At 47.3% G+C, this 71,888-nt stretch overlaps 2 protein-coding genes across 3 annotated transcripts; both read right to left on the bottom strand.

The window, feature by feature from the left end:
• Positions 1-17,637: 17,637 nt before the first annotated feature.
• LOC123156360 (cysteine-rich receptor-like protein kinase 2) lies at positions 17,638-24,372 on the bottom strand. Of its 2 annotated transcripts, XM_044574500.1 has the most exons (8): positions 24,241-24,372; positions 23,992-24,112; positions 23,731-23,880; positions 23,063-23,324; positions 22,710-22,929; positions 22,493-22,619; positions 18,274-18,486; positions 17,639-18,166 (listed from the first exon to the last, which is right to left on the bottom strand). In XM_044574500.1, the coding sequence occupies exons 3-8, from the start codon at positions 23,869-23,871 to the stop codon at positions 17,669-17,671; spliced, it is 1,461 nt and encodes a 486-aa protein (XP_044430435.1). In that variant the 5' UTR covers positions 23,872-23,880; positions 23,992-24,112; positions 24,241-24,372; the 3' UTR covers positions 17,639-17,668. The 2 variants fall into 2 exon arrangements, with proteins under 2 accessions (XP_044430436.1, XP_044430435.1); XM_044574501.1 differs by lacking the exon at positions 24,241-24,372 and having other exon boundaries at positions 17,638-18,166; positions 23,731-23,875; positions 23,992-24,233.
• Positions 24,373-28,410: 4,038 nt separating this feature from the next.
• On the bottom strand, positions 28,411-45,646 carry LOC123156357 (receptor-like serine/threonine-protein kinase SD1-6). The gene is made up of 18 exons (XM_044574495.1): positions 45,607-45,646; positions 45,389-45,478; positions 40,309-40,460; positions 39,943-40,207; positions 39,166-39,391; positions 38,890-39,061; positions 38,651-38,821; positions 38,172-38,441; positions 32,004-32,024; positions 31,867-31,931; positions 31,704-31,764; positions 31,274-31,310; positions 31,086-31,183; positions 30,850-31,000; positions 30,600-30,731; positions 30,363-30,511; positions 29,002-29,067; positions 28,411-28,861 (listed from the first exon to the last, which is right to left on the bottom strand). The coding sequence occupies exons 1-14, from the start codon at positions 45,629-45,631 to the stop codon at positions 30,983-30,985; spliced, it is 1,671 nt and encodes a 556-aa protein (XP_044430430.1). The 5' UTR covers positions 45,632-45,646; the 3' UTR covers positions 28,411-28,861; positions 29,002-29,067; positions 30,363-30,511; positions 30,600-30,731; positions 30,850-30,982.
• Positions 45,647-71,888: the final 26,242 nt, after the last annotated feature.

Here is a 71,888-nt window from a genome sequence, read left to right as displayed (position 1 = left end):
AGCGTGAACGGTCCGGTTTACAACCCGGCATACCGTGTCTGGACAGGGCAGGACCAGGCGAATCTCTCCTCCATCCAGGGTTCGCTCACTCCGGCTGTTGTCGGGTTCATCGTCTTCGCGAAGACTTCCCACGAGGCTTGGACCATCCTTGAGCGCTCCTTTGCGTCACAGTCACAAGCCAGGGTTAGTGCCCTTCGTCGCGAGCTTGGCGCCCGCGAGAAGCTTGATTCCAGGCAACGGAGTTCTACAACAAGGTCAAGTCTCTTGCTGACACATTGGCATCCATTGGACAGCCGCTTACAGACTCTGAGTTCAACTCCTTCATTGTAAACGGCCTCGACGAAGAGTATGATGGTTTGGTTGAGATCATTAATGAGCGCGGCAACACGACTCCCATGATGGCGCATGAGGTCTACTCTCGACTTCTCCTCACTGAGCAGCGCGTTGAGGCGCGCCGTGCCAACCGCAACCGCGGCGCCACCTCCGCCAACGCGGCCTACAGAGGCGGCCGCCCCTCCGGCGGTGCTCAGTCCTCCGCCTCGGGCAAGGGGCCCGCATCGCTGCCTCCGGCCTCGACCACCCCCACTCTGACCCTACCTGGTGATGGGGGTCGACGGGTCTGCCAGCTCTGTGGTCTTGATGGGCATTGGGCCTCCAAGTGCCATCGACGTTTTCAGAAGAGTTTCCTCGGTCTCGGCAACGACGGCAAGGATACGCGCAACAGCGCGACAGGTGGCTATGGCCGACCGCCCGGCGCCACAAAAGCCTCAAGGCCATACTCAGTCTTACTCCATTGATCCGCACTGGTACATGGACTCTGGGGCGACGGAGCATCTGACGAATGAGACGGGGAAGCTTCATCCTCGCGAGCCCTATCATGGTTCCGATAAGATCCACACCGCCAACGAAGCAGGTATGCACATCTCTCATATTGGTCAAGCATCCCTTCTTACTAGTCATGCCACTAGGAGGCTTCAGCTTCGTGATGTTCTTAGAGTACCGTCTGTGACACGTAATCTCCTTTCAGTTCCTAAACTCACTTATGACAATAATGTGTTTTGTGAATTTCACCCGTTTGATCTTTTTATTAAGGATCGGGACACGAGGGACGTTCTTCTTAGTGGGCGTCTCTACCAGGGCCTTTATCGTCTGGAGCATCCTGGAGTCTCTCAGGTTTTCAGTGGAGTTCGCGTCTCGTCGTCACAGTGGCATGCTCGTCTTGGCCATCCTGCCACACCTATCGTTTGTCATGTTTTGCATCGTCATGAGCTTCCTAGTGTCTCTAGTAATAATGATGTAGCAGTGTGATGCTTGTCAGCAGGGGAAGAGTCATCAACTTACTTTTTTGGAGTCTACTCGTGAGGTGAAACATCCTTTAGAACTTGTTTTTTCGGATGTATGGGGCCCTGCCCAAACTTTTGTCAGTGGTCATAACTATTATATTAGCTTTGTGGATGCTTACAGTCGCTTTACCTGGCTCTATCTTATTAAGCGTAAATCTGATGCATTTGATATTGTAGTTCAGTTTCAAAAACATGTTGAACGTCTTCTCAAGCATAAAATTGTTCATGTTCAGTCGGACTGGGGTGGTGAGTGTCGCAACCTCAATTCCTTCTTCCAGTCGCTTGGGATTGCTCATCGTTTAGCATGTCCACATACTCATCAACAAAACGGTTCCGTCGAACGTAAGCATCGTCACATTGTCGAGACTGGTCTCACTCTTTTGGCCCATGCATTGGTTCCTTTCCGGTTTTGGAGTGATGCTTTTACCACTGCATGCTTTCTTATCAATCGTACTCCCACACGTGTTCTTAACATGAAGACTCCCATTGAACTTCTCCTTAATGAACAACCTGACTATACCTGTTTTAAAGTATTTGGGTGTGCTTGTTGGCCGCATCTTCGACCCTATAACAAACGCAAGCTGGAATTTAGGTCCAAAAAGTGTGTCTTTCTGGGCTACAGTTCCCTTCATAAAGGTTACAAATGTCTTCATGTTCCCACTAATCGTGTCTACATTTCTCGGGATGTCGTGTTTGATGAGCTAGTTTTTTCGTTTGCCAACCTTCCTGTCTCCACAGATGCCTCTCCGTCCATGCCTTCATCCTCTCCTGGCTCTGACCAATTTGATGATGTTGCATACTCTCCTGTGCTATTACCTAACCATGGTGCAGGAACCGGACGTGGGGCTCGCTTGGAGCTGTTGGAGGATTCACCATCATCACCGTCGCCCTCTGATATGCACGTCGATCGCACTACAACGTTGCATGGCATCGATCCGTGTGCCCATGCACGGTCGCCAGACGAGCTCGTCGCGCCGGTCTCGTCCACCGCTCAGCCCGCTACGCCAGCGTCCTTCGCCTCTCCAGCAGCTCGGCCTGTTACGCCGACCTCGCCCGCGGCTCGACCCGCGACACCGGTCTCGCCCATGGCTCGGCCCGCTACGCCGGTCTCGCCTGCGGCTCGGTCCGCGATGCCGGCGTCGCCCGCGGCTCAGCCTGCCTCGCCGGCATCGCCCGTGGGCCGGCCTGCTACGCCGACCTCGCCCGTGGCTCCCGCGTCTGGCTCCTCGTCGCCTGAGCTCTCCATGTCCAGTCTCTCGCCGGCTGATTCGTCTTCATCGACGTCATCCAGCCCATTGCAGGCTGCTCCGTCGACCTCGGTGGTTCATGTGTTACGACCACATACACGCAGCCGCAGTGGCATTTTTCGACCCAATGAATGTAAGGATGGTACTGTTGCTTGGTTGGCTGCTTGTCTGGCTGCTGCTGTTGCGGATCCGTCTTCTGAGCCCCGCTCCTATCAGGCTGCCATGCACGTTCCTCATTCGCGAGAGGCTATGGAGCAGGAGTTTCATGCTCTTCTTCGCAACAAGACATGGACTCTTGTTCCTCCACCACCACGGGTTAATATTATTGACTCCAAGTGGGTGTTCAAAGTGAAGAAGCATTCGGATGGATCTATTGAGTGTTACAAAGCGCGCCTTGTTGCTAGAGGATTTCGGCAGCGCTATGGTCTTGACTATGAGGGCACCTTCAGTCCCGTCGTCAAGCCTACCACCATTCGGCTTCTTCTTTCTCTTGCCGTTACTCGCGGTTGGTCACTTTGTCAACTTGATGTGCAGAATGCCTTTCTCCATGGATTCTTGGAGGAAGAGGTTTATATGCGACAGCCGCCTGGTTTTTCTGATCCTGACCATATCTGTCGTCTCACCAAAGCGCTCTATGGTTTGAAGCAAGCTCCTCGTGCCTGGCATGCCCACCTTGCCTCTGCCCTTCGTGCTCATGGGTTTGTGTCGTCCACTGCTGACTCTTCATTATTCCTTCTACAGAAGCCAGAAGTCACTATGTATCTTTTGGTCTATGTCGATGATATTATTCTTGTTAGCTCTTCTCGGTATGCTGCTGATGCTCTTGTTCGCTCTCTTGGTGCTGATTTTGCTGTCAAAGATCTTGGGAAGCTTCACTACTTTCTTGGAGTTGAGGTCACTTATCGTGCTGATGGTCTTGTTCTGACGCAGAAGAAGTATTCCTTGGATTTGTTGCAGCGAGCTGGCATGCTGAAGTGCAAACCGACTACCACACCCATGTCGTCTATCGACAAGATCACTGCTGTTGATGGTTAGCTTCTGTCTTCTGTGGATGCCACAGAGTACAGGAGCATTGTTGGTGGGCTTCAGTACTTGACGATCACGAGACCAGATATCTCTTATGCTGTTAACAGGGTTTGTCAGTATCTTCAGGCTCCTCGAGACACTCATTGGGCTGCTGTTAAGCGCATTCTGCGTTATGTTCAGTTCACGGTGACTTTTGGGATGCATATTCGGCCGACTTCCTCTCGGGTTCTTTCGGCCTACTCTGATGCAGATTGGGCTGGCAGCCCAGATGACAGGCGATCCACGCGGGGTTATGCTGTGTTCTTTGGCTCTAATTTGATCGCCTGGAGTGCTCGGAAGCAGGCTACTGTGTCACGTAGTAGTACTGAAGCTGAGTATAAGGCTGTGGCTAATGCTACTGCAGAGATCATCTGGGTGCAGTCTTTGCTTCAGGAGTTGGGTATGTCTCAGCCTCAGCCTCCTATCCTTTGGTGTGATAACATCGGTGCTACATACCTTTCTGCAAATCCGGTATTTCATGCCCAAACAAAACATATTGAAGTTGACTATCACTTTGTACGGGAACGTGTGTCACAGAAGCAACTCCAGATCAAGTTCATCTCTTCTAAGGATCAACTTGCAGACATCTTCACTAAGCCTTTGCCTCTACCACAGTTTGAGGCCTGTAGGCACAATCTTACCCTTCTCAGTTCTTTAGAAAGTGGCTAAGATTGAGGGAGGGTGTTAGACTATGTATAGCTTTTGTATTTGTGTACGTATATTGTACCTACTGTAACACACCCATTATATATATGAGATAAGCCACCCCTAGAGGGTTGAGCTGGTCCCCCCAAATCATTGTCTTACATGTTGGAGCGAGGAGATGCCCTTGACGCTGCACCATAGCCAGATCTGGACCACTATCTCTAATTCAAGATGGCTAGAAATCAATACATTATATGTAGTCGGTAAGATTCTCCATCTCTGGCGGTCTGGCCTCGTCGATTGAAAGATGCTAAGAGGGTGTTTGTTTCCAGGGACTTATTGGCTTAAGGACTTAAAAAAGTCCTTATAAGTTCCATCTAAACCAAACAGGAGGGACTTATAGGGACTTAAAATGGGCATTTAGGACTTATGAAATAAGACTCTCAAGGAGGGACTTACAGGGACTTATAGTTGTAATATGGTCGTATAGGGACTTATAAGTCCCAGGAACCAAACAGATAGGGACTTTTTAGAGACTTGTGACTTATAAGTTGGGACTAAAAAAAGTCCTAGAACTTATGAACCAAACATGGCCTAACTGACGACCCATGCGAAGTTTGTTGAACCCCGCGTCGCCCCCCTGCGGGCGACTCGGGCGGAAGCCCCAAACCTAGCCGCCCCGCCTGAATCTCCCCCCTCCTCTCCGCCGCCGCCGGAGGACGCCACAAGGCGAAGCCGTGCGGCTGACGGCGGCGGCGGGGACCGTTTTCTCGCGACTTTGGGCAGCTCTCGGGCACGGCGAGTTCAGCTTGGTGGTCAACTTCGTCGGCCGTGATCTGATGGCTGGATCCGCCTCTCGCCGGTGTTGTGAGGCTTGGCGCGCGGGCGCGGAGCTGTGGGAAGGTGGTGGGAACTGCGTGCTTTCGCCGGTCCTCTCACTCGCGCCCCTTCGCCCGTGGCGTGCAACGGCGCTGCTGTGGCGAGTTGGGGGCGCTGCGCTCCTCTCGCGCGAATATGTGGTGGCGCGATTTGGTGGTGTGGTGGTGCGGAGCTGTAGGTGTGCCGCGAGCTGGTGGTGTGGTGGTGGTGTGGAGCGAGATGGTGGTGTGGTGGTGCGGAGCTGCTGGTCTGGTGCGACCAGGTCGTGCTCGTGCGCGGCGGCTCCGGTTGGGTGATGTGGTGGAGCGGTGCACGACGGTGTTGGCTTGGTGCTCGTCGGGCGGCGTGGTTGGGGCTCCCAGGTACGTTGCTGAGCAGATCTGGTGCCCTCGCTCGCCGGGTCGGCCGGACTCTGCTCCTGCCGACGAGCTTCGCGGCGGTAACTCCGTCCAGTGGCATGGTGGCGGCTCGCTGCTGGCTGCACGATGGTGCATGGCTAGGAGGTGGAGGTTGCTGCCGGTGGCGATGCTCTGGTGGGTCGTTCATGGCGGCCAGTGCATCTCGTGGCTGCAAACGTCCTTGTGCGTGATGTGCGGATGCTGGTGCTGCCCTGAGGCGCAGGTGGTGGCGCGGTGTGGCTGCTAGCCTCTACTACTAGGATCTGGCAGGCATGGCGTCGATGGGTCGGATCCGGCCGGATCTGGCTGCGGTGGTCTGAGTCAGGTCATGTACGGCTTCGGGGCTGTCATGGCCTAATGCTTCTTGGTGGTGCAGGTGCACAATCTATCTTGAATAACCTTTTCATACGGTGTGTGTATGCTCAACTTGGTGAAAGCCATGCTCTCCTTAAAGCCGACGACAGTGACGCCCGCCGGTGCCACTAACCTTCCTGGAGGTGTCGTTGTAATGTTGATTTCGCCACCCTGTGTTCGACTTTGGAGGAAACTCTGCTTCCAGGTCTATCTCGAACCGATGATGGCGGTGCAACCGTGCGCCACACCCTTCTTGAAGGCATCATCGAGAAGTTGGCAGGTTGTTTTGTTGGGTAGCTGCAAGCTGGGGAGATGTCGGTGGTGGTGGTGCGACTGGCTTGGGGTCGACGGTGGTGAGTGTTGGGGTCTGGCAACAACACTTTTGTGTTGTGGAGCGGCCATCTCTACCCCGTCTGTCTGTTTTGGTGGTGTTCCGTAGGGGTTCGACGGCGGTGCCTTTGTGTCGTCCCTGTTGCTGTGCAGGCTCAAGACACTCCCATGGCTACCGCATTGTGTTGCGGCGAGCTTTGTGCTCTTGGTGTTGTCTCGATTCATCTTTGCTCAATGACGACGCGGGAAGCCTCCCCAACTTGCAAATCGTTCCAAATTCCACTGGCGGAGTTCCCAGTCAAGGTTCGTGCTTGGCACTCGTTGATTGTGGATACTCCTGTGTTGCGCCGTAGGTTTGGTACGTACGCCGGTGTGGTGCGTTAGGTTGCTCGCAAAGTCTAGGTATTGTGATCCCTTGAGGACACCCACATCTACTTGCATCGTTCGTGGCGATGGCCTTAATGGTCTGCTAGCTAGGTCCTGCCTTATCTTGGGCGTACTGTTCTTCTCATCCTTTGTAACCCTTTCACTTGTACGGTTTTTGGCCCGGTTTTCCTTATAAACCGGTCAACTTGTTTTGGTTTTCGATCCGATTTTCCTTATAAACTAGATCACTCTCTTGGCATAATGGCCATTTTGAGTAAGATATTCAGGTGGAGGGACTCCTCCCCCGGTTATTTCTCAAAAAAAATAAAAATTTCTCCATCTCTTTGTTTTTGCCGGGGTAAGATTATCCATCTCAACCGCCAAACGAAAAACAAACCAAGAGTTCCAATTGACTACGCTCATGATGAGAGGAGCTGGTACATTTATAAATTTGCACTCTATGAGTCCCAAGAACTATTTAAAGTTTCTAACCTTTTTTATGTTTTTAAATATTTAAAGTTGATCATTAATTTGTGTATGAGCATGCAAACACAAGTCAATAAAAAGGTTACATTCTGAATATATTTCATGCGACAAATATGATGAAACAAATTCCGCGCCAGCATATATCTTTTTTAGAATCGTTGTGAGAAGTCTTACGATGTCAGACTTCCTGAAACATCTTCTACTTCAGAATGCATCAAGTGTTACTTTCCAGCTCGGGCGTAAAAAACTACTCTAGCTACAACAAATAAAGTTTTACCGAGCAATGGGATAGCAATGTATTTGATGGAAAGTCTGCACAGGTACATGTTCGGGAACAATTAGGGAAAACCTTTTGGAGAAAAGGTAATTCTTACATGCAAGCACGAGTTTGTACCATGATCTAGAGAAGATATAGGTCGAAAACTGAGGTAACTATAGGCACTGTCGAACTGATCAAAGGGAGCAATCAGCTCAATTATGAGAAACTACTACATATTTATTTGACATAATTGATACATCACCTGCATTAAGCATTCTATTATGAACCATCTTTGCTTTGGAGTTGTGCATATTAAAAATAATCCAACTACACAATCTGGTTGTCATTTATTTTTTTATACAATATTAGTTTAGGATATAATAATTCCAAGAAGAAGAAAATAGTGTTTTATCTTCATATATGCGTGATACTTTTTTTTTACGTAGCCAACACCACTTTCTTATATTTGTAGGTTCTTCCTGACATATATGGTAATGCCTTTGTAAACTAATATCAGAACGTTTAGATCACTACTTTAGATCACTAAAGTAGTGATCTAAACGCTCATATATTAGTTTACGGAGAGAGTAGTATAAATTATACAAACAAACTCCTTTGCCAGTCAAATATTAATAAAATTATTATTGTTCCTAACTAAAATATACCAAAAGAAGTTATACAGAGACATTATTTGGCCGGTTCATATGATTCAATGTTGTCAACCAGTAAGCTAGGAATGATTCATACAACTAAAGGTTATCTATGTTAATTATTAATGATATGGTGTATTGTTTTATCTTTCCTAATGTAGGCCTCATACATTACAGTTAGGTTAGGAACACGAAATTTTATCTAAATATCAATCATAATTTACCTTAGAATATATTTTATGAAGATTTTGTAACTAATAACAATCATTAGCCCGTGCGAATGCACGGGTTGATGACTAGTTCAAGCTAATCTTCCAGGACCACACGTCCATCTCGTCGAGAGTTGAACACGCAGTGTGCGTAGAAGTGCTGCCTTTCTTTCTTTTTTGAATAGTTTCAATTGCTTACCACGTACTCCTATATCACATGGTACTGCTGCCTTTCTTTGTAATGGTATCTCTACGTCCAGATGGATGAAACATCCCTGCGGACGTGTGAAATTAATAATGCACTATCAGGATTTCAGGAGTGGGTCTTAACACAAACATTGTCTCGGACCCAGATGCTCCTTACTTAATGGAAACAGCGCAACATGTTACGCAGTTTTGCCATACATGAGATCATCACTAAAGCGACCTCAAATGGAAAATTGTTCAACATGAAAGTCATGTGCCTCGTCGAGGAGAATGCTTTTGCTCTTTGGATCATCTCAATCCAAGGTCAAATGCAACCTCTTTCTTTTATTTACGACAGGCATGAGCGAAACAATGGATTGCTTGAAAATTGGCTTGGAAGGCTCCAGGCTTACTTGTCCTAGTTAGGTTATACTAGCAAAAGAGCCTATGCGTTGAAACGGAAGAGAAAATAACACACACTCTTAACCCAATAACCATCATTCAAGACTCTAATGTGTTCACGTTCTTTATTTTCACATGGCATCATATTTGTGTTGTCGATGGTGGTCTCAGTGCGCACAGAACGAAAGCGCGTTTGAATGTGGTCAGTCCTAAGGCGTCTCTCTCGGCACACTCACTCAAAATAAAATGAGAAATATGTTGTTTTTCCCCGCAAGATTTTACGGAGGTGTGCATGCGTGGTTATCGATGTTTTCTTTTCTCTCGACCGGTAAGAAAGAAAAACAGACCGTACATTATAGATTAAGTTTACACCAAAATAATAATTTAGAAATATTTAACAGCTAAAAATAGCATCATATTTAGATTCTACACATTTTTCTAATCAAGTTTCATATATAACATGTCAAAATCAAAGTTACGGTTTAGAAGATATTGATAATTTTGTTTTAGATAAACTGTGGATTGATTAACCAAAAAATCAAGGGGTTTTCTGTTAAAACAAAAAAAACGATCAGGTTGACTTAAATATGGACGGCGGGCTGATTACCTAAATCGTCAGGTTTTTTCGAAAAATGCCAAAAAAACCGGTTCGGGGTGACTTGAACGTATGCTGCGGGTTTATTTACAGAAAACGGAGGGGCTTTTTTGTAAAATGTTCGGCAAATGACAGAAGCACTCCGTGCTTTATTATTAGGGAAAGATGTTTGCTTTCGGACAGGATTTTGAACCTTTTCTTGTATAGATGAGAGACGATGTCTGATTGCAATAAAACACGAGCAACAAGTGATGAACACATTGAACCAGTTAACACGTGGGGAGGTAAATGAACCGGACCAAGCGAAAAACATGACGCTGAAGGGTTTTAGTTAGGATGGAGGATAAAAACTTTCCTAAAAAAGCCGGCTGCCCGCTAGACGTCTGGTAATTTGATTTACGAGCACAAAACATGTGCATGCATTGTGCTTAATTACCTTTACCCAACTGTGCTCTAGTTAACAGCAAGGAATTAGTTCACGTGCCATCTATCAGTCAATTATTATTGTCGTAAGAATGGATCACCGGCAAAGAGATTGTTAAATTACACGTCTATACGGGCTTCAGTCATCAGTCATCACGCACGCACGTACGGAAGTGCAATTTCCTCGCGGACAACAAAAACTAACCGTGGTGAAATCATCATGTTCTGCACACAAGCTACTGTTCATCGCTAATCAGCCGTTCAAATTTCCATCGCCGACACTCCATCAGAGTACGCAACTGCAACCCTGATAGATGAAACAGCACACGGTTTACTAGTATGGTATCTTAGGAAACAAAATCAGTGTAATGGAGTACACCATCATAAAAATAACTAAGCAGAAAACAACAGGGTAATAAAGAAATCAATAAGAACCGATTACCTTGCTGACGCCGTCAAACATGCGAAACCACGAACCCGCATACTGGCCAGCTTTGTCTTCAGCCTGTGAAATATGGAGCACCCACTATTTTAGCATATATAGAGAGAGGGGCCAATCAGCATTTTCGTTAAACTGAGTCAAAGATTTGCCTCGTCGATTAATTAAGCAGATGCCCACTTAATTAATGAAAAACCAGAAAAAAAACTGACACAAACCAATCACATGCGGACTACTCATAAAGCATGCAACCCCAGAAGTGCACGATCAGCCCTACACCCATACCCAACACGCAGTGACAATCAATCCCCACACTACTACACCGCAAGGAAACCCCTAACAAAAGTGCCTACCCTGAAGACCACCAACCAGATTCACGGAGACAAGCCAGGCCATAAAGACCGTCCAAGATACTGATGGCCATCCATCAAGCAGCTACGAACGCCTTTGATGTGGAGCCACCCTTCTTGCTTTTCCTCCTAAGGGCTTTCTCCACAATCGTCTTGTCACATCCAGGGCTGGCTACCTCCAAACGTGTGAGCAAGCTGCCAAGCTGTATCTCAAAGAGGATGTCATCAACCTTGTCCCTCACAAACACCACTGCAATAACATCCTCTGCCACGGGTACCACCGACACGACGGACTCAAGCGCCTCCTGTTGCTCACATGGCAGAGGCGAACCCGTCAGTTGCGCCTAAGAATTAGGTGCCAACTCACGTACCTCGTCACCCACCGACACCACCTGCTCCATCTCCTTCAGAAGCACCAATGAAAGAGGTGAAGTGGGCTCCCCACAACGCTCCTGCAGCTCGGGCATAATCTGCAGCACTAGAGCCACGACCTCGTCGATGACTATACACCCAGAGGCTTGATGACATCGATGACGGACATGATGTAGCACAAAGGGAGAAATGTCAATAAAGACTTACTTCCTCTCCAACTGAAGACCCAATCAGAAGTTCAAGCAGCAAAGGCACATAGGGCACAACCTTTAGTTTGGCAAGAGCATCCTCCGCTCTCCGCCACAAGGCAGTCACGAAGCTCTGTGCGAAAGCAGCTTGGTCTGCTTCGCCAGGACAGGCTGCAATTGCACATCCACCGGTGTTGCGACAACATCCAGCGGCAAGGCATGATGACGCGCCTTCGAAGACAGATCGGAGCTGTGCTGAGCACAGTAGAAACACACATTGTGGCCGAAACGAAGGCATCCCGTGCACCGGATTGGGTCCCTACAAAAATGAGCATGATGACCTTTGAAGAGACACTGAAAGCATCGATCCCTAAGCTATGCCACAGGAGCAGGCCGGGCAATGGAAGCGGGCCGACGGAAGGCCTTTGTAGATGGCGAACGGCGGCGCTCGGTGACGAGGTGCCAATCTCCCAACGTTTCCGCACGAGCTGTTGGCGCGTTGCACATGGGATCAGCGGGCGTCATCTTCCTGCTGACGATCCAAGCCAGTCCCCCAACTAGGACGCACAGGAGAGGCAACCGGGACGATGCATGATAGACCGGCGGCAGTGTGCGGCTTCGCGGACGGTGCAGGCGGCAACTAGAGCGGTGCTAGTGGAGCGGTCTGGATAAGCTGCAGACCACATCGAGAGGCAACTACCAGAGCATTGGGAGCCCCGTCCTGCACAGCGACGGACACCACCGCATTGCGCGGGCCAAAGGGGTCGCCAGGCAAGGCAGCCGGCAGCAGCATGGAGGTCGTCTGGGATGCAGGGTCGACGAACAGTGGCAGCTCAGACGCATCACAGAGACGATGGCCAGAGCGACCGCCGCCAACGACTAGGGCGCAGAGCCAACGCTCAGCCTTGCCGGAACAGTAGAAGCCGACGAGGAAGATGAACCAATGCGCAGCATGGCCGGAGTGGCAGATGCAGCCGCTGCCGACGCAGAGGAAAGCCGGGGGCGCAGACAAAGGACGGGCGAAGTCGGAGCAGCTGGCACGGGGAGCCTCGCGGACGCGGGCGCAGGCTTGGCCAGGTGCTCCTCCAGCACCTGACCCTCTACCCACCTGGACAGGGCGGCCCAGCGCCGGCTGCAGCGCCGCGGACAGGGGCTCCCGACCCGGATCAAACCAAGCAGCAGACGAGGGGACCGGCAGGACAACGCACGCCCAGCAGCGAGCTGGCCGGGACGCGCGGCGGCCGCAGGGTGGTCGACGAGGCTGCTGGCAGTGAGGACGCGACGGACGGCGTAAGGTTGAGAGGGCTCATGTTCCACTCCTGCTTTTTCTTCCGAGGGGGATAGAGAGAGCAGATGGCGGAGGCCGGATCCTGGCACGGCCGCCGCAGGGGTGGCCGGAGCAGCGAGATCCGGCCGTGGTTGTATCGAGACATGGCGAGACGGTTATATCGTGCTTACCTGAAATCAGTGGAGCTCCACACACGAACAGCACGATCATCACCACCTGTAATTAGAACGGGAAGACTGGGATGGGCAAAGACGGAATAGACTGCAGACTCATGTTCGAGTGTATGAACACACTCCTTCTTCTGCAAGTCCCATATCTGTTTTGAGAAAAGAAAAAACAAGGCACTCATATATTAGAAATGTTAGATGCATGTTGTGTTAAGGTACTTTCCAGCATAATAGCCGACCTTGGCAGTCTTGTCATAGGAGCCACTAATCAAATACTGCTGAGCATCACGCTTGAAGAAATCCAGGCACTTCACGGTATCCGAATGCCCAGGCAGAGTATATTTGAATTTGGGAGAATCAAGACTCCAAACCTAAACACAAACCATAAAAGCTTTCGGTCATGGTATAGTAGAAAATGAAACATACTACATCTTCATCGCTGTATCAAAAAGGTTACTTAGCAAACAAATAAGAGAGAGAAAGCAAAACCTTTACTGTACTATCATCATCTGACGCACTTGCAAAACTGTTGATGTCCTCTGGGATAAATTTCAGTTCATTAATATAAGAGAAGTGTTCTTCAAATGTCTGTATGCAATTCCAGTCCTGGTCCCAGTCCCAAAGCTTTATTTGCGCATGACTTCCTGACAGCACATATGGCTGGGTTGGATGAACGTCTAATGAACACACGGCACTGTTATAATAATCGTGAGCTTTGAAACTCGTGACCTTTTCGAGTTCCTTTTCATACTTGTACACATGGACGAAACAATCTAATGACATAGCCACAAGCCACCGCTTTCGTGCAATAAATTTAACAGTGGATACTGCAATGAGGGCAATCGTCTGATTAGCATATCACTGTACACATGGTCGAAGAAAATTATGCTAAGAAGTTAAGAGGGCTTACCTTTTTTCTGTGACTGTGAGACCTCAATTGTAGCAACCACTTCCTGCCAGTAGACATAAATGAGTCATTTGTTGGTCCAATGTACCGACAAAAATTGAGCTTTCGGTGATGACCCTTTACATTTAATCGCACTGTTTCAAATAGCCCGCTATAGCTCCGCTATAGCACGCTATAGCGTTTATAAAAGGTCTTGCGCTAAGAGACTTTGGTCCAAACAAATGAACAAACATTTTAAATAGCGTGCTATAGCGGCTTTGGTCCAAACAAATGAACAAACATTTTAAATAGCCCGCTATAGCTCCGCTATAGCACGCTATAGCATTTGAAAGAGGTCCGGCGCTAAGATGCTTAGCGCGCTATTTAAAACTTTGTTTAATCGTGGTACTTCAAATAAAGTACTACGACGGAAAAAAGTCTTGGCTGTCGGCAAAAACTTCAACATTATGGTACGGCTCCCATCGACCATCACCAAACATAGACTTTTCCTTCTATTTGGCAATCAACGTACTTACGAACTAAATGCTTCGGCCACAAGCATCTTCCTGATGCAATGGGCAAGCGTCCATAATTTTCTTTCTTTATCCAAAATACTAGCAGAAGAAGCAATAGAGGTAACTTGCCTGCGTGTCAGAGTTCCAAATCTGAACACCACCAAATCGGTGACCGGTTATAATCCTGTATCATAATGAGGTATTAAAGCAGGATAAACACATCCAATGCACTGACTTGAAAAGGAAGATTAAAGATTAAAATGTGAATATTATCCTACACACTTACAATGGCTCTGTCTGATGTGCATCCATACAAACGAACCCACCAACTGCATCATCTGTAATCTGACCAAAGAACATTCCGGTCAACACTAGAGAAACCACCACCAAGATGGAAGGTCTTGGAAAGAGAAGAAAATGAAAACCCGAAAACAAATACCTCTATTAAAGGTTGGATTGTCTGCTACGTCGTCAATGCATCAAAGACAAACAAAAGGAAGCATCAGTACAATTCAACTCGTCACTAAAGAAGCATTATTCCAATGCCACAACACAATTACACTCAGATGAATTTAGTTGGGATCTCTCCCTACCTTGACCATCTATCTTACAGAGTAGAGTAAATTAGAAGGAACCCTCTTTCGTTTTATCTCACACATAACAATGATTTGCCGTGAATCATCACGCGAAGGCAACCACCCACAAGCCACCTGAGCAGCACGAGCGACTAGCAGCGCTAACACCAATAGGTCCGCTCATGCAAGCGCCTGCACTCCTGGCATTGATGTACGACCCGCCGGCGGTGGACCGCAAGGTGAGAGGCACGTCATCGGCGGTAGGAGTTGGCACGAGTCCAGCGAGCACGGCGGCATAAACATGTCTATCGAGCCATCCGTGACCTTTGCTGTGATGGAGCATGACACGATGCTGCCGCTCTTCACGGCACGACGACATGTACTTCTACAACCACCACTTCAAACCTCACAATGCTAGCGCTCAGGCGTCAGATGGTGGCGCTGCTGGCGCTGAAGGTGCCGAGGAGGCGAGGACGCCAATTAATTGCACCACCTCCAGCTCGTCAGCATGGGCTGCCACCTGGTTGTGTCGCTGTGTTGTCTGGCTTCCTCCCACACTTGTGCGGCATGTCGGCCAAGTTCCTGGATGCTGACAACTGACAACGAGGCCGCCGTAGTGTCGCCCGCTGGCCCGCGAAGACTAGGATGGTCTACATGGAGACCATGGCCAACCTGACGCTCGCCATGCCAACATCTGCATGCTTGCACGCGTCGCTTGGGAGTACCCCGACGCCCACGGTCATGTCGCCCGCCCGACTCAATGCCAACAACAACGTCATGGCCCCCATAACAGGACGCAACATTTCCAAAATTATCAGCAGATGCGCGGTGCACGCATGTTTGCCACGTTTGCTGAACGTTCGCTCGACCTGGTGCAGATGGTGCTGGATGGTGAGTGCCGACCAAACTGCGCGCGAAGCGCGGATGGAGCTGGCTGGTGAACCCAAACTCTGGTTTGCCGTGCGCTTGTCTTGGTGCGAGCGGACCTGGTGAGGTCCTACAGAGTACTCGGCTAAATGGTCGAGGCCACCTGAAGAGATTGGGGATCAAGCTCCATGCGGTAGATGTCCGAACTGGCAGCGAAGGGCTCTGGGAAGAAGAGATCATGCTCGCGGACGCGGAGATAATTAGGTTGAGAGACTAATATTCATATGGGGCAGAAAGCAAAAGAAAAGAAAACTAGGTTGTCGAACAACAAGTGAAGGTTTCTCAAGAACTTGATCGATCACCGTGGCCAGAGACGCAGCGGGGATACCGAGTAGCAACAAGCTGGAGACCGATCAGTGCTGCAGATGCCATGATCGACTACGCTAAGGGCTCCCACACCACGGAGCTTCATTCGGGACGCACCCTCTTGTCACTGGACGAGCTCCAAGTCTCCGGCCTCAACCCCACCCAATTCTAAGCTTTTAGGAAGGATACGGCGGAGAGGTGGATGAAGATGATAGGTAGGGCCTATAGTTTCTTTTGAACCGGGCATAACCCCTTTCCATTACTGTGACATAACGGAAATACAACAGTCCAAAGAAGGAAAAAAAGGGAAAAGCGAGTTCAAGCATCGTCGGGAAACCCACTGTGGGCACTCGCCATCGAGATTACCCACCGTGGGGCGAAAACCCGACGACACCATGATACCAGTATCTAGAATCCCAGGCCTACAGCCCCAACAAACTCACAGACTGCTCACCACAACTGAGCAACAAAAGACTAGGCCCACGCAGGGGTAGAGTTTAAACAGGACAGAACAAGTAGGGCCTATATGTCCACGTCAGCTTAAAATCCACATCTGTTGCCAACTCAGCTTGACAACCAATGGTCACCGGTTAGTTTCACAGTTAAAAAAAGCTAATCGATGAATTAGTGTTATGTGTCACGACACTACCATGACAGGAGTGGTTAATGACTATTGACTTACCTCATTTTGTATAGTAAAATTTGAAATAGTAGTACCTGGTAAGTTTTGGATTGATTGGTACAACAAGCTACATCTATGTTCTTTATTTTTCGTATAATACAACTTACTATTAAATCAGTTGGAAAAAATGACTGGATGTGATGTTTATTTTAAGGACCCGATAAGTGCCATACGTGTGGCACGAACACATGGCAACTCCGAACGTTTTTTATGGCAAGTTTAGTGACACGAGGCAACTTTAGTTGTCAAGCATGACAACTTTCTTTTCGGATGGCAAGCTTCATTTTTTTGTGCTTGTTTTTTTCTTTTTGGATGGCAACTTTAGTTGTAAAACACATTAGGGCCGGAGTGCTTCATGGCACACGGGTGCCATTTATCATTTGGGTATTTTAATTATCCAGTAATCAACTATGCAATAAACAATTATTTATGCCGAACATAAATCAAATAGACATATTCTTTCTTTCTGGTGCATTATATGGTATGTACTGTTTTGATCAAACAAGGATAGAACACCCATGGTAACCAATAGTTCACTTATTTTTAAATTTCTGCCATGCTGTTACTCTTACTGGCACCATTATTCATTACACAAGTTTCATTTGTACTCCCTCCGTCCGGAAATACTTGTCCAAGGAATGAATGTACCTAGATGTATTTTAGTTCTAAATACATCGATTTGTATCCATTTTTCCGGACAAGTATTTCCGGACGGAGGGAGTACTAGCCAATAATTAACTATACATAGCTTTTGCAAATAAGTTTTCTTTCTTAGTTTACCGATCTCACATGTGTCTCGGTGGCTGTATCACGTGCTGATGCACACACACGCACACAACTGGTGAGACTTGTCAACAAACAAAATTCTGACTTCTCAGCAACATATATTATTTTTATTGTTGATACTACATGAAAGTAAAAGAGGAAAAGATGTGCCACCCAACCTAATCTATTGATTATATTGCGGTACTCTGTATTAAAATAATTTTAAAATATATTGGTCTGGAAGTCTTTTATTTGTTGAAGAAAGCGATATCTCCCAAATTTCATCTACAAAACCACAAAGTTCAGTTCTACTACAAAGCATAAGTAAATATATTTTGATTTGAACATCTATCAATTTGGCACTCCTACAATCAAAGATCATTTGCACTGGACACTAATTGAATAGACAAAGCTTTGCAAGTTAGTGTTCTTAGACAACTCACCACACTGGTTTCTTTACTTGCTTCTTGTGGCTCACAGACGTCAAAAACCACATCCAAATTCACGTCATCAACCACATTGACCGCCTCATTAATGAACCAGTTTGTAGTTATATCCTCAACTGCAAGGCAATCATTCACTTTGGTGCTCCATACAATAAGTTCACTGGCACGATGCATATATCCCGGTGTCTTGCCCTGCAGCTGCATTGTTATCTCAACACTACACATGGATCTTGGCGGCATAATGCCTTTCTGCGGCTGTATGCAGTATGCCAGGGGGCTTGTATTTTTTATGTTGAAGGCAATGTAAGAACCCGTCTCATTGGTTAGCTGAAGTGCGCATGACATCTGTTTGTTAAGCTCAAAAGGAAAATGTAGTTGGAGTGGCTCAATTCCAAGCATATCATCTTCCGAGTAAGGGCTTATCTTCATGAAAAGAGCAGGAGTACATGTATCATATATGTGTTACACACCATACTCAGGGTAAGTAGTCCAAAGCTAACTAATAAGGCCCATGGAGCATACGAGTTTACCTGTCCAAATGTATGTTCATAGGCATTGCTGATCTTTTCATTAGCACCTTCAATTTCTCTTATAACATGTATCATATCCCATATATACGGCCGTTTGGATGGGTCAACTTCCTGGCAGAGTAACCCAATTTGGAGGCATTTTGCTACTTGTTGGTAAACCAATGGTGTTTCATTCCCAGTTTTCTTCCATCTGTGCCTCCATCTCCTAAGTACCTTCATTCCACAAAATGTGACATAGAATAAGTTGAAATGTTCAACAAAAAGAACACAAGCGTGGGGATGATGACACATCAACCAGCTTAGACATGTCTCTCTCATCTACACAAAATTAGACGAGGTGATGGATGCTTAGGACCGATGCAAAAAGAGAGATAAGGTTTTAATTCCCAATATCATCAATAGCGTAAGATCCCATTATCTCTCTCACTCACTCCAAAGATCTTTTGCCAAACCGAGCATCCCATGTGCTTTGCTTTTGCTGTGTGTGTGTGTGAGGAGATATATATATATATATATATATATATAGAGAGAGAGAGAGATGAGAAGGGTTCATATATACAAAGAGGCGCTAGAGACAGTACAGATGGATTTTCTCCCTGCATGCACGTAATGAAGGTGTGGCTACTAATTTGATATTATGAATATTGTTGATTTATATAAAAATTTGGTTTCTAATTTTGTAAGTTTTTCTAGTGATTGTTGAAGCTTCCCTATATAACGCACCCAAACTATGTTCTTTAACACTTGTGAAAATATGGCTGTTATAGAAAAATGGTGAAGGAAAAATCGTAGCATCTCAATTCTCAACTGAGTATTTCAGTTTGTAAAGGAACAAAGGAAGAGGCTCCCTCACGTCGCCTCCTCCAGGACAACCAAGGGAAGAAACCCTAGCCGCCACCGCCGCCACCCCCTCCTCCCTCCCCTCTCCCCTCGTCTTCTCCGGAGGCGGGCGTCGGGAAAGCCCACGTGCCGCCGGTGAAGAGGATGGCAGGGATCTGGCGACCCACGGCCGTAGCGCGGCTACCTAGAGGGGCATTGCACGGCGGTGTAAGATCCTCCTCCTGCGGTTGTTCCTTCCAGCAGCACGGCGTCGCTCTGGCAGCATTGCGGGGATGGCGGACTCGGCAAGAGTGTGAATGGTTTGAGGCACAAGGACCCCGAAGCAGCAGCTCCTGAATCGCCGGCGTTGGCTTATCCTCCGCGGGGGATGACTAGCCAGGAGGCGGCTCCATGTGGTGGAGCGTGGGGGTAGCGGATCACGGTATCCCGAACACAGTTTCATCGCAGGAGGCGCATTGCAGCCGGAGCTATCTCTGAAGTCGACGGCGCTAGATGCAGGAGAACCGCAACCGTTTGGGCTTCGCGAATCGAAAGCCGAGGAATGGCTTCGGATGATGGTGGCAGTTTGTGGCGATCTAGCCGGTTGCGACTTCGGGGAGGTGCGGCTACCAGTGAAAAATGGGTTGACTTTGGTAATTGAGGATGGTGGTGGCATAACCTTGTCAAAGGCAGCATTGCTTCAGTTCTCGTCATCCCACCAGGGCTGCTGGGAAAACCCTTGATCCGGGAGATCTGGATCAGAATCCGGGAGATCCGGATCAGAAGATGGCAGCATGCGGCGCCGTTCCCCCTCCCGGGGGCATCGATTTTTAGAGCAGGTGATGGCTGGAGGGGTGCTGAGGTGGAGCGGCATGTTTCTACCTAGTTGAAGACAGCGAGTCTCGACGGCATGGCGTAATGGGGTCTCGGCACAGACTCATGATGCTGGACGTGCATAGGGCTGTGGCGCTGTCTGGCGTCGCCGGCAGGCCTGGCAAGGTCTATGCATTGACCCCTGTCCTAAAGATGGGTTCACGAAAGAAGGCGACAACGACTTTTGGAGCGAGCAGATGCGGTCCGCGCTAAGTGTCTGCTGAACTAGTGCTCCGGTTTTACATGATGTGAGTAGGTGTAGGTCAAGGCGCCCTGATCATGACCACCCCCATCTTAAAGGTTGTAGGTGTGATGACACTTGTCTCCTAGAAGGTGGCTTCGGATGGATCAATGTTTTATCTCGTAAGGCTTTGTTGAGAAAGTTAGTAAAACTGGTTGAGGCCACGGGTTCAACCTCCTTTTTGAAAGGAAAGAAAAATCAGTTTGCGAAAGCTCTCTTATAAATATATATAGCACAAAAACCTTGATGGTGCTATGTTTACAAGGCGTAAGAATGGGCGGTCCAGAATAGACTAAACGTCAGACATGCACCGTGGCTTTTGGAACCATGATGTCTCATGTCTGATGCAGAACAAGGATATCAACTTTGCATGGGATGCTCCTGAAGCTTGCAACGATTTCATCATGTCACGACGCTTGTTCTGAATCAGCACCGGCATGCGTCAACTTTGTCCAAACCGTAGACAACAAACTGACCCTAATACCACCTTGCTTAGCATCTACGCCTCCAAGAATACTTGTCAAACCAGTACTATAGCAAGCGCCAGAATTCAAACAAGAACTTAACACCTACCAGACTGCATTAGAGATAGCAGTGCTAACACTTGCTACTATAGATTCATATATCACTGATGGGTGCCGAAACCCCGGGACTGACGGTTTCTGGGCCAGTCAGGGATTAAACGTCACTGGTGACTACTTTTACCGTCGATGAAGCAAACCCACCCGCTAGTGGGGAGTAGTTACAAAAACAAAAAACCACGAGCCATCCAGCCATGCCTACTCCATCATCGCTATCCGCAAACCGGGAACAGACAAGTCATGGGGACAAGTAGAAGTTGTTGTGCAAGGATGCCACCAGCGTCACCGTCATCCTCCACATCGTCATAGCCATCATGCTCCCGCGTGTCATGTCAGAACTTTGGATCTCGGGCAGGAGATGGCAGAGGAACCCAGGGACCCACCCCTTGGCATCACCCTTCTAAATTCATGCTCACCTATCGTCGCCCTTCTACGTTCATGCTCACCTACTGACGTTGTGGACGGCAACTTGGGAACCAGCAGGGGCCTTCTCCCCTTCCTGCGTCTTCTCCCATGTTGGAGATGTCGGATCTGAGGCAAGAGATGGCCATTGGTGTAATGAGCCCCTCTGCAAGGTTCGATAGGGTGGCCATGTGCGGTTCAAGGCGAAATCATAAGTTTTCAATGGGGTCGATGCTGGCAAAGATGGTGCCCACGTGCGTGGTTTTCCTCCTTGGAGGTGTTGCAAAGAACTCGCTCACAAGTCACAATTCACTAGGGATGGCGAACAAATTCCATGGTGGAGGTCGGTTTGGGCCGGCATCAGTGTTGTCCACTTCAACGGGGCGCACAGGTGATTAAAACAAGTTGGTGGCATCGGGTTGCCGGTGTTGCTATTCTCCAGGATAACACTCCTGGTCTAGTTTAGCTAGGGAATTTTTCTCATTTGTCACGGTTTTGCTTGGTCGTCCTTTAATCGACAACAACCTTTCTTATATGCGCAGGAGCTTCCTGCCCTTTTGACATGGTCTCGTAGAAAACAGAATAAACAACTTCCAAAACTTGTGTTTTCTAGGAGGAAAAGAATCTTCCTACTAATTTTGGGTGTTGCTAGATCTTAGTTGACTGAGACTTAACCAAGTCTCCGTTGAGTGACATAACGTATAAAAAAGGAAAAAAATGTACAGATCTCTGTGTAAGATCTCATGAATATAGCATCGATTGGGACATAACTAAGTTTCATTCAACTAAAATTTAGCAAAACTAATTAATTTTCGTTGTGGATAAATCAAGTGTGTGGGTGTTCCCTAAATCCACCAAAGTCACATATAAGCAACCTAGCATGGTATGCTATACAATTTTAGCGTGAAGCCGGAGTGGTCCAAGGACACTAGTAAGCTGTGAAGAGACACGGCCGGTGACCCAGGACCACATGGCTGAAAATGTTATGAGCCATCACATGAAGCTACCATCCATCAGAATCAATTTCCTAAATTGTGGTCCGGGTAATTTGTAGCTCAATATCACTATCTGCCAAAGAGTTTACTTTTCCGTGGTGCGCAGATAGGTTTTTGAGAAAGAACATCACATGGCTTATTTTTCTCATCTATTATGTAGTATTATTTTACTAGATATGCATGCCATTCAACGCCATGATATGCAAATTAAGTAGGGTTAGTCAAAAATGTTGTAACAAATATGCAAGCTAGAAAGTTAAGGATATTTTGAAAAATAGAATTGCTATGGTGAGATAAAACCTTCGTACATTGTTATTATTATTAGGGATCGCCTTTTGTCCAGTCACTAGTTCCATAATTATGACACCCAAACTGTACATGTCTGATTTGAATGACATTTTCCCCTGATGTAGGTATTCAGGAGCACAATATCCTCTGCATAAAAGGTCGTATTTCAATGCATTATAACATCAAACAATGTGAGAGTAAATGCAAAGACACATGTTCTTTTGATGCATAGCTTACAGTGATCCATGACGTTCTTCACTCATAGTTTTTGACTTCTCATCAAGTCTTGATAAACCAAAATCTGTGATTTTCGGCGCCATATCGTTGTCTAGTAGTATATTGTCGGGTTTCAGATCCATATGAAATATCTGCTTTTCCTTGTGCAGATGATGCAAACCTTCGCAGATGCCTTTAATTATTTTATAACGTGTATTCCATTCAAGTCCCCTTAATTCATCTGAATAATAGAAAGAGTAGCAGCAAGAATGAATGTTTCCAACAATGGATTTATGCAAGCTATATACTGAACATGAAATGAACGGGAAAAGATAAATAAACAAAGATAACAGCTATCGGATGCAACAACGTACCAGTAATATATTTTTTCAGGCTTCCGTTGCTGATATACTCAAAACAGAGTAATCTTTCTCGTACCTCAGCGTAAATATGTTCTTTCGATCCTCCGGTTGGTATGGCTATCTTGTCTGTGCTAGCACAAAAGCCAAGAAACCGTACGACATTTTTATGTTCAGTGTTCAACAGGCTGTCAACTTCTCGATAAAAAAAGGTCTCATTGATGGTATAGCCGTTCCTTATCCTCTTTACAGCAACATTCCCATTTGGGAGCAATCCCTGTTTAATTTCTCTTGTGAGCATTTAAAGAATGTCTAGCTGAATTTGAAGGTGCTATGCAATAAAGAGATGAAGTGAGTAACACAATACTCACGCCACCACATATTTGGGACTCCCTGACCAACTAATGCATGCGAGCAGGCTTGTGCCATAAAACGCGGGACACCGTGTCTCTATCCTAGGAGTACCACACACAGAATTGTCTTTTTTTTATGGTACAAGAATCTGCCTGATTGACTGACTTCAATGTATACGCAGAGTATCCCAAAAACTAAGGAGTATCTTGGAAATATATGTAACAGCTATATATACTATGATTTTAACTACGGAGGCTCAAGTCGATATAAGAATTTCAAGCATGATCTTAGATGATGATATATGCATAATTTCTGTTAAGTTAATTTACTTTATAAACCGTTGCGAATCCACCATGGCCAATTTCTCGATCATCTGAGAAATTTTCTGTGATACTCTTCAAAAGCTCGAATGATAGATTTGTCGGCTTCTCTCTTCCATCAAGTATACGCTCAAGGGCCTCAAGATCCATGTATCTGCTCTGCAATCCATTTCAGAATATGCACTTTCAACACTAACAAGAAACAAAAGTTTGTTTCTACTAGAGAGCACCATTCCATGGAGAATTGACGTTTGACTAGATCGCTCGTACCTTTCTATAGCAGCATATGGTAGTTGTGCAAGAAAGTTGTCTGCAGTAAATCACTGAAGCGCCAACAAATATTTAGCACAAACCGGAACTGAAACACATTGCCCACTGGTGTAATAAAACCCTGCATTAAATGAAAATAAAAGAAAATTATTGTAAGATTTGTACCAAATTCGATACACACATGACATAATCCTTGTAAAGTTGAGATAACAATATGGCTACAGAGTTTAAAAACCTAATTTGATGTACCTTCTACCCTTTTTCCGCCAAATTAAAAAAGAATGCACAGCTCAAGAAGACCCCGAAGAAAATACATATTTTGCAGCATGTGGAAGCTCCTGGGGATTAATTAATCATGCTTGCATATATTTTGCAGAGCCTTATTGGTGTACAGCATGATACAGGGTAAATTACTTAGTACAGGTGTAGACCTCTACACAAGATTAGGATGATGGACGTGATAGCTGAAGTTTGGGCTATATCGGCTGACTTCCAAATTTACACCATCTACTTCAGATTTAACAACTTGATTAGGGTGGCATGTCAAGGTGGACACGGTCCGGGCCGGTCCGGTCCCTGACCGAGCCGTCCTTTGGACCGGTCGTCGGCTGTCCGGACCGGACCGGACCGAGCAGGGTCAAGGTCCTGTTTCCAGGGACCGGACCGGCAGGGACGAAGCCCGAGCCGGACCGAGCGGCTCGTTTGGACCTGCCGGAGTTCACCACAGAGCGCGCGCCGGAGCATGGCGACGCGGGGAGGGCGCTGGAGGCAGCGGGGCTCGTCATGAAGATGTCCAGCGACTTCTGTGACTCATGGTGGACGGCACGGCGGCCAGGCAGAGCTCGGGCAGCAACAGCGACGACGAATCTGACACGACGGCCGGTGCACGACGGCCGCTGTACAACGGCGGTGTAGGGCCTCCCGCTTCAAGTTATACCTTCCAGATGATAGATCCGAGCATGGCGCAACCACTAGACATGCTTTCCAGCGTCAGGGAGGCCGGTGGCCGCGCGGATGAACGACGGCGGCGCAGACCAGCGCACGGCCGACGCGCCCACCACGCGCCCGCCACGTAGCTCTGGCCACACGCTCGCCACGCGCCCGCCACGACCTCGACACGCCCCCACCACGCCCCTGCAACGCCCTTGGCACGCCCCCGCCACGCCCCTGCTTCGTCCTGACATGCCCCCGCCGTGCTCTCGCCATGCCACAGCTCGTGTTCGTCGGTCCGCTCGGTCGGCTCGGTTAAAGCCCGAACCGGACCGAAGCTTTGTCTGGCTGGTTTGCTGAGCTTGGACCGGCCGATTTTTTCAGCGGGCCAGGACCGAGCCGGCCCGAGCCGAGCGGGCCACGAGCTGGACCGCCGGACCGGACCGTGTCGTCCACCCTGAGTGGCATGCATGTTGTGGGCCAGCTATAGGTTAGTTGAGCATTAACACATGGGCAAATCTGGAAATGTAATTTTGCTAGTATTATCCCGAGATCCTTTTTAATTGATCGGTGCAAAATCGTGAAATGATCACCACTAGAAGTGTTAGGATTTTTATTTGGTACACACGGGAGCATCAGGCGATGGGGGTGATGAAAAGGAGTAGTAGCCGTTGCAGCCGTGGCAGCGCGTCAGACTAGCAGCGCAGCTGCGTGCACTCCACCCGCACGGGAACCTGAGCTCCACCCCGGGGCACTGGACGCCTGACGCATTGTCCCCACACCTCGCCGGCGCCCGATTTGGGGAAGAAGGGGTGCAACTCGGCCCTCGGGTGAACGAACAGGGAGAAAGCAGGGCGAGGAAATACGCGAGAGCTATATATATCGCCACCGGGGCAAGCCCAATATGTGTTTCCTGCAACCAATTTGGACTGGTTTTAAAAAGCTTCTACGTGTGTTTTTTTTTCGTTTTCTGTATTTGATTCTTACCATATCTATTTTTTATCACAATTTTTGTATACATCTGGACCATTTTTTAGACATGTTGAATATTTTCGAAATATATGGTGTACATTTTTAAGTATTTTATATAATACGTGTTAAAAATTCATATAAATGTCGAACATTCTTCTAAATGATATTGAACAAATTTTACATTGTATAATTTTTTTCCAATAATTGCACAAACAATTTCTGAAACACCCGAACATTCCTTTAGTGTGTCATGTACATTTTTTTAATGGTATAAAATATCTTTTGAGTTACACAAATACTTTTAAAAATTGTATAAGCTTTTTTAGATACATGTTTGACCATTTTCCTTTCAAATATATGAAAAAAATTCAAGCATGTGTGGAACATTTTTCTGAATTATATGAATCATTTTTTAAACTACGTGAACATTTTTTAAAATTTTAATAATTTCTTAAAAAATTGAGAACATTTTACTTGAAACGCTGGACTATTTTTAAAATGCTGGAAATTTCTAAAAAGTCACGCAAGCATTGTTTAAACGTGAGATGGGAACTTTTAATAAGAAATAACTAGATTAATTTTATATATTTATAATATTCTAAATATAAAAAAGAGATAAAGGCAAAACATACGAAACAAAAGCTAACGATTCATGAGTTACTTGTGCTTTCCTTTGACATCATCACTGATATGTATCAATAAGTATGTGACTTGTTTGTGAGACTATGTAATGTTTGGTGATTATTTGGGCCCATACCCTTTCACTAGTATACGATTCGGTTGATGACTATGTATCACGAGTCGTTGGCATAGGGCTGCTACCTCGATAGTATGGACTAGTGGATGGAGATCACACCGAGTTAGACATAACCATTTTGAAACGCAGTGATATACTGTCATCTGTTAGTCTCAAGTACGATGTATATATCATGTCTTAGAGTTGAGGTCATTTGTTCTCAGGATGAGGATTGACTCACTTAGAGTCTATCAAATACTACTCGAAACTAGGTAGTCATAAAGGTAAATTTCGGGTGAGTCGTGAGACATGCCGTGAGACATGGTTGACCAAGATGGGATTTGCCCCTCTAATACGAAGAGACATTCTTAGGGCCCTCTCGAGTGATCGGATTCAGAAAGCATAACCATGTGACTTGGATTAAGAGTTAACCTGGTGCCAGAATTTGTATCACGTTTTCGAAAAGAGAGGCCGAGCTAGCACAAGGGTGACAAGTACTCGCCTTGAGCTTGACAACATATATCGTGAGGCAAAAGAAATGTTGCATATGACACATTGTCGAGATTCTTTAATTGACTTATCGCGTAAGCACGTGCATAAACATGGACAATGAAGTGTTGACATAGCCCTTATAACAAGAATAGTGGAAGTTATTTTCTGGCACCCAACATTTACCAAAAAAAAGGGAGCATGTGTTGATACTCAAAAATTGTCAGAGGGACAAAATAGGAAGGAACACACGGAGTAGATTAAACCTGTATAGATACAAATTCAAATTGAAATTTAGTGTCCACCACTAGATAGCTCTCTTCAGGATTGTCGGAATGGATATAAGGATATGTCGAATAAGATCTCAGAACCAAAAGTTATGTCAATTCAAAGAATCGTGTGTTCACGACCAATTCTGGCTTGCCTAGAATCACCCTCAAAATGATCTCAAATGAACATGCGCACAACACTAAAGTTATACGTCTCGTCGAAGCGAGCAACATTCCGTTTTGGATTATATGAAGATGAGTCATCTGCAACCTCAAGTGCCAAAATAGTGATCTGCACACAATTGGGCCTAGAGGCTCGGTCTTAACAGAAACATTGTCTCAGAACCCAGATGCTCCTTCTTTATCAGAAGCATCGCAATATTTTACGCAGTTTTGCCTACATGAGATCATCACCAAAGCAACCTCAAATGGAAAATTGTTCAACATGAAAGTTGTATGCGAGAACAATTTTGGTATTTGTAGCATCTCAATCCAAGGTCACATGCAACCTCCATGACCAAAACAATGGATTGCTTGAAAATTAGGCTCGAAGGCTCAGGGCTTAGTTGTCCCAGTTAGGTTATATGTTAGCTTTTGGACAGGATTTTGAACCCTTTTCTTCGTTGAAAATTCCAGCTGCCTCATATATAGACGAGAGATGATGACCGATTGCAATAAAGCACAATCAACACATGATGAACACATTACGAGTGCAGAGGAACCAGTCAACACATGAGGAGGTAGATGAACGGGACCAGGCGAAAAACAAGACAATTTTTTTTTCTAAAAATATACGGCTGCCCGCTCGAGGTGTGCTAAATTAGATTTACGAGCACACAACATGTGCATGCATGCTGCTTACCTTTACCTAACTGTGCTTTAATAACGGCAAGGAAATCAGTTCACGTGCAATCTACTCCTTCCGTTCCGAATTACTTGTCCTGGATTTGTCTAGATACAGATGTATCTAGACTCATTTTAGTGCTAGATACATCCGTATCTAGACAAATCTAAGACAAGTAATTCGAAACGGAGGTAGTATCAGTCAATTATTATGGTAGTACGAATGGATCTTCAGCAATGAGATTGTTAATTTACACGTTTATATGCGTTCCAGTCACCAGTCGTGACGCACGCAAGTGCAATCTCCTCGGACAACAAGAAGTTATATATCTTGGTGAAATCAGCAGCTTCTGCACACAAAGCTGTTGCCACCTGCTAGAGAGTTGACGTACTAGCAGACAGGTACTGTTCATCTCCAATCAGTCGTTCAAGTTTCCGGATCTGGAAATTCATTATGCCCGTGTTAGCATAGACCGCGTAGACGTACTAGCAGTCCTCTCGATTGGCGTTGGGTTTCCTAATAATCTATAGCCGCTATGGAATTCTCGTTGCTGCTGCCTTCACAACCACCTTGTCCTTCTTCATCACCAATTTTCATCACGATACTGCATAAAATTGTGCAACTGCAACCCTGATAGATGAAAGAGTACACGCTTTACTAGTCTGGAATCTTAAGAAACGAAATCAGTGTACAGGACTACAACATCCAAATAACTAAGCATACAACAACAGGGTAATACAAAATCAATAACAACTGGAAACACTGATTACCTTTCTGACCCCATCAAACATGCGAGACCATAAACCGGCCCACTGACCTCAAGCTTTTTCTTCAGCCTGGGAAATATGAAGCACTCACTGTTTTAGCACATACTAATAGAGAGAGGGGCTAACCAACATTTTTTTAATACCTAGTCAAGATTTGTCTCATCGATTAATTAAGCAAAAGAGAATTGCCCAGTTAATTAACGGAAAACCGGGAAAAAGAACTGACACAAACCAACCACATACATACTACTCATAGAGCATGCAACCCCAAAAGTGCACTATCAGCCCTGCAACCATACCCAACACGCAACTACCACCAATCCTCACACTACTACACCGCAAGGAAACCCCTAACAAAAGTGCCTGGGCTGAAGACCACGAACACATCCAAATTCACATAGACAAGCCATGCCATAAGGACTGTCCAAGAGACTGAGGGCCATCCACCAAGCAGCTACAGACGCCTTTGCTGTGGTGCCACCCTTTTTGCTTTTCTTCCAGAGTGGTTTGTCCACAATCGTCTTGCCAGATATGCCGCCTCCAAATGTGTGAGCAAGCTGCCAAGTTGTATCTCAGAGAGAATGTCATCAACCTTGTCCCTCACAGACACCATTGCAACAACATCCTCAGCCATGGGTACCACTAACACGACAGACTCAGGCGCCTCCAGTTGTTCACATGGCAGAGGCGAACCCAACAGTTGCACCTCAGATTAGGTGCCAACGCCCCTACCTCATCAACCTCGTCACCCACCGACACCACCTGCTCCATCTCCTTCGGAAGCACCAATGAAAGAGGTGAAGTGGGTTCCCTACAACGCTCCTGCAGCTCAGGCATAATAGGCAGCACTAGAGCCACGACCTCGTCGATGACTACAAACCCATAGGCATGCCGAGGGCGCGGTCGCGTGAACAAAGGACGGGCGAAGTCGGAGCAGCAGGCACGGGGAGCCTCACGGACTTGGGCGCAGGCTTGGCCAGGGGCTCCTCCAGCACCTGCACGAACACTCTACCCACCTGGACAGCGCGGCCCAGCGCCGGCTGCAGCGGCGCGGCCAGGAGCTCCCCACCCGGATCGGACCAAGCAGCGGACGGGGGGACCGGCAGAATGACGCACACCCTGCAGCCAGCAGGCATCTCGATGGGAGCCGGCGGCAGCGAGCTGGCCGGGACGCGGGGCGTCGGCAGGGTGGCCGATGGGGCTGCTGGCGGTGGGGACGGTACGGACGGCGCAAAGTTGCGAGGGCTCATGTTTCACTCCTGCTTTTTCTTTCAAGAGGGATGGAGCCGCAGGGATGGCCGGAGCAGGGAGATCCGGCCGTGGTTGTATCGAGACATGGAGAGATGTGGTTGTATCGTGCTTACCTGAAATCAGTGGAGCTCCACACACGAACAACACCATTGCTTGTACCTGTAATTAGAACCGGAAGACTGGGATGGGCAAAGATGGAATAGTCTCTAGACTCACACTCATGTTCCAGTGTATGAACACACTCCTTCTGCAAGTCCCATATCTGTTTTGAAAAACAAAAACAAACCACTCATATATTAGAAATGCTAGATGCATGTTGTATTAATGTACTTTCCAACATGATAGCCGACCTTGGCAGTCTTGTCCCAAGAGCCATTAATCAAATACTGCTGACCATCACGCTTGAATAAATCCACCTTGTGCACCCAATCCGAATGTCCAGACAGAGTATACTTGGATTTGGGAGAATCAAGACTCCAAACCTGAACAGCAACCATAAGAGCTTCTAGTCAAGGTACAGTAGAAAATGAAATGTACTCCATCTTCATCACTGCATCAAGAAGGTTACTTAGCAAACAAATAAGAGATAGAAAGCAAAACCTTTACTGTACGATCGTCTGAAGCACTGACAAAACTTTTGGTGTCCTCTAGGTTAAATTTTAGTTCATTAATATCATCTGAGTGTTCTTCAAATGTCTGTATGCAATTCCAGTCCTGGTCCCAGTCCCAAACTTTATTTGCCTACCACACCCTGACAACACATACGGGTAGGTTGGATGAACGTCTAATGAGCAGCAGACTCTGTTTTGATAATCGTGAGCTCTCAAACTCGTGACCTTTTCGAGTTCCTTTTCATACTTGTACACATGGATGAAACAATCACGTGACACAGCCACAAGCCACCGCTTTCGTGCAATAAATTTAACAGCGGATACTGCAGTGAGGGCAATCGTCTGATTAGCATATCATTGTACAACTGTACATATGGTGGAAGAAAATTATGTTAAGAAGTCAGAAAGCTTACCTCCACTCTCTGAGACCATAATAGAAGCAACCACTTTCTGCTAGTAAACAAGAATGAGTCATTTGTTCGTCCAATGTAAACAAAAATTGGTACATTTCAACAGCAAAAATTGAGTTTTTTGTGATGACCCTTTACATTTAATCATGCTAATTCAACTGAAATACTACGACCGAAAAAAGTTGGGAAAAACATTTGCCATATGGTGTGGTGTTTTCTTGGTTGTGATAAAAAACTTCGACATTATGGTACGGCTCCCATCAACCATCACCAAACATAGACTATTCCTGCCATTTGGCAATCAACGGAATCTGTATATGTACTTATGAACTAAATGCTTGGTCCATGAGCATCTTTCTGATGCAAAGGGCAAGCGGCCATAATTTTCTTTCTTTACCCAAAATACTAGCGAAGAAGCAATACCGTAACTTGCCTGCGACTGCGTGTCGTAGTTCCATATCTTAACACACCCCCTAGTGTCACCTGTCATAATCCTGTATCATAAGAAGATATGAAAGCGGGATAGTCAGATCCAATGCACTCACTTGAAAATTAAGTTTAAAGATTCAAATGCCCATATTTTCGTACACACTTACAATGGCTCTGTCTGATTTGCATCGATGCATGTGATGTTCCCTGGCCCTGCTCCATAATCTATAATCTGATCAAACAACATTCCTGTCAACATGGAAGATCTTGGGAAGAGAAGAAATGAAAACGCAAAAGTGAATACCTGTATTAAAGGTTGGATTGTCTACAATGTCGCCAATGCATCAAAGAAGAGAGACAAAAGGAAGCATCAGTACAATTAAACTCGTCTATGAAGCTGTATTCTTATGCGCTCAACGCAATTAGGCTTCTTGATGAATTTAACTGGGATCTCTTTCTACCTTGATCATCTCAAATCATTTTATAAAGTATATTAATTTAGAAGGAACTACCAACTTCTATTTTTTGCGACATAACAGTATCGGAACAATGTCATGACACATAGCACTGATTTGCTGAGAAGTTCATTTTAACAACAAAAGTAACTGGTGGGCATCGGTTCATGTGTGCATAGTCAAGCGTGGAAAAGCCGCCTGGAATCGTTGCACGGATGGCAAATGGAGAGCACGAAGGCGAACACCCACCATCGACCTGACCAACACAGGCGACCGGCACCTGCAGTGCTAGCGGCAATAGGGCCGCTAAAGCAAACGCAGCCGCAGCGCCTCGCCGGCGCCGACGCTGCCACTGTGACATGCACTAGCAGGGCGCTGCAACAGACCAGGGTAGCCCTGTATCACGCGCCCCTGCGGTGAACCGCTAGGCGACAGGCGCGTCATCGGCCGTGGGGGCACAGCAGGAGGCCCGAGGAGACCAAGATACTCTACGTGGAGACCACGACCCACATCCCCACGACCAACGTGACGCTCGCCACCCACATCCCCATGCTTATGGTGCTCATGCGAGAGCACCCTGATGCCCGTGGTCATGTCGTCCGCCAGCTCGATGCCAATGCTCTCGTCCACAGTCCACAGCATATTCAAGATTTTGAGCAGATAGGCGGTGCACATTTGCCATGTGTGCTCGACGTATGCGTGGTGAGGATGGTGCTGGATGATGAGTGCCGAGTAGAGTGCGTGGAGTGTAGATGGAGCTGGCTGGTGAGCGCCAGCCTAGTAATTTCTCCGTTTCTAAATAGGCGACCGCTAGGCGCCGGTGCGCCGGCCGAACCGTTTCGGCCGGTCGCACGCTAGCCATCGGATTGGCCCGTCCCAAGCCGTTGGATCCTTATCCATCCCAAGTCATCTTCTTCCCTTCACAGCCACACACGCTCCCTGGTGGCCGTCCGCGTCGCCGCTCCCCACCCTCGCCGGCCGTCCGTGTTGCTGGTCAGCGCCCTCGCCGGCAGTCCTCGTCGCTGGTCCCCATCCTCGCCGGCCGTCCTCGTCGCCGCCACTCGCTTTTCCCGTCGGTTCCAGCAGTGCGTCGTCGAAGCATCCAGTCGTCATCCTTGTAGAAACGTCTTCCGTTTGTAAACGCCTGATGCCTTCATACTTCCATCAGCTAGTCACCGCCGTCGTAACACGTAAGTCGCAGCACCACCATGCCGCCGGTCGTAGCTCCCGGCGTCGCTGCTCATACCATCGTCAGTAGACGGCGCCGGTTTTTGAAGATTTATGGTGGAAGTTTTTTCTACCCTGATTGAAGCTTTTGTTATATGGTTGAAGCATTTCCCGATTCCGATCGAAGCTCTTTTCACACGGGTTGAAGCTTTTCTCGAAACTGATTGAAGCTTTTCTTCACGTTTGAAGCTTTTCATCTACGCTGGTTGTAGCTTTTTTTCATGGTTGAAGCTTTTTCTATGCCGGTTGAAACTTTTTTCTATGCTGGTTGTAGCAATCGCAGCGCCATCCCCCGCCGTCGCCCCAGCACCAGTCCGTCGATGTAGCAAAAAAACACACCAGTTCCAGCTTCTAGTTTGCTGGTTGCAGCAAACGAGATTACCGGTTGTAGCTCCTCCAGTTGCAGGTTCCGGCAATGACGTCGGCAGCTTGTAGCACCCACGGTGGCCAGTTCCAGCATTTTGTGACGCGGGTTGTAGCAGTCGTAGGGGCCGGTTCCAGCACCGGTGTTTGACGATTCCAAAACATCGACGGGGCGGGAAAGGTAGCACTAATGGTGGGCGTTCCAGCACGTGCGGATTCCAGCACCTTCATGGCCGGATGTAGCTTCTGTAGGAGGCGCCCCCAGCAAAAACCTCCCCACCGCTAGCAGCTCGTCCATGGCACACACAAAAAATCCCCTTTCTAGATGGCTCAAATACAGCATGGCCTACGCCCAGCAGATGAATCCGGCCATGGAGCTTGTAGCAGCAAGGTAGCGCCGCACGGTGATCTATTTTGGGCGGTCCTCGCCGTGGTTTGCTGTGGGAAGGAGGGAGAAGGATGGCGCGGTCGCAGAAAAGAGAACGGAGATGAGATGCGGACGGTGGAGAAAGAAGTGGGGCCCTGCCGTGTGGCACGCGTGTGTGCGACCGGCGGAACGTTTCAGCCGGCGCACCCGCCATAAACGTTTCCCCTCTAAATATGTCTTTTTAGAGATTGCACTACAAACTACATACAGATGTATATGGACGTATTTTAGAGTGTAGATTCATTTATTTTGCTCGGTGTGGAGTTTATAGTGAAATCTCTAGAAAGATTTATATTTAGAAACGAAGAGAGTAGTTGGCTCGCAGTGCGCTCAACATGGTGTGGAAGTGGAACTACCACTGTTGGAACAATGTCCTTGACACATAACACTGATTTGCCATGAATCATCGCGCGAAGGCAATCACCCACAAGCGACCCACACAAGCGACTAGTAGCACTAGCACCCGAAGGGCCGCCCATGCAAGCGCCTGCACGCCCGGCTGCAGCAACGCCTCAACGGCGGCGCACGCCGCCGCGGCTGTGACCTACACTAGAAGCGTGTAGCCACAACAGACCAGGGCATCGATGTACTACCCGCTGGTGGTGGACCGCAAGGTGAGAGGCACGTCACTAGCGGTGGGAGTTGGAATGAGTGCAGCAAGCAGGGCCGCGTGAACAAGTATATCGAGCCATCCCGTGACCTTCATGGTGATGGAGCATGACACGATGCGACAACTCTTCGTAGGGCCACAACATATACTTCAAACCCCCAAACGCTCGTGCTCGGGCGCCAAATGGTGGCGCTGAGGGCGCCAAGGAGGCGAGGACGCCTATTGCACCACCTCTAGCTCGTCGGCATGGGCGGCTACGTGGTTTCGTCGCTGTGCTGTCTAGCTTCCTCCCACACTTGTGCGACATGTCATCCAAGTTCATGGATGGTGACAACAAGGCCGCTGTAGTCTTGCCCGCTATCGTGGGGAGACCATGATGCTCTACGTGGATATCATGGCCAACCTAACCATTTCAATGGCCAACACCCCCATGCTCTCCAGCGTCGTGCAGGAGTACCCCTATGCGAACGGCTCACACAAAAACATGTATATATCCTTTTGTATTAGGCCTACTTTTGACGATGCACTCATGTTTGCCACGTTTGATCGATGTCCGCTTGAGCTTGTGCGGATGGTGCTGGATGGTGAGTGCCGACCAGACTGTGCGGAGCGTGGATGGAGCTGGCTGGTGAGCCGTGCGCTCAACTTGGTGCGACTGGAGCTGATGGGCTCAGGCAGAGTGCTCGGCTAAATGGCTGAGGCCACCTGAAGTGCTTGGGGATCAAGTTCCACGTGGTAGGTGCCCGAACTATCTATGAAGGGCCCTGGGGCAATTCCCTTGCAACACGGAGGTTATATAGTCGGCTAATGAAGACATGGTGGTCGCACATGCGTAGGTAATTGGGTTGTCAGACTAAGAAGACCTTTAGCTGGTCCCTTATAATTTTGCCCCTCATAGGACCCCTTATACTTAACTTCTTATATTTGTTCCTCTCCCTCTTTTCTTCCTTCACGCGAACCTAACTGAACTCTCAAGCTTAAGTCCTCAAATGAACCAGACCCCACATGTAAGCCCCTCTCCCCCTTTTTCTTCCTTTTTTTTCTTTATTCTTCCTTTCACGCGACCAACTACTACTTTTTGGCACTAGTTGAATTTCAGAGCACCTAGGATAGATGCTTCAGAAAAGTAATTCACAGGGTCTCAACGTGCGCGACGTAGGCGTGTGACGAAGTTGTCGACAAAGTAGATGACATTCGTCCACCATAGACCATGGCCTGGGTGCTTCCTCGTCTGAATGGGTTCTTCGCCTCGTCCCTCTCCTAGTGGCACAATGTCATCGTCCAAACCACAAGGATTCATTGAAATCGACAATGGCAACTGGCGTATTCTCCCTCTATGTTTCTTCCTATACATTTAAATTTTTCTCTCTATATATATGTGTCCTCTATCATGCAGCAGCTTTGCTCATGGTCGTGGACGATGGGAGGAGCGCCGCCGGGCTAGGGATGATGAGGAGGAGGAGCACCGACATGGATGTAGAAGTCAGAGAAGTCGACAAAAATAGACCGCCGGATTCTCACCGGAATTTGGCGGCCCAAGGTTTGCAGGGTTGTGGGGTGGTCGCCGGAGGCAAGGAACTCGATGGGGGTGATGTCAGTGGGCGAACAGAGGAGAGGGCCGATGCACTGGAAGGGCCAAAATTATCCTGAGAAGTGGCCACGCATGAATAAATATAAGGGTGGCCTCTCCTTTGAAGCCCATAAGGGACCGGCTAGGTCCAGTTTAGCCCGTCAAAAGCGAATTTTTACTCTCCAACCAATTTTGATGGACCGACTAGTGATGCTATAGTTTCTCAAAAAAAAAAAACTAGAGATGCTATAATGGTTGTATGGGAAAGGAGCAAGACAAAAGAAAATTGGGTTGTCGGACACCAAGCGAAGGTTTCTCAAGGACTCAATCGGCGTGGCCAGGGTCCCAGCGGTGGAGCAACACTGACCTCTCTGTGCATGCCAAGTAGCAACAAGCTGGAGACCGAGTGGTGCTACAGCTGCCGAGATTGACCGCACCAATGGGTCTCTCAGTGCGGGGCTTCATCCCGGCCGCACCCTCTCATCGCTGGACGAGCTCCAAGTCTCCAGCTTCAACCCTGTGCAATTCTGAGAAGGAGACGACAGAGGATAGGGTAGAGAGGAGGGATGAAGAAGATGGGATGTGGATGAAGATGACAGGTAGGGCATATGTCCACGTCAGCTTAAAAAACACATATGTTGCTTTCTCATAAAAAATAAAGAAATCCACATATGTTGCCAACTCAGCTTGACAACCAATGTTCATCGGCTAGTAAAAGTGAAAGTTGTGAATGTCCTAGGCAATTTTCGGAATGATTAGTACAACAAGCTACATCTATGTTCCTTGTTTTTCTGTAATATATATACATAACACGACTATTGTTTACATTGTGGTATTAAAATCAGTTGGAAAAAATGACTTGTTACGGGATGTTTATTTTACTTATCCAGGAATCAACTATAAAATAAACGATTATTTGTGCTGAACAAAAATTAAATAGACATAGCTTTGTAAGTCATATATAGGACAGACAGACGAGCAGTGAAGTCATAGACTCACAAGAATAGACAATCAAATGCTTTCTTTCTGGTGCATTATATGGCATGAATAATTTTGGTCAAACAAGGATGAAACTCTCCTGGTAACCAATAGTTCACTTACCCCAGGCTCCCAGCTGAGCAAAAAAGATGTTTACTCAAAATATCAGACCTCTAATGCCTTGTTTCCCTTTCTGACATTTGTCTTGATTAAATTTCTGTCATACTATTAGTCTTACTTGAACCATTATTCATTATACACAAGTTTCATTTTTTTGAGCAATCACAAGTTTCATTTATACTAGCCGGTAATTAATTAGCCCTAGCTTTTGCAAATAAGTTTTCTTCACGTTTGGTTAAACTTGTCAACAAACAAAATTCTGACTTGTAAACAACAGTTATTTTTTCGTTGTTGATTTAATACTTCATGAAAATTTCCCACAAAAAATACTTCATGAAAATAAAATGGAACAGATGAGCAAGCCAATCTAATCAATTAATTTTAAAATCAATCTCTCCCCAGTTTCATTCACGAAACATCAAAGTAACTATTTGTGGTTATGATTTTAAACCACAAAAGTTACATAGTAGTAGTGTATTTGTCCTGACGAAACATAAAACATGGTGCATTATGTTACGGAGCAAGAGACTGTCATTTTTATTTCCAAACTTCCTAGGCAAATCATATTCGTCATGGCTCAATAATTAATTCCGTTTCATTAGGTAAAATACAATGTGAGATCATATGTTGTCATCCTAAATTGCACAATACAAGACTTTGAACAAGAATACTTTGTTCATATAGGGTTTACATAACAAGAAATTAGTATCATAGGTGCTTACCTCAGACTCAGTCTCAGTGGCTGATTGTCGCTCATTACATGCCTTTACTCCCTCTTGATAACTCTGTCTGATTGTGCTCGGCTCTATTGTAGGCATCGGTAACAAACCCTCAGACTTGGCCTCATCCACTTGTTTACCAGTAGCTGCTTTGATGATCAACATTTCTTCAGTGGCACTCATGGGCGTGAGTTCCTTGCTTCCAGTAGTGTTTAGTGCGAGTAACTTGTCTACGCACTGCACGACTGACGGCAACTCTTCGTGAGTTTCCATCTACACACGCACACACATACATAAAGCCAAGCTGTCAGACCTGTTGATTTTGCTATGGTAAATTTGGGTTGATTCACTTTCATTAAAAAGGAAAAAAGGAACATTAGGACGGACATATGTAGACATACTAGGACTGTTGTGTGTAAACTATTCATGTAAAATCTTTCCTAGAAATTGCATTATGACATTATATACAATGTTCAGCATACCTTGTCTGCTACATTAAACACCTGGATTATATGCTTTGCAGTAGGTCTTTTCTCCATACTAGGATCCACACAGTTTAGGGCTATGGTGACACACTGCTTTACTTGGTGCGCATATTTTTCCTTTGTATACTTCGGTGTGGATGTGAATCTATTCCTCCAATTTTCAAGAACCTACAAACTTGCAACACGTGAGCTGAATGATTGTATATGTGCAAAGACTGTTAATTAATTCATCTCACTTTCTCTGTAAACTGCTGGAAAGTTGTGGCATCACGCTGGGAACTGTCATGGTGGAAATATGGATAGTCCCTGTCACCTGTTATTATCTCTATGAGTATGACACCCAGACTAAATATATCTGCCTTGTTTGAGACTACACCTCGGATTAAGTATTCTGGTGCCATATATCCACTACAAAATAATATAGAAGTAAGAAGCCAATACAAACATAAACAAAGAGATGCAAAATAACCAAGGAAAACAAAAATCAGGGAGGTGCAAGAGGCATAGTTTACCATGTTCCCGCACGATTATCAGTGACAATTCGTGTTTGCTGCTCACCAAAGATCCTCGATAAACCAAAATCAGCGATTTTTGGGATCATAGTAGAGTCCATCAATATATTTTCAGGCTTAAGGTCGAGATGAACCATATGACATTCTTCATGAAGGAAATGCAACCCATTGCAAATCCCCTTAATTATCTCGTATCTCATATTCCACTCAAGGCCTGAAGATTCATCTATAGACATTGATAAACAAGAGAAAAAAAGATTCTCAGCCCATGTACACTTCGCTACTAGTACAAGGAACCTAGTTTTCTCAGTTGTTGGGAAGTATGGGGTATGCACCCGCAATACTCTTAGGTTTTTGTACTCGTAATCTATAATCTATGTTCCTAGATACTTCATTTAAAGAAAGTTGTACAGCCTGCCATGAAAAAGGATGCCTAATTTTCCTGTAACAACACCACTTTGTGTTCGAGTGATCGACAGTGGGCTATAGCAGTTGATATATACTCCCTCTGTAAACAAATATAAGACGTTTTAGGTTACTACTTTTTGCCCTAAAACATCTTATATCTGTTCACAGTAGTAGATTCTATATGCCAGTGGCCCGAAGATAGTGACCGATTTGTATCTGTGTCCAAAGATATAGAGACTGATGTGTATTTGTGTCTTTATGGAAAGGCATATAGCAAGAAATAAAATACTAACAATATTCCTGGTAGAGTAGATACTACCATACATATAATCATACTCCGTTCAACGGTATTGTGTTCAGTAAACATACCAGAAATATGGTTGTCGAGGCTTTTGTTGCATACGTACTCGAAGCAGAGCAACCTTTTCGGTAATTCACCAAAAATAAATTTTCCACTACCACTAGGTTGCTCTATCGCTTCCCAACTTGATTCCGCACAATAACCTAGGAACTGTACTATATTCTGGTGCTTAATCCCCATAAGATAGCGTACTTCATTCTGGAATGTGTCCTCTTTTAGACGGATTTCAAAAAGCTTCTTCACAGCAATAACTTTGCCACTTCGAAGAACTCCCTGCGTCGTAAGTTAAACCTCTCTTTATATTGTGTACAAATATCTTTAATTGGTTTAATTACCAACATTTGAAACACAGTGTTTTACAGAATTGCCCATACCTTGTAAACCACTCCAAACCCACCTTCACCTAGTACCGACTCAGTGGAAAAATCACATGTGATGGCCTTCAAAAATTCAAGTGGAAAAAACATTGGTGTTGTATTTGAATCATGTAGCTTCTTCTCCAGATCATCACGTGTTCTCTGCATACCTGATTGCACGAAAACCACATAAGACAATATTTTTAAAAATATTGATGTTTGTGATGGCACCAACATAATTTTCTCTAGTAGTAATATGATGTGAGTTATTCCAACCAGTGGATTACTCTTCTCCAAAAAAAGTTCATGTGGAAGACCACTATGTGTATTACTTGCTCCAAGTTTTCAGAATGGTTCCATTTCACCAATTTGATGTTGATACTTCATTGCAACTAACTTGCTCCAAGGGAATATGAAAGGGTGTGATGACTGTGTGAAATCATAAATTCATGATCCAACAAACAATTAAGAAATTATATAAAGATGTGTATTGAATATTGAATAAAGATGGTAACTCCTTCCCAGAATAAAAGAAACTAACAAAAGTATGCAACTTGTATACTACTTTTGGTTCCAGATAACTCGATTAAAACGTAGATATTTTTGTATAAGTGTTGATATTTCTTGTGCACCAGCTGGATGGTTGTCTTAGTTGTACATGTGGTTTTCATAAATATGTCATAAGCAATGTATGTGTTTAGGCTGCAGAACATGCTGCAGGTGTCCAGCGATAGGACCAGAAGAGGATGAAACACATTTGAGATAAAGCACATGGGAAAATAAAGATCACCCCCATCAAATGAAGTCTCTTGACCCCCTAGGCGATACACTACCCTGGTTTCCGTGCACAATCAATTGAAGGGGCGGGGATCATGAGAATTTTTGCCCCCACATGTCACTGTTGGACTGGAGGCCATTGGGGCGGCACACCTGTTCGCATTCTGGCACCCATCTGACATGAAATTTCATGACACACGGCCATAGGTGGCCCCACGTACATTAACACGTGCCTCATCCGGCACAACCACGGTACTATTTTCGTCCTGATTTATTGGTCTGCTTATTATTTTGTGCCAAATTTTAGCCGTGGATTTAATTAACAACATGTAAATGCATGTCATAAAAAATAGTATCATTGGAAACTATGTTTGAATATGAATCCAACGGTATAATTTCTTATGAAATGCATTAACATTTTGTCCGTTAAATCTATGGTGAAATTTTGGCATGAAATACGAAAAAGACCAATAAACCAGGTTGGAGGTAGTAAGCCTTTAAATGAGGATCGGGTCACTGGCCACTCGGGCATCGCAAATCATGAGTTCCAATGTTTGACCTACATGGCCTAATCCACTAGGATAAACCCAAAGGGAGGGTGACTAGGTCCTAGATTGATGCTGAGGGACTTGTCAAAGGACAGCACGACCCTGGTTCTCCAGCTAGAAATTATATTGGTTTCCTACATGAGGGCGTCTCCAACACTGACCCATAAATGTCTCCGGTATATGCTCGTTTTTATATCCGGACATGGCCTGCGGACATGATACGGGAGGGAGACATCCAATGCTAATCAAAATGTATCTGGCTTGGAGGAAAAAAGTAGGTGAGGACCAATGCATGTGGTGGGACATTTGTGGTTTAGTGTCTGGGAGGAGAGAGAAGAGAGGAGGACCATGCATGTGCCATTGGGAGGAGAGAGAGAAGAGAGGGACCATGCATGTGATTGGACAAGTGCATGTCCGGACTCCGGTAAAACCGCCCACGTTTGTCTCTTGCATACCGAAATCCGTACGTCCGGACTGCTAACCGGATATATACAGGTCCCCGTTGGATGGCAAAAGAGGTTCAGACACTGCGGCCCAGACGTATAGGGGAGGTTTTAGGGTCCGCCTTGGAGATATCCTGAGTCCACGTATGCCCAACCAAATCATTGTTGAATGTGAGTTGTCCATTCAGACATTTCTTGATGAATTGTGTGAACTCTGTAAATATTGCCGCTTCAAACTTAGGCTCAACGTTCTCACCCTGGAAATCCCACCCTTGGTCAAAGATGTTGTCATCACACTCGTCCTCTATGATCATGTTGTGCATGATCACACAAGTAGTCATGAGGTCCCACATCCTTTCAGGGCTCCATGTTCTAGCAGGGTGCAGAACAATAGGCCATTGAGATTGGACAACACCAAAAGCACGCTCCAAATACTTCCTAGCACTCTTTTTCATGGGCAAACCTAGCCCTCTTCTTTCCCATGGGCTTGAAGATTGTCTTCACAATAGTGGACCAATGATGAAGGATATCATCAGCTAGGTGGTATCTCTTGTTGTGTTGGCGGTCATCGACCTCAAAGTGGACCTCTGGGGAGTTGCCTTCGGAAAGCCTTGCGAAAACCGGTAAGCCTTGTGAAAACCAGCCATGCCGAAAAAAGAGTGCCAAATCTAGAGATATGGTGATGACATAGCTTTAAGTATGACCGTGCGAGCTTAAACATGTCCCTTATATTGCCCCTGCCAAGCAAATGGACAGTTCTTCCACTCCTAGTGCATACAATCTTTACTAACACGCATTTCTGGAAAGCCTGTAGATTCATTGATCGCTAACAATGGGTTGTATCCACATCATTTGGTTCTCTCAAGTACTTTGGGCCGAGCGCTGCAACTACAGCTTTGCCCACGCTAAGCATGTGGACTCACTCGGACATACTCATCCACAAAATCACCGGAACTTCCGTATGCAAGCATCCGAACAGTTTCACTACATTTATGATAAAAGGAGAAACCAATCTTTCGAAGGGCATCATGCTTGCATTTGAAGTAATCATCATACACCATCACTCCCTCATAAATACAGTTGAACACAAGTCTCGCCATCCGGAAGCGTCGCCGAAAAAGCTTGGGAGGGAATAGTGGGCCAATGAACTTGAAATAATCCCTATAGCATAGAAATGGCCGCACTCTCTGTTATGGTCCAACGCTAGAGCATGTCCCGGGATCGATCCTCTAAACATAGGCAGCTGACTAGCAATGTGCTCATTGACGACCCTTCACCATCGGACGATGAACATATGAAGTTGTAAAAAAATCATCCGAGCTGTCCACCATGGTACCTTGTGGACACGGAAGAGACTCGGCGGGGAAAACGGTCGGAAACCTTGCGAGAGGCGGCGGAGACGGCCGGTGAAGGGCAATGCCCTCTCCCCGTACAAGCAGCCGACCTGTCAAAGCACGCGCCCTCCGGCGGTGTCGGCGACCCTGGGTAGGAATGACTTCTAGTGCTCCCGACGGCAGTGGGGAGCGGCCACATATTCCGGCAAAAGGACTCATCGGAGGATGCGGTGGCGGTGGGTTCGTCGATGGATGCGGAGGCGGGGCCTGGGGTACGTAGTGCCAAAACTGGGTGGCGGCGGCGAGTAATACGAGGCCGGGGTAGTGCATGTGGAAGGGGGGGGGGGGGGGAGAACAATGATCGTTGTGTCACAGACGGGCGGGCCACGGAAGGACAACGTGGACGTCCACTGCGTGTCCGCATTGACACAAACAAATATCCAAATGGACACCCAAATTTGACTCAGAAATAAATCAAAATGGATAAAAAACAAATATCCGTCTGTTAAAATCGGCGTGTTGGACTATGTTTTCTGTCCGCTTGAACCCAAATAGAAGCGGGTGGACAAAATAGATCGGTGGGTTGGAGATGGCTTAAAGCAGCCCACGATCTACTCTTTTGATCTTTTCAATGAAATCATCATTTAGGGCTCTCGCTGCAGCTGGCCTAGCGACGATTCATATCGGCGTCGTCGCTGCAACACCCAGCGTCGTGAACCCGAGATGGCGAAGTGGATACTGATGGGCTTAGCCCTGACCCACAGAGTACACATGTCCCGTTCGTATCCAGTACAATAGTACACCATCTTTTTGCCGACTGTTCTACAAATGCCCAAGTTTTATAAAGCTCACAATTATTACTCGCACAAAAAAAGACACCCAGGTATGTACCAAAAATGCTACACATACGTAAAATGCCTATGTACTGTTATGTAATTAGACTAACTACAAATCCCTGATTCCAACTGGGTGGGGTCCCTCTCCTAATTTCCTCCAACTGAAAAATGCCACCTAAGCCATTACGTTACTTTACGTTTGATTGCTACCTAGGTGTAGCATTGCTCAGGTACGTACCCACGTACCAATGCTGCTCTCCTACTGTACCTTGTTTTCTAGGACGAACGCCGAAAACAGAGCTCAACAAACCCAGACGAAAACAGTACTAGTACATGGTATTGTCAAAAAAACGTCTATATTATGACACAAAGGGAGTATTTCGCAGCATCTGAAAGCTCCCGTGGATTTTAACCATGCACATATTTTTGCAAATCCTGCCCTGCCCACAAATCCTACATAGTAGCACTAACTCTGCGTGTTCACTTATTCGAAGAACAAAAAACTCTGCGTGTTCACTCTTCACTGTAAAAAATTTATATAAAAGAAAACTCCCACACGCAGGCAGGAGAAAGAAACCGGTTTTGCCGCCGGGGCTAAAGTTGGTGAGAAAGAAAGAAGCAGTGTATATACGGCGTGTAGACCAGAAAGGATTTCCCTGAGCATCCTAGTGCGTGGAAATGGCCGTGTGTATGTATTAGACACCTGAGTGGTCAGACCTGGACGATTGGCCTGAACTGGTGGGGGATTATTGAGGACCGTGCCCATGCCGACGGTAGTACAGAGGAAGAGGGAAGCCTCAGGCCCAGAAATAACAGCCGATGCATGCACGATCACATGTGGCAGCTCCAGCAGCGCGCGTACATGTAGGAGGCAATTGATTTTTCTATTTGCTGATGCATGCACAGTGTAATCGTTCGCAAATCGTGCAGTTTTTGTCGTGTGTAAAGCCATTTCGCCTCCCCTATTCTCCAGCCAGCTGGGGAGGCGACGGCCGGCCGACAGATCCTGAGCAACTATGGACGACTGAGCAGCCACGAGCTGCGGATCAACACTGCAACTTTCACCAAACCACGGCCGATTTACAGCAGGATGGTGCCATAGAACACTTGAAAATACTAACAATCTACTTATTAGCTGCATATAAAGAGAAAGCACTAACCTTGGGAGGAGACGTTGAGAGATGGGAAGAAGTTGGTGGGGCGGAAGAGGAGCAACGAGATGAATGAATGGTCGTCTCCTTGCTTGCTGCCTGCAGGTGGAGTGGAGATTCTAGAGTAGATGTCCCAAAGGAGCAACGCAACGTGCTAGCTGTAAAGAGGAATTAATGACGGTAGATATGCAAAGGGAGCAGCGCAACGTGCTAGCTTTAAAGAGGACCTGTAGATGACAGATGCGCATGCATGGGACAAAGAAGGACGACTTGACTTGTCTCAAGACGAATCATTACGTAGGAGCTTAAATATTCACTTCTTTCCAAAATATGTAAGTTCTGTTTATTTTTTTGGCAGCCATCATTTTAACTATATTTCTATTTGCAATATACTCGTTGTGTTTTTATTTACTCTGCATGTTAGCTTTGACTGAAACCAAACCTTATAAAGTGCGGCTAACTGCTGTAATAAAACCCTGCATTAAATAAAAAATAAAATAAATTATTGTAAGATTTGTAACAAAGTCGATACACACATGACATAATGCTTGTAAAGATGAGATAACATTATGGCTAGAAAAGGCTAATTTGATGTATTGCTAAAAATGCCCGTCTACCCTTTTTCCACGGAATTAAAAAGATGAACAGCTCAAGAAGACCCCGAAGAAAATACTATGTCCATATTTTGCAGCAGGTGGAAGCTCCCAGGGATTAATTAATCATGCATATATTTTTCCTGACCCAAACTAACTAGCTCGTTGCCTGTCCGAAATGGCAGACAAGGGCTCGGCACGCCCGGAAGCAGCGACTGACGAAGAAAGAAGCAGAGCAGGCCGTGAAGAGCATCAGAAGAAGAAGCAGAGTACACTTGAGTGGTCAGATCTACGCTGCCTAGAACGTATCTAGGCTGGATCTGGATTTGCAGAGGAAGAGGGAAGCCACCTGACCTTCCTCTCCGGCCAGCGGAGGCGACATGAGCAGGCAGAGGCCATGGATTAACAATACAACCTCCCAGTTTACGGAAGCACAGATCGACAGCTTGAAGATAACAATCAATCAGCTGCATAAAGCGATAGCACTGACCTTGAGAGAGAGGAGACGTTGATAGATCGATGACGAGAGAAAGTTGGCTTTGGATTTCAAAATTTTGGATTACCAAAGCACCGAATCGACAGCTTGAAGATAACAATCAATCAGCTGCATAAAGCGATAGCACTGACCTTGAGACCTTGAGAGAGCAGACGTTAATAGATCGATGACGAGAGAAACGAGCTGAGTGAATAGTGGTCTCCTACTCTCCTTGCAGCCGCTGGGTAGGTGGTGGTGGGTGGCTAATATACAAAGTTGACTTGACTTGACTCGAGGCTGTTTGAGTAATACAAGCACATTACTGGTTAATTGAGCCCAGCATGGATGAGTTTAAGGTAAACGATTTACAGTTGGCTGGCCGGCTGAACTTCCGGCCGGTCACGCCCGCTCTCCACGCGTTTTATTAGATCATCTGCAGCAGATTCATAACCGGCCCGCCCAGAAAAATCGTTTAAGGGCGCCCGCAAAACTTTTTTAAGTACCACGAGCGCTCCGGCGGAACAGATCCCAAAAATTGTACGGGACACTTTACATGATTTCAGCCGGCCAGCTAAGCAGCGATGAAACGGCGGTGGGCAAACCTCCTGCATTTGGGACTTGAATTTCAAAGTTGGGTTAATGCAAAAGCCAAAAAAGTTTTCTCAAATTGTTTCACAAAAATGTTTAACCCATTCTCCTCGATATTTTAACATTTATAAAAATAAAAAAATAATAATTTGGATAAATAAATTTAAACCCTATCTATATTCACCAGAAGCTATCAAATACAATTTTAATATGTGATGTTCCAAAAATTATGAAAATCTATATGTGGCTTGTTAATATTGCTAGTAATTTATGCAAAATGTTTCAACACAAACAAAACTCATTTGACAGCTAGAATAAATAGAAAATAACAACTAAAACCAAAAAGAAAAAAAGAAAAATGGTTTCATGCACCTATCGGCTAGCAGTAAGCCGACTGGGACTAGCCAGTCGGCTTACTGCTGGCCGACTGGGGATCACCTATCGGCTTCCCCCTGGCCGACTAGACTTATGTATTATTTTGGAAAAAATAATTTTGGCATAATATTTCTAAAAAATTAAAAAAAATGTATTATTAAAAATAGCTTTAGTAAAACCGTAAGCTAAATTGTGATATTTCTTTCCTCTCCTCACAAATCTCCATTTGCAAGGGGAATGCACTACTGAACTGTGTGTGCTCTGCTTACAATACTTGATTTCAGTATAAAGCAATTGCTCAGTCTATTTTATGGATAACATTAGTGTTACTAACTTACCTATTTACTTATTTGATACATGTTCAAGTGTATAAACAGATGCATGACTTGCTGGAACACTACGGTCATGTTTTAATTTTTTAAATGTGGATGGTATTTTGTAATATGAATTTTAATATCTCTATAGATGTAGCCCAGATGCCCTCAAACTGAAATCAATCTTCAATGTTTTCTTTCCATTTTGTACCTCACGCCAGCACCATTGGATCGTGTGGTGAGAATGCACCTCTCTTTTATAAATTGTACTATTATTTAACAAGCATCCTACTTCTTTTATCATTTTTATCTGGTGCTCAATTGTACCCAGGCATACACATCATCCATTATCGCAATGTGAATTCGTTAACCTATCGATGGTACACCATCCAAACAACCATCACCAAGTTTTGTTGCGCAGTTGATATGCTGGAGGAAAGGTGACAATTGCACGCGGCATTGGAGGAGGTCGTGACTTTTGCTTCTTCTTGTTCAACTTGTTGGTTGGATCATTTATTCACTCAATGTTGCTTTACATATTTTGTAGCACGCACTACTAGGAAAAGGCCTACTAATGGGGCGCACTGATTTTACCTACTAATGGCGCACTACCGGTGCGCCATTAGTATCACGCCACTAGTATTTTTTACTAATGGCGCACCACTGGTGCGCCATTAATATCTGGTATGCTAATGGCGCACCAGTCAGTGCGCCATTAGTATGTAACACCATGCACCATTAGTATGCCTCCCGGGGGGCCATATGTAACCATGTGCTTTGCCATACTAATGGCGCACTCTGTCGTGATGCGTATCCTTTGGCATACTAATGGCGCACCTTGTGGTGATGCGCCATTAGTATGAATATTTATTTTTTTTACTTTTCTGATTTTTGCACAGGTTATAAAATATATTATTGGACAGAATATAGACAGCAGCACACAGCAACAGCAGATTCATCGAATACAATAGAAGATTAGTCTCCGAATACAATTCATCATATTAGTCTCCGAATTCAAAAGACCGAACAAAGATAAAACATTACAAGTCTCAAGACCGCGAGTATCGAGTTTGTCTTCACATTACAAGTCGATATCGATCATCTAAACTACCATCACATAGAAGAGAGCTGCGGTCATCACGATGAGCATCATCGCGATCAAACTGGTCTTCATCCGGTTCCTCCAACGCTCCCTCCTCTCTCCCGCTAGATAGCGGGCGTATCTAGATTCGGCCTCCGCCCTAGTGGTGTACCCTTTGTAACTGTTACCGCTGAAACGGTGAACCTGTCTCCGACACTCCCCCCAGTTGTCGTAGACTCCGGGAACCTTACCCTTGTACACGACATACGACGACATCTCTATGCACAAGCCAAACAACAGACAATACATAAGCAATATGTAAGTATGCAACAAAAGGATCGGAAGAGAAAAGCAAGACATTAATAGCACGATTCATGGTCCTACTAATAAATAGCATCGATTACATCTAAGTTGAACGACTGTCCAAACCAAAGAGACATACGAATTCATTAAAGTTTAATTACAACATGAGCCAATCAATGTTTCAGAACTACACATCACTACTTTCGACTCGACTCATCGGACAGGAGCGTGGATGAAGCCGCCGTCTGTCGTGATGGTCATGAAATCACGGTTGTTGTCACCCTGCATTTGTAGCGTTCCATCTATCTCATTGTTGGACGGTTGATATCCGAGGAAGAACTGCCCCAAGGTATGAATTACATCTTGATGGATGATGTCCGCAAACTCCGACTGGATGCGAAAGAATTCTTGTCTGAGGTCCGCGTCCTGGATTGCCGACAAGTTCGCGGCCCAATCTTTGAGATTATCTGGTAGCAGAAGGTGATGATGGTCCCTTACGATCGCCCGCATGTGATGGAGGGCGTAGTAGGCATCCTTCTGACCGCCAGGCAGCTGCTTGACGCAGCAGAACTTCGTATTGTGTGAGAACATGTGCTTGCCGTACATACGAACTGCCCTGGTGAAGGTGCCTCTAGATTTGGCGTAGCCGGGGAGAACATCATCAAGAAATTTCTTGACATTTGTGTAGTCTATCCTGGAGTTACGGTTCAGGTCGAAATACGTGGCCATGGAATATTTCGGGCTTAAGAGGATGAGTGTGCAATGTGTGTCACTGCACAGAACACAGAATGTTAGGAAAAAGAAGAACGATCGAAATTTAAGAAATCATATGTTACGGGGCGGTTAAGGGATGACTTACTCGGGAAAGTAAGCCACAAGGAAGTTATCCTTATCTGGGTTTGCCAGAATGACGCCTTCGAGGTGTGAACTCGCAACTTGGCGGTCCCCAGCGCTGCTCAAGTGCTTGGCACACATGTAGAAGGGGTCAACTATCACGATGTCCGGGGTCTTGTCTCTAATGATCCGCATCTCCATACTCAACGAAAACAGCCGAACGAAGGTGTAGTGCAGCAGATGAAGGTTAAACATAGCAAAGGTGTCATCAAACCGCAGGACGATCGTACCCCCGATGTCGCCATCCACAAAGCCCTTGCCCTCTGGCACCTTGGCCACGAAAACCGGGTATGCCACATCATTCTCTCTGAGACGCCGCTTCTCCAAAGAAAGAACACTGTCGTGCAGACTCCGCATAGCACCGGTTGCAGCATTGAGCATATTTGGCGGTAGCATCGCCCTACCCGCCACATGCACCCTCCTCGAGATATCCTTAGGTGAAGGTGGCCCGTCCTGAGCACTAATCGAACTCGGTGTCGGCTGGCTCGCACCGGCGCCCTTGTTAGTATTTCGTTTCCGTCCCTTCTTCTTGGTCTCCTGTAATGGGACCGAGTTCTGCTCACAGACCGCCTTCTTGAGCGTGTTGGGGCTGATAATATTTCGCACCTCAGCTATCTGAGGCTCGGTGAAGGCGGTAGCTGGAGGCGTCTCCTGAGAACTGAACGACAGATGACGCCTGTTGCAATTGGATTTCTCCGCCGTACCAGCTAGATTGCGGTCGTCTTGTTCGGCAAAGTACTTATCGATTTTGGTAAATGTACCATCGTCGTTGTCGTCGTCGTCCGGATCCTGTGCCATAGGGTTGTCCGGATCCTGTGCCATAGGGATGTCCGGCATAGGGATGTCCGGCAGGTCCGGTAGCATTGCGGCGTTCTTGCCATTGCTTGGCGCCGGCACGACTGGCGGTCTTGTCTGTGGGGTGGTGTCCCCCAGCCCCAAACGAATCTGGCTCTTCGGCCAAAGCAGGGGCCAGTTTACGCAGGCGGTGAGGGTCATCTCATCTTCTTCGTCGGCCCCAGCGGGTCGAATCGGAGGTAACAGCTCGTCGCAGCCTGGCAACACCCGAACCACTTCAACCCTATACACTGTGGGTGGCATCGGATTACCGTGGAACATGAGGTTGCCAGGTTGAACGATTCTGCCCTTGGCGACATCGACCAATTCGCCGCCCACGAAGTGCAGAAGAGTGCAAGGAACGTCGGTGGCGCCCTGCGAAAACATGTAGGGCGTCAGGGATGCCCAGTAAAAGGCAAGGAGATGAAGTCATAGGCCGAGAGGCTTAGTTACCGTGATGCCGCCGAGCTCGGCTAATGTCGAGGCACCGCCAACGGCGGGCGTGCAACTGACGGAGGGGCCGCTTGCTGGCGAGGTGCCGGCCGGCGTACACCCGGGTGCATTAAGCTCCAATGCCCGTGCCGGCGCCGGAGACACGAATACCGCCTCCACCGGAGACACCAATGGCGCCGCCTGCGCACTGTGCGAGTTGCTGGCCGTGAAGCTGGGAACCGGGGGAGGCCCATGTTGGCCGCCTGCAATCCACGTCATCAGCCCATGAATCAACGTAGGCACCATGGCGTTGAGCTTCGTTCCCAGTTTTTGTTCCACTTGCTCTTGGACAAGCTCCGGAATCCGCGCCAATTGTGCCTTGAGTGCTTCAACCTCGCGCTACTGGCTTTCCGAGCTGGTCTTTTTCTCCTTCCGCCCACCAGCGGTATAGTATGACGACCATTTTGTGGACAAGCCTTTGCTGGTCACACGACCAGCTGACGTCGGCTTACTGAGCTTATCCTTGTTTTTCATTACGTTCAACGCCCTATTTAAAGGGGTGTCGAAAGGGGAGCTCTGAGACGACCCCGCGCTACTGCTTTTAGTGTCCTGCGGAAGGAACGTGAACCATTTAGAAATATTGGGGATTAATTAGAATGCAACCATATGGAGCTAATTACGCGGGGGTGTATTCCTTACCAGAACAAGCTCGAGCGCCTTGATCTTCGGATCCGTGGTAAGCTCCTTTGTTACCGGGTCCTCCTTGTACCGAGCCCTAAGAAAGTTCCTGGTCTGCTTGTCACGGTATTTCTCGAAGCGGGGCAGTAGGCCTTGCTCGGCACGCTCCGCGTCCTCCTTGTCCCATATAGGCTCCGCCGGGACCGAGTTGGTGGACCCCTAAGTTCAACTTCCGCATTTCTTTCCCCCACCGACTTGATTCGGAGGTTGCACTAGTAGAAAAGGGGGCAATGGTCCAGGCCGGTCCAGCACATTAGTCCCGGTTCAATCCAGAACTGGGACCAATGGGGGCATTGGACCTGGTTCGTGAGCCCCGGGGCCGGCCGGGCCACATGGGCCATTGGTCCCGGTTTGTCTGGACCTTTTAGTCCCGGTTGGTGGGACAAACCGGGACCAATGGGCCTCGCTCCTGGCCCACCACCATTGGTCCCGGTTGGTGGCACGAACCGGGACCAAAGGCAACCCTTTAATCCCGGTTCATGCGACCAACCGGGACAAATGGTGGTGCCTATATATACCCCCTCGCGCAAGAGCAGAGCACACTGCTCTGTTTTTTCTGGCCGAGGGGGAGAGGGCTTGGTGGTGCTCTAGCTCACCTCCTATACACACAAGGTGTTTGATGGAATGCCTGAGCCACACTACTTAAGGTTTCTCCTCTCCAAGCTCGACCGCCAAGCTCCATTTTCCTCAATATTTGTCTAGGTTTAGCGGTCCGTCACGCCCCGTCCCCGTCTTCACCGTCGTCGATCACCCGCGCCGATCTCATCGCCGGCACCACCGTGGTGAGCCTCTTGTTCTTATCTTCTTTCTGAAAGGAAAAATATTCTTACTTGTATGTTTAGATAGATACTTGTATAATTTTCTTACTTTTATTATTGCATCTTATATAGTGTGATGGTTTTGGTATCCGCCCCCGTTGGCCCTCGTCCTGTCTATGATTCGGATGTGGTATATATTATCTTTTCATAACTATTGGTTCATTTATTGTTTATGACAATTATGCCGACCAACGTGACATAGATTTTATTTATCTAGGAAGTTGTTGAACCGGAAATTCCAACCGACCCTATTGTCGAGAGGTTAAATTTAGTTGAAGAAGAAAACAATTTGTTGAAGGAAAAAATTAGAAAAATTAAGGAGGAGAAGATGATATTGGAGTTGCATGTTGCGGATGTCGTCGATGATCACAAGATCAAGATGGATGCAATGCGCTTGAAGATTAGAAAGATTAGAAAATATGCCATTCATACCGAGGCTTGGTATCATTATGCCGTTGGATCAGTTGTTACATTGGTTGCGATTATGATCGCATTTGTTTTCGCATTGAAATGTTTTACATAGTTTCAGTGTATGGTTTAATTAATTTAGATGCTCTGCAGAGCTTTATGTTGTTAGATGAGAACTATGTATGTACTTTGGTTTTAATGTGATGATGAACTTCTATTAATTTGGTCACTTAATTATCTATTCATGATGTTCTGTAATGATTTTTGACACACTTAATTATATATAATGCACACAGATGAACCGGCAATGGATGTACGGTTCAAGACACACCTCCGAGTACATGAAGGGTGTGCATGATTTTCTCGAAGTGGCTGAGGCAAACAAGAAGAATGGTTTTATGTGTTGTCCATGCCCTATATGTGGGAATACGAAGTCTTACTATGACCGGAAAATCCTCCACACCGACCTGCTTTACAAGGGTTTCATGCCACACTATAATGTTTGGACGAGGCACGGAGAAATAGGGGTTATGATGGAAGACGGAGAAGAAGAAGAGTACGATGACAACTATGTGCCCCCTGAATACGGTGATGCTACTGAAGATCAAGAGGAACCAGACGATGTGCACGATGATGCTGCAACGGGCGAAGCTACTGAAGATCAAGAGGAACCAGACGATGTGCCCGATGATGATGATCTCCGCCGGGTCATTGTCGATGCAAGGACGCAATGCGAAAGTCAAAAGGAGAAGCTGAAGTTCGATCGCATGTTAGAGGACCACAAAAAAGGGTTGTACCCCAATTGCGAAGATGGCAACACAAAGCTTGGTACCGTACTGGAATTGCTGCAGTGGAAGGCAGAGAATGTTGTGCCTGACAAAGGATTTGAGAAGCTACTGAAAATATTGAAGAAGAAGCTTCCAAAGGATAACGAATTGCCCGACAGTACATACGCAGCAAAGAAGGTCGTATGCCCTCTAGGATTGGAGGTGCAGAAGATTCATGCATGCCCTAATGACTGCATCCTCTACCGCGGTGCATACAAGGATCTGAATGCATGCCCGGTATGCGGTGCATTATGGTATAAGATCAGACGAGATGACCCTGGTGATGTTGACGGCGAGCCCCCCCCCCCCCCCCCCCCCCGGGAAGAGGGTTCCTGCGAAGGTGATGTGGTATGCTCCTGTAATACCATGGTTGAAATGTCTGTTCAGAAACGGAGAGCATGCCAAGTTGATGTGATGGCACAGTGAGGACCGTAAGAAAGACGGGAAGTTGAGAGCACCCGCTGACGGGTCGCAGTGGAGAAAAATCGAGAGAAAGTACTGGGATGAGTTTGCAAGTGAGCCAAGGAACGTATGGTTTGCTTTAAGCGCGGATGGCATTAATCCTTTCGGGGAGCAGAGCAGCAATCACAGCACCTGGCCCGTGACTCTATGTATGTATAACCATCCTCCTTGGATGTGCATGAAGCGGAAGTTCATTATGATGCCAGTTCTCATCCAAGGCCCTAAGCAACCCGGCAATGACATTGATGTGTACCTAAGGCTATTAGTTGAAGAACTTTTACAGCTGTGGAATGGAAACGGTGTACGTACGTGGGATGAGCACAAACAGGAGGAATTTAACCTAAAGGCGTTGCTGTTCGTGACCATCAACGATTGGCCCGCTCTCAGTAACCTTTCAGGACAGACAAACAAGGGATACCATGCATGCACGCACTGTTTACATGACACCGATAGTATATACCTGGCAAGCTGCAGGAAGAATGTGTACCTGGGCCATCGTCGATTTCTTCCGACCAACCATCAATGTCGAAAGAAAGGCAAGCATTTCAAAGGCGAGGCAGATCACCGGAAGAAGCCTGCCATGCGTACCGGTGATCACGTACTTGCTATGGTCAATGTTTTACACGTAATCTTTGGAAAGGGTCCCGACGGACTAGCTATTCCGAGTGACGCTGGGGGACACGCACCCATGTGGAAGAAGAAATATATATTTTAGGACCTACCCTACTGGAAATACCTAGAGGTCCGCTCTTCGATCGACGTGATGCACGTGATGAAGAACCTTTGCGTGAACCTGCTAGGCTTCTTGGGCGTGTATGGGAAGACAAAAGATACAACTGAGGCACGGGAGGACCTGCAACATTTGCACAAAAAAGACGGCATGCCTCCAAAGCAGTATGAAGGTCCTGCCAGCTATGCTCTTACCAAAGAAGAGAAGGAAATCTTCTTTGAATTCCTGCTTAATATGAAGGTCCCGACTGGCTTCTCGTTGAATATAAAAGGAATAATAAATATGGCAGAGAAAAAGGTTCAGAACCTAAAGTCTCATGACTGCCACGTGATTATGACGCAACTGCTTCCGGTTGCATTGAGGGGGCTTCTACCGGAAAACGTCCGATTAGCCATTGTGAAGCTATGTGCATTCCTCAATGCAATCTCTCAGAAGGTGATCGATCCAGAAATCATACCAAGGCTAAGGAGTGATGTGGTGCAATGTCTTGTCAGTTTCGAGCTGGTGTTCCCACCATCCTTCTTCAATATCATGACGCGCGTCCTAGTTCATCTAGTTGACGAGATTGTCATTCTGGGCCCCGTATTTCTACACAATATGTACCCCTTTGAGAGGTTCATGGGAGTCCTAAACAAATATGTCTGTAACCGCGCTAGGCCAGAAGGAAGCATCTCCATGGGCCATCAAACAGAGGATGTCATCGGGTTTTGTGTTGACTTCATTCTTGGCCTTAAGAAGATAGGTCTCCCTAAATCGCGGTATGAGGGGAGACTGACTGGAAAAGGCACGCTTGGAAGGGACTCAATAATATGCAGGGACGGATATTCTTGGTCTCAAGCACACTACACAGTTCTACAGAACTCTACCTTGGTGACCCCGTATGTCGATGAACACAAGAACAGTCTGCGCTCCAAACACATGGAGCAGTGCGACGACTGGATTACATGTGAACACATCAGGACTTTCAGCAGTTGGTTGGAAGCACGTATCAGAGGTGACAACACTGTTTGTGATGAGCTGTACTTGTTATCCAGGGGACCATCTTTGACTGTATTGATTTGGAAAGGATACGAGATAAATGGTAATACATTTTACACGATTGACCAAGATCAAAAGAGCACCAACCAAAACAGCAGTGTCCGCTTTGATGCAACAACCGAGAGGGGAAAGGACACATTTTATGGTTACATAGTGGACATATGGGAACTTGACTACGGACATGATTTTAAGGTCCCTTTGTTTAAGTGCAAATGGGTCAATCTGTCAGGAGGCGGGGTACAGGTAGACCCACAGTACGGAATGACAACAGTGGATCTGAAAAATCTTGGGTACACTGACGAACCGTTCGTCCTAGCCAATGATGTGGCACAGGTTATCTATATGGAGGCGAGAAAGAGAAAAGATAAGGAAGCGAACACATCATACGATGAGCCAAAGCGCCACATAGTTCTTTCAGGAAAAAGGGACATCGTGGGAGTGGAGGACAAGACAGACATGTCTGAAGATTATGAAAAGTTTCATGAAATTCCTTCCTTTAAAGTCAAGGCTGACCCCAGCATCCTGATAAACAATGAAGATTATCCATGGTTACGGCGCAATAAGCAAATGACACAAGCGAAGAAAAAGTGAAGAGTTTCTCCCGCAACTATTATGATGATACCATGCCAACTTTGTAACTGACGAGTATGATACCATTGTCCGTTTTGTACATGCACATGCTATGTGTGGGTCAATTTATGATACCATGCCAACTTTCAACTTTTTTAGAGTTCATTTGAAATGCTTTAATGTCTTATGGTTCGGCCCTCGTAATAATTAAAAATAGCAACCATAAGTATTTTGTTGTAAGTAGAAACAAAATAAAATAAATAAAGCAAGAAAGAAAACAAAAAAACAGAAAAAATGTTTTCAAATTTGAAAAGTAATGGCACTAACAGAAAGTTTATAATTTTCCTAAAACTAAAAGCAAAAAGAATTAAAAAGTAAAGCAAAAAACAAAAGAAAATAAATAATGCAGAAAACAAAACAAAAAAAGCAACAATAAGTATTTTGTTGTAAGTAGAAACAAAATAAAATAAATAAAGCAAGAAAAAAAACAAAAAAAGTGTTTTCAAATTTGAAAAGTAATGGCACTAACAGAAAGTTTATAATTTTCCTAAAACTAAAAGCAAAAAGAATTAAAAAATAAAGCAAAAAACAGAAGAAAATAAATAATGCAGAAAACAAAACAAAAAAACAGGGAAAAAAAATAAAAATAGCAACAATAAGTAAAGAAAAAAAAATGCCTCCTACTGGGCCCCCACGGCCTGAATACGACATGAAACCCTACTATGGGCCAGGATTCAGGCCCGCGGAAGGCCCAGTAAGCCCACAAGGCAAAGTTTAGCAAGTAGGCCCGAAAGCCTGGGGTCGAGAGGAGTTCGAGAGGGGTGGGGCAGTGGGGCTTATAAACCACTGCGCGCCCCTCTCAACTAGCGAGGTGGGACTAAAGTTTGGCCTCGACGCGGACAACACAGGGACCTTTATCCCGGTTGGTGGCACCAACCGGGACTAAAGGGGGGGCATTGGTCCCGGTTGGTGCCACCAACCGGTACCAAAGGTCGCCGCTTCCCGCCCTTTGGGCTGCCGAAAAAGAGGCCTTTGGTCCTGGTTGGTGCCACCAACCGGGACTAAAGGGGGCATTGGTCCCGTTTGGTGCCACGAACCGGGACCAATGCTCTTGCTGTATATACAGGACTTAGCAGGTTTCGCCAAAACCCATCTCTTTCTTCTCGCACCGACGCCTCTGCTCCTCGTCGCCATCGCTGTCGAGCCCTGCCCCGACCCCGTTGATGTTGCCGCGCGAGCCGCCCCTTCCCCGACCCCCTCGCCGTCGCCACGCGCGCCACCCCTTCCTCGACCCCGTCACCATCGCCGCGCGCGCCGCCCCTTCCTCGACCCCGTCGCCGTCGCCGCGCGCGCCGCCCCTTCCCCGACCCCGTCACCGTCGCCGCGCGCGCCGCCCCTTCCCCAACCCCGTCGCCGTCGCCCCGACCACACGCCGCCGCCTTCGGTCCGGCCGCCGGCGCCCTTTCCTCTTTTTTTATATATGTAGAGTTTATATATGCAAAAATTTATATATGCAAAAATTTATACATATATGCAAGTATATATATTTTTTTCATAAGTGTATTTTTTTGTTCATTGCATTTTTTTCATATATATAATGTATATATGTATGTGGTAGCTATATATATGATGAATGGATGTGGCTATATATGCATGTATGAATATAATGTTCATAGCATTTTTTTGTTTATATATGTTTTTTCATATATGTATTAATTTTATATTTAGGTTGTTAGTAGATATCGATTTTAGGTTAGTGCATTTTAAGTTAGTGTAGAGGAGAAAGTAAAAATAAGGAAAATGAAGAAAAGAGGAAGAATGAAGAAGGAAGAAGAAGAAGAAGAAAAAGAATGAGAGGAAAAAGGAAAATAAGAAGAGGAAGAAAGGAGAAAAAGGGGAGAGGAAGAAGAGGAGAATTAAATAAGAAGAGGAAAAAAGAAGAAAAAGAAGAGGAGAAGAAGAAAGGAATAGAGGAGAAAGAAGAAAAAATAGAAGGAAAAAAATTCTATTTTTTCTTCTTCTCCTCTATTCCTTTCTTCTTCTGCTTTTTTTTCTTTTTTTTCTTCTTCTTCTTCCTTCTTCCTTCTTTCTCTTTTCTTCCTTTTCCTTAATTATTTTCCTTTCTCGAGGGAGAAGAAGAAAAAGAAGAGGAGAAGAAGAAAGAAAGGAATAGAGGAGAAAGAAGAAACTTCAACACGAGCTAGGGGGTGGTACCGATACCCCCTCCCCGATAACATTATTTTCCCATGTATATGTATGTCGCGTCGTTGTCGATATAACCCCCTCTAGATAACTTCAACATGAGGGGCGGTCGATATATATACCCCATCTCGACCGTGATAACTTATACAACTGCAGCACCTCCCCTTGGCCCTCTCGCTCGACCAAAACTCTCGAGGACACCCAAACCCTAGAGAAAAAACGATGTTGGTCTCCTATCCCCTCCCGCCACGCCCCTACCCGACAAATTAACTCTCTCGAGGCCACCCAAATTTATCAAGTTAAAAGAGCGTTGTCGTCGAGGACAGCCCAAACCCTTGAAGCGTTGTGTCGAGGCGACCCCAAACCCTAGAGAAGCAGCGTCGAGGCCACTAACATGATTCCTTATTGTGATTAGCTAGCTAGTTCTACGTATATATATATATATATATATATATATATATATATATATATATATATATATATATCCATCTGTACCATGTTTGAATAATAATTGACATGTTGAAAATATTTGCGGAAACTACGGAGCACTCCCGAGACGAAGAAACAGAAGCGATGTTGGGGGAAATAATCGCACAAGGAAGTGATGAAGTTGCGTCATTTCTCAACGAGACCGATGGTCAGGAAGGACTGGATGAAGAAGAGGGCTATGTTCATGATGGCTTCGACCCATTAATGCCGGTACAAGAAGAGGACTATGTTCATGATGGCTCCGGTGACACAATGGAGGTACAAGAAGGAGACCGTGTTGACTGCTCCGGTCACCGAACCGAGTCCGGCCAGGTATATATATATTAGTTAAGCCCGTGCTGACTAGTTAATTGATGCATCCATTGTTTTGGTATATGTACACATATTAATTACTCTCGTATTTCTTCCTTATAATTTCTAGCCCTCTGGATCGAGCACAACTTCGGTAAGGAGACGAGGCCCGAAGAAAAAGTTGAGCTCGGATGAAAAGTTTGAGATCATAGTAATCGCGCCCGACGGCGAACCGATTGAACCCATCCGGACAAGGAAGGCATTTTCTGCTCAGTGCGGGGTTCTTGTTAGGGACAAGATCTCGATCAGCATCCAGCAATGGTATAAGCCTGCTAAGGATGAAGACCCTGAGGTGTCTTATGTCAATGATATGCAGAAAGAAGATCTTTAGACTGAGCTGAAGGCAAATTTCACCCTACCGCCAGAGGAGGATCCGGAGAAGCCAGTTAAAGAGCAATTAATCAAGTCTTGTGCTCTTAAGAAGATGGCAACCCTAATGAGGAGGTGGAGGAAAGAGCTGAACCAGTTTGTTGAGAAAAAAAAGACACCAGAATTCATCCGTATATGAGAAGATCAAAGATCACTGTCCCGCATTTGTGGCCCACAAGACATAGGAAAAGAGTAAGAAGATGTCGGCGACAAACAAGCAAAATGCTGCGAAGAAGAAGCTTCACCATCGCACGGGGTCAGGTGGCAACCTCAAAGCCCGGCCTAAGTGGTCCAAGGCTGAGCATGATCTGCTTGAAAAAGGGATCGAACCAGAGACAATGCGCTGGCCAGACCGTTGCTGGACTTGGTTCTTCGGGGCTGGCGGAACCTTGGACCCTGTAATAGGGAAGTGTTAGTGGACGGACGAGCAACTGCAAACACCAGTCAAGAACCTTCGACACTATATCGATGCAGCGCAGCGAGGGACGTTCGTTCCAAACAGGGAGAGTGACGAGCTCACAATGGCCCTTGGGAATCCTGAGCACCCTGGACGGACACGAGGCACGCCATGCTCCATTCCGTGGAAGGTTGGTTTTTCGGACGCAGGGGGTTACAAAACCCACGAGAGGAGGAAGAAACTGGAGCAGGACCAAATGCAGGTGCTGCACGAACGGGTAATGGGGCTAGAGGAACGAGAAGAGGTACGAGAAGCAGCAGATCGCAACAAACGACCTACCGAAGCTTCCCCCGAAGCTACCCCGCCATCTCAGCGGAGAAGCAGCGTGGCTTCCACTGAGCTGCTTCAGCCGGAGCATGTCTTGACGGCTCCTGCCAGCTATACCGTGGATGGTATCATGGAGTCTCAAAATTGCCACATTATGGCGCGATGGATTAATTTGAAGGTCAAGGCGGCTGTTGTCCAAGTTTATCCTAGTGGACCCGGCACAACTTATCACTGCCAGCCGATTCCAGAAGGATTTGCTAAGGTGATTGTCAGTGTCAAAACCGGCGGATCTCGGGTAGGGGGTCCCGAACTATGCGTCTAGGCGGATGGTAACAGGAGACAAGGGATACGATGTTTTTACCCAGGTTCGGGCCCTCTCGATGGAGGTAAAACCCTACTCCTGCTTGATTGATATTGATGATATGGGTAGTACAAGAGTGGATCTACCACGAGATCAAGGAGGCTAAACCCTAGAAGCTAGCCTATGGTATGATTGTTGTAATGGTTATGTTGTCCTACGGACTAAAACCCTCCGGTTTATATAGACATCGGAGAGGGCTAGGGTTACACAGAGTCGGTTACAATGGTAGGAGATCTACATATCCACATCGCCAAGCTTGCCTTCCATGCGAAGGAAAGTCCCATCCGGACACGGGACGAAGTCTTCAATCTTGTATCTTCATAGTCTTGGAGTCCGGCCGACGATGATAGTCCGGCTGTCCGGACACCCCCTAGTCGAGGACTCCCTCAGTAGCCCCTGAACCAGGCTTCAATGACGATGAGTCCGGCGCGCATATTGTTCGGCATTGCAAGGCGGGTTCCTCCTCCGAATAATTCATAGAAGATTGTGAACACCAGGATAGTGTCCGGCTCTGCAAAATAAATTCCACATACCACCATAGAGAGAATATTATGTACACAAGCTCAATGTGCTGACGTAGTTTGTGGCATGACGTCACACCACCACCAAGCCTTTACTGGAATCGTTTTTTATTATACCACCTCAGCGCGTTTAGCGAAGCGGTTTCCTTCGCACGTCTTGTCGAAGCAGAGATCGTGTTCCCCTTATTCCGGGATTCTCATCAATACGGACGTGGGTAACCCAACCGCCCCCGTCGCCAAACCCCCTCTATCGAAGGCAAGTCCCGAACGGTCACGGAGACGGCTCTTGGTATTCTTCCTCTTTATAACGGGACCAAGGCTCGTTTCTTTTCTTCAATCCTCCATCGAATCTTCTCCTTGCCCCGAGTTCCAACACCGAGAGCCCCAGATTCGAGCGCCTCGGATCTTCAACAATGTCCGGCTCCGACCTTCAGGGCTGGTGGATGCCCTCCTCCGTCACGGAGGAGGACGTGCTAATGCTGCGAGAGGCCAAGTACCTGTATTACGAGATTTCGCATAGGTTGCCCGCCGAAGGGCAGGCCATCCTTACCCCCGAGCCCGGCGAGTATGTCGTCTTTGTATCCCACCTCCGTCGGGGTTTAGGCTTCCCGATGGATCCTTTTGTGAGAGGGCTCATGTTCTACTACGGGTTGGAATTCCACGACTTGGCTCCGGAGTCCATCCTCCATATTTCTGCATTTATTGTTGTCTGTGAGGCCTTCCTCCGCGTCACCCCTCACTTCGGCCTGTGGCTGAAGACCTTCAATGTGGAGCCGAAGATGATCGAGGGGCGTCAAGCGGAGTGTGGTGGGGCGGCCGTAAGCAGGAGGGCCGACGCCCCGTGGCCCGAGGGATCCTTCCAAGAGGAGCTTGGCTTGTGGCAACAGGACTGGTTTTATATTACCGCTCCGAAGGGCAGCAGGCAGAAGCCACCGCCCGCATTCCGCTCGGGACCTCCGCGACGGTTGATGTCGTGGGTCAACCAAGGGCTCAACTGGGGGCCATCAAAGGACATGCCCCTATTGCAGGGCCGAATTCGAGACCTCCGAGCGAGGGAGATCGATCTGGTCGTGGTGATGCAGGTTATGCTGATTAGGCGTCTCCTGCCCTGCAAGCGCCGCCCTCTCCGGCTATGGGAATTTAATCCGGAGGGACCACGGATTGTCCAACACTTCATGGGTTCGACACCCGTGGAGATGTACAAATTGTTCTTCCGATCACAGGAGGTGTGTCCGGAATTGACCGAGGATACTGGCCTAAGCTGTAATCGCCCGGATACTTAAGTAAGTAGCTCAATGTTCGGACGTACCGTTTGTTTGTCTTTCTACAATTCGCCTTTTAACCCGTTGTCTTTTAACAGGAGTGGATAGCGCAAGCAAAGCTGATACGGTGTCCGGTCCCCCTCATAGAGACCGCGCCGGATCCCGTGCTGGTCAAGATGCTGGAGGTTGCGCCTTCAGAAGAAGGCAGAGGGGAAAATAAGGGAGCTACCGCCTCGCCTAAGGAGGCTCTTGAAAGAGGGGGGATCGAGAATCCCTCCCTCCAAGGGGAGAAGAGGACTGCCTCTGGAGACCCGGAGGCCAAAGCCCCTAAGCGGGGGAAGAAGTCTTCACCAGAGGGTCCTGCGTCCAGGGAGGCCCCGGCCACACAGTATCCCCTAAAGCATCAGCCCTCCAGCGAGCCGTAAGTAGAAAAAAGAGAGCTCGGTAATAAGAGACATCCCTATTTGTGCTTCTGAGGATAACCGAATTTTTACCTTGTAGTTCGGATCTCCGACCTTCTCAGATGAGCTCATCTTCGGGGGATCTTCGTCCGGAGATGGTGGAGAGCGAGACGCCTCCGTCCGCTGCGCCGTCAGATAGGGCGGACGAGCCTGAAGTGTCATCACGGAGGGTATCCCCGAGCCCCGCAGAGCCGAAGAGTTCGGCGCAGACTAGTGTTCGGCCGGGGGAGCTGAAGGATCTGCTTGAGAGGGCGTCCATCTCAGAAGATCACCGTGCATTGATGAGTATGGTGATTGGAAGGATTTCGTCTGCCGAAAGCGGATTGCATAATGCCGTCAGGAGTTTGCTGGCGGGGTTTGAGGTATGTAAAAATGACACCCCTTTTTGACAGTTTTGCACATAAAGTGCGCCCTGTATAGATAGTAGCCCCTGAGACTCGGTAGGTTGTCGAAAGCGACAGCGTGCCGAGGATCAAAATCGCAGGTATTGAGTGTCGCCTTTCCTATGCAGGTGGCGGATAGTCCGGGGGCTAGCCGGACTGATGGAGTTGCTGAATTAAAGCGGCAACTCGATGTTGCGGATGCGGACATCGCGCTAGTCAACAAGCGACTTGACGAGTCGCAAGGTAAGTTGTTTCTCCGCAGTCACCTATTAAGGGAGCCAAAGCCCACCTCTTACAATATTTGTGCTTGACGCAGATGGTGCCGCTGCTGTGGAGAGCCTTCGGGCAGAACTTGCTCAAGCCAAGGAGCAAGCCAGAAGGAGTGATGCGGCTGCCTCGAGGGCGGCCGAGGAGTTAGAAGCCGAAAGGGCTGCACACTGCCGAAGCAGGGAAGAGATGGCCGAAATGGCCGTTAAGTTGAAGGATGCTACCGACCGCAATGAGGCTCTTAAAATGGAGCGCCTATCGGAGCGAGAAGACCTGGGGAAGGCCACCGCCGAAGCCAAGGATGCCCGTTCTGCAATGCGGGCTATAAAGGAGGAGCTGCGCCAGGCCAGAGACATTGTGGCTGGCAAGCCTTTTCTGCTGCGCCGCAGGTTTATGGATCCAAAGTATGCCCAGCTTGGCCAGCTGTGGGGTCCGGAGGATCCGTATATGGACTTAGCGGCGAGTGCGGCGGATGCCGTTGTGCACTTCCAAAGTCAGGAGGATCACAAGACGGAAGAGCTGTTTTGGTCTCAATTCCATAGTCCGGGTCGTTCACTTCCGCTGACTGATCGGTTGGCTGAATGGGCTGAGCTGAATAGGTTGTCCGGACTTGCCATGACGGATATCGTGACTCATGTCTGGCCGGATAGGCCCAAGCCGAAGAGCTATTTTGGCTTATTGCAGCAATTTCTTGGGGCGGTGCCGCATATCAAGGCGATGAAGCGGTCGGCCTGCATAGAGGGTGCACGGATGGCACTCGCCCGTGTGAAGACACATTGCACGGAGATGGATGCCACCGCTGTTGCGACCCAGGGTTCGGACGAGAGCCGGTTACCCGCCGAGCACTATTTTGGGGAAGTTCTGCGTGGTGCTCGTGTAATAGAGTCGCAGTGCTCAAAAAATGTCACGTTCAAATGAACGTTTAATTTTATAAAACAATGTTTATGATGTAGGCGCCTTTTGTACTTGTGCGTTCAAGTATTGAAATATCTCCTGTGCGGTCGTTTATGTATACGTATGTACAACCTGAAAGATGGCAGTCGTCGGCTTCAGCCCCCACGCACAAGGTGCGGGGGTGTTCGCAAAAATAGCGCATTTTCACACTTAATCCGACGTCTCGGTCCTGTTAAGGAGGTGGTAGCGTAGCAAACGAGGCAACCGGACTATAATGCTTTATCACTTTCACTTAGCCATTGGAGTTCGAGGGTGGGACTACGATATAGCCCCTGGGGGCACCGCGCTCTCCGAATTCGGGGCGCGTATGTGCCTGACCGGGAAACGGTCCTTCATCAAAGCGGAGGAATTTTAAACATTCCGGTGGTCGATCGAGTGGTTGACCAATCTCTCGCTGTATCATGACAGTCAGTTTTCGGTTTTCTCTACTGAGGTGCTCGCCCAGCCGAACTGGGGCACAATAGCAGTAGTTCTCCTGGTGCCGCGTTAGCCGATGATACGGAACGTAAGGCAGCAAAACACAGGAGCCGGGCAAACCCAACATTTGACCAAAGACATGATTCGGAGCTGATGCATATAAGGCCTAACTCGAGACGCCGAACACTCCCTAAGGTGTTCGGTCTTTATAATAACGGGCGGAACAATGCCCTAAGCCCCTAGTGTCCAGGTACGGGCGAGGTCCTCTGACGCGGCCGATGCCAAAACATCAGTCTCCTCTCTGGTTATCATGAAAACCAGGGAATTATAGCAACAAGAGACAGTAAAAAAAGGTTTACGCAGGGTCTTAATCTGAAAAGAATCCTTGCAACGGGTCCCTACTGCACGTCTGCGCCTGTGTCTCCGTTGTGCCGTATCCTGGACGGGTGTGCATGTTGTTCATCTGTAAAAAGAGAGGAACTTAGTTTGAAAGGAAATCGTGCGAAAAAGTGCATAAAAAATATTAATAAATGAATAAAGTTGAGTCTATGTTAGCTTATTGTTGCTTATGTGCGCAGCCCCTTGTGAAGGGTTGTGCGGCTAGGGAGCCCCTAGCTTATTTATTCCGGACTCGTCTAGCCGTGTCCGGGGTCTTAAACGACCTTTTAATGAAATGATGCCACGTGGACCAGACATTTTAAGCGTAAGAGACGCGTAATGCGGTATTGCATTAAAGCGGATAAAAGCTTCACGTCCCAATAGTGCTTGATAGCTACTTTTGAATGGGGCGACATGAAAGATTAGCCTTTCGCGTCGGAAGTTGTCAGATGTCCCGAACACAACTTCTAATAATAAGGAGCCTGTGCACGGCGTAAGGGCCTGGCGTCACTCCTTTAAAGGAAGTGCGGCTATGTCGAATTTTAGTGAGGTCTATCCCCATCTTGCGGATTGTGTTCGGATATAGCAGGTTTAAATCGCTGCCACCGTCCATCAGGACTTGTGTAAATTGTAGTCCGTCGATTATAGGATCCAATATCAGAGCAGTCCATCCTGCATTTCGAATGCTTCTGGAATAATCCAGGTGGTTGAAAGTGATTGGTTTTGACATCCAACTTCGAGGTTCCGCTAGGGTGGACCGTGCGGCGCTTATTTTAGCGGGTGCCGCATTGTTTTTCCGTAATATCACATGAAGTGAGTTTACTGTTTTGACTTCTTGTGGGAAAGTCTTTTGTTTTCCGGTGCTCTGCTGGTGGGGTTCATCATCATCCTCGCTTGGTGCGTCGAGCCCCTTGTGTTCAGCGTTGAGTCAGCCGGACTGTTTGAAAACCCAACAATCTCGGTGGGTGTGGTTTGCAGGCCTTCCGGAGGTACTGTGGATTTGACATATCCGATCCAAAATTTTGTTTAAGCTGGATAGCTCATCACTGTTGTCCTTAAGAAGCAGTGTTTTGTTGTTTGGCTGCGAGCTTTTGAATCCGGCGTTGACCGCCGTGTTCTTTGGGCTTTTTTCTTTATTCCGGCGCTGATCCTTTCGGCGCCGTGATTTTCCGTTTCCATCTCTGATTTCGGATGTACTCGGGTCGCTGGTGCTGCGTCTTACTAGCCAGCTGTCTTCCCCCGCGCAAAAGCGGGTCATGAGGCTTGTTAGCGCGGCCATTGTCCTCGGCTTCTCTTGGCCGAGGTGTCTAGCGAGCCATTCGTCTCGGACGCTGTGTTTAAAAGCTGCTAAGGCTTCAGCGTCCGGACAGTCGACTATTTGGTTCTTTTTGGTAAGGAACCTGTTCCAGAATTTGCGCGCTGACTCTCCGGGCTGTTGAGTTATATGACTTAGATTGTCTGCATCCGGAGGGCGGACATAAGTCCCTTGAAAATTTGCTCTAAACGCGTCCTCGAGCTCTTCCCAACTTCCAACAGTGTTTTCTGGGAGGCTTTTGAGCCAATGCTGAGCTGGCCCTTTGAGCTTGAGGGGTAGATATTTTATGGCGTGGAGAGCATCTCCTCTAGCCATGTGTATGTGTAGTATATAATCCTCTATCCAGACTCCAGGGTCTGTTGTTCCGTCGTAAGCCTCTATGTTTATGGGTTTAAACCCTGCTGGAAATTCATGATCCAGCACCTCATTGGTGAAACATAGTGGGTGTGCGGCGCCCCTGTATTTCGGTGTGCCGCTGTCTTCGAACACTTGGCGTGTTGTGTTGCTTCCTGGGGCCCTCTTTTTTGGCCCGTAAATGGACCTGACCGGGCCATTTGTTTTCCGAGGATCATGAGTCGGCTTGTGCGCGGTGCCGCTTGTCGCTTTTGGCCTGTCATCTGGTCATCTATCCGACCAGGCGGCTTATTTAATTTTTGACTGTGGTGGCTCTATGGCTTCCTCGTCAAATTCTGGCAGCAGCTTGCGCTTCGGGTAGCTCTTTGATTGATGGCCATTGTTGTATTTGTCTGCGGTTTTGAGCACTTTGCTCCACCTCATTCTGAGTATGTCTTCCGCTATTTTGAGCTTCCGTTTTTCCTTCTTTAGACTTCTTGCAGTGGCGACGAGTCTTTTGTGAAGGTTCTTATGCTCCGGTGGTGTGTCCCGCGTGAGGTCATCTGGACTGTTGGTTTCGCCGGGCATGGATTGATTATCCGATTCGTCCTGTTCGGACGGTTGCTTGGTTGCATGTTCGTCGTCCACTGGTTTGCCCTGCTCTATTGCTGGGTCACTAGGAGCGCTGTTTTTGTCAAGGCGGGACTTAGGGCGGCGTCTGCGTCGCCGTTTTGGTTGTTTGTCGGCGGGATTATCCTTTGCCGCGCCCCGTTGGTCCTCGTTATCGCTTCCTTTTGGGGTGTCCACCATATATACATCATGGGTTGGGGTGGCCTTCCAGTGCTCGGTGAGCGCTGGTTCTTGATCGTCTCCGACATCGTCGTCCATACCATCGATGTCTTCGGTGTCGTAATCTAGCATGTCTGTTAGATCGTCGACAGTTGCTACAAAGTGGGTGGTGGGTGGGCTTTGAATTTCTTCATCGTCCGCATCCCAACCCTCCTGGCCGTAGTCCGGCGAGGGCTCTCCGGATAGCGAGAGATGCTTTAGTGAATATAGGATGTCGCCAAAGGGTGAGTGCTGAAAGATGTCCGCCGCGGTGAACTCCATGATCAGCGCCCAATCGGATTCGATTGGCAGGGGCGCAGGAGGTTCGGAGTCCAGCAAGGAGTCCGGCTCCTCGGAGTCACGAGCTTTATAATGGACGAGGTCAGTGTTCGGCTCCATCGCCGTGGCAGTTGCAGCTCCCGAGGCGGTGTCCAGCCACCCGTCCTCGATCTGCGCGCCCAGCTTCAAACTATGGGTCGGAGCGCATTCGTGTGCGGCCTCCAAGGCATTGTCCGGCGGCAGAGTTAGACCATGCCCATCATGACAGTGCGGCACGCTTGTTTGTGGCTTGGATCCATCGAAGATCAAGTCCCCGCGGATATCCATCGTGAAGTTTAGGCTTCCAAATCTGACCTGACGGCCAGGGGCGTAGCTTTCAATCTGCACCAGATGGCCAAGTGAATTAACCTGCAGTGCGAAGCCGCCGAATACGAAGATCTGTCCGGGGAGAAAAGTCTCATCCAGGACTGCGTTGTTGGTCGAAGAAGCCATCGAGCCTATCGGTGACAGAGGAACTCTCAATGAAAGCACCAATGTCGGTGTCAAAACCGGCGGATCTCGGGTAGGGGGTCCCGAACTGTGCGTCTAGGCGGATGGTAACAGGAGACAAGGGACACGATGTTTTTACCCAGGTTCGGGCCCGCTCGATGGAGGTAAAACCCTACTCCTGCTTGATTGATATTGATGATATGGGTAGTACAAGAGTGGATCTACCACGAGATCAAGGAGGCTAAACCCTAGAAGCTAGCCTATGGTATGATTGTTGTAATGGTTATGTTGTCCTACGGACTAAAACCCTCCGGTTTATATAGACACTAGAGAGGGCTAGGGTTACACAGAGTCGGTTACAATGGTAGGAGATCTACATATCCGCATCGCCAAGCTTGCCTTCCACGCCAAGGAAAGTCCCATTCGGACACGGGACGGAGTCTTCAATCTTGTATCTTCATAGTCTTGGAGTCCGGCCGACGATGATAGTCCGGCTGTCCGGACACCCCCTAGTCCAGGACTCCCTCAGTAGCCCCTGAACCAGGCTTCAATGACGATGAGTCCGGCGCGCATATTGTTCGGCATTGCAAGGCGGGTTCCTCCTCCGAATAATTCATAGAAGATTGTGAACACCAGGATAGTGTCTGGCTCTGCAAAATAAATTCCACATACCACCGTAGAGAGAATATTATGTACACAAGCTCAATCTGCTGACGTATTTTGTGGCATGACGTCACACCACCACCAAGCCTTTACTGGAATCGTTTTTTATTATACCACCTCAGCGCGTTTAGCGAAGCGGTTTCCTTGGCACGTCTTGTCGAAGCAGAGATCGTGTTCCCCTTATTCCGGGATTCTCATCAATACGGACGTGGGTAACCCAACCGCCCCCGTCGCCACACCCCCTCTATCGAAGGCGAGTCCCGAACGGTCACGGAGATGGCTCTTGGTATTCTTCCTCTTTATAACGGGACCAAGGCTCGTTTCTTTTCTTCAATCCTCCATCGAATCTTCTCCTTGCCCCGAGTTCCAACACCGAGAGCCCCAGATTCGAGCGCCTCGGATCTTCAACAATGTCCGGCTCCGACCTTCAGGGCCGGTGGATGCCCTCCTCCATCACGGAGGAGGACGTGCTAATGCTGCGAGAGGCCAAGTACCTGTCTTATGAGATTTCGCACAGGTTGCCCGCCGAAGGGCAGGCCATCCTTACCCCCGAGCCCGGCGAGTATGTCGTCTTTGTATCCCACCTCCGTCGGGGTTTAGGCTTCCCGATGGATCCTTTTGTGAGAGGGCTCATGTTCTACTACCAGTTGGAATTCCACGACTTGGCTCCGGAGTCCATCCTCCATATTTCCGCATTTATTGTTGTCTGCGAGGCCTTCCTCCGCGTCACCCCTCACTTCGGCCTGTGGCTGAAGACCTTCAATGTGGAGCCGAAGATGATCGAGGGGCGTCAAGAGGAGTGTGGCGGGGCGGCCGTAAGCAGGAGGGCCGATGCCCCGTGGCCCGAGGGCTCCTTCCAAGAGGAGCTCGGCTTGTGGCAACAGGACTGGTTTTATATTACCGCTCCGAAGGGCAGCAGGCAGAAGCCACCGCCCGCATTCCGCTCGGGACCTCCGCGACGGTTGATGTCGTGGGTCAACCAAGGGCTCAACTGGGGGCCATCAAAGGACATGCCCCTATTGCAGGGCCGAATTCGAGACCTCCGAGCGAGGGAGATCGATCTGGTCGTGGTGATGCAGGTTATGCTGATTAGGCGTCTCCTGCCCTGCAAGCGCCGCCCTCTCCGGCTATGGGAAACAATACGATCGTGCAGGCCCACGTGAAGGAGTTCTTTGAAGGGGTGAAAGCAAAGAGACATCCATCTCCGGAGGAGAAGGTAGATCCGGTGAAAGCAAAGCGCACTCTCGATGCACTGAGGAAACCACCAAAGTCTCCGCCGAGAACCAACTATGAGCGCATTACTGAACAGACATATCTCCAAGCCAAGCGGTTGGGAACTACTGTTAGTGATAAAAGCTTAAAAGAAAGAGCAAAGGGGAAAAAATTGCCCAGCTCGGCGAACAAGCACAACAATCGTGCCCCCCGCTCAATGTGTCTAATCCTCCGGGGACGGTGGCCGGTTATGGCAATCTTGAAGATTATGTGCCTGACGATGCACTTCCTTATTTCATGGAGGTGGACGAATTCAGATACGAGTACGGGAAGCCTCTCATCAAAGATGAAAAATCTCTGACAACAATGATGCGAAGATTCCATAGTTGGTACATGAAAACCTGCAGAGAGTCTAAGGGGAAGAACAGTTTGTATGTGAACATTAAAGAGGAGCACGACCTCGTTTCAAATGATCTGTTGTGTGTTCCATTTGAGGAGTTCTTCGAGTTCTTCAATCAAAAGGCCCTCGATAAATTAATGGTCTTTTGCTACTGCCTGTAAGTACTATTTCTGTCATTAAGTCTCTATATATAGCTCGGCTCTTTCATTGCATGTATTTATAATTAATTATCCTTAATATATTGTGCAGATTGAAGATCGTCGAGTGCAAAAAACAAGAAATTTATGATATTGGGTTCATTAACACAAATATCATAGGTGTATTTCTGGTTGAAAAGCACGTCGAAGAGGCCAAGGACAACTTGCTGCAAT

Source organism: Triticum aestivum, chromosome 7B, assembly GCF_018294505.1.
Source record: "Triticum aestivum cultivar Chinese Spring chromosome 7B, IWGSC CS RefSeq v2.1, whole genome shotgun sequence".
Taxonomy (NCBI): domain Eukaryota; kingdom Viridiplantae; phylum Streptophyta; class Magnoliopsida; order Poales; family Poaceae; genus Triticum; species Triticum aestivum.
Note: the sequence above shows the minus strand (reverse complement) of the source record. Positions and strands in the feature narration are given on the sequence as shown.

What these genes read in the sequence shown, in the direction of transcription:
- LOC123156357 (XM_044574495.1), bottom strand. Translation starts at nt 45,631, where the DNA reads ATGCATGCGCATCTGTCATCTACAG. An exon ending in CCTCGACAACCATATTTCTG is followed by an intron (nt 39,392 to 39,942) that starts GTATGTTTACTG and finishes CAATGTCTATAG; the next exon opens with ATGAATCTTCAGGCCTTGAG. An exon ending in CCACTGAGACTGAGTCTGAG is followed by an intron (nt 32,025 to 38,171) that starts GTAAGCACCTAT and finishes GCGACATTGTAG; the next exon opens with ACAATCCAACCTTTAATACA.
- LOC123156360 (XM_044574500.1), bottom strand. Translation starts at nt 23,871, where the DNA reads ATGGATCTTGAGGCCCTTGAGCGTATACTTGATGGAAGAGAGAAGCCG. An exon ending in GAAGAACGTCATGGATCACT is followed by an intron (nt 22,620 to 22,709) that starts GTAAGCTATGCA and finishes CCTTTTATGCAG; the next exon opens with AGGATATTGTGCTCCTGAAT. An exon ending in ATGAACATACATTTGGACAG is followed by an intron (nt 18,167 to 18,273) that starts GTAAACTCGTAT and finishes CTTTTCATGAAG; the next exon opens with ATAAGCCCTTACTCGGAAGA.